At 41.1% G+C, this 72,089-nt stretch overlaps 3 protein-coding genes across 3 annotated transcripts; 2 read left to right on the top strand and 1 right to left on the bottom strand.

Annotated features, from left to right (window-relative positions):
• Positions 1–53,201: 53,201 nt before the first annotated feature.
• Positions 53,202–56,253, top strand: ACRALDRAFT_2095756 (uncharacterized protein; the record flags this gene model as incomplete). The annotated part of the gene is made up of 3 exons (XM_071022736.1): positions 53,202–54,174; positions 54,228–54,328; positions 54,379–56,253. The coding sequence occupies 3 exons, from the start codon at positions 53,202–53,204 to the stop codon at positions 56,251–56,253; spliced, it is 2,949 nt and encodes a 982-aa protein (XP_070880204.1).
• A 32-nt stretch (positions 56,254–56,285) lies between these two features.
• Positions 56,286–57,439, bottom strand: ACRALDRAFT_2092695 (uncharacterized protein; the record flags this gene model as incomplete). The annotated part of the gene is made up of 3 exons (XM_071022601.1): positions 56,286–56,654; positions 56,712–57,161; positions 57,218–57,439. Coding segments are annotated over 3 exons (1,041 nt in total), but the record flags the coding sequence as incomplete, so codon positions are not given.
• Positions 57,440–57,603: 164 nt separating this feature from the next.
• On the top strand, positions 57,604–58,298 carry ACRALDRAFT_2016071 (uncharacterized protein; the record flags this gene model as incomplete). The annotated part of the gene is made up of 5 exons (XM_071019829.1): positions 57,604–57,678; positions 57,716–57,896; positions 57,935–57,986; positions 58,135–58,210; positions 58,278–58,298. The coding sequence occupies 5 exons, from the start codon at positions 57,604–57,606 to the stop codon at positions 58,296–58,298; spliced, it is 405 nt and encodes a 134-aa protein (XP_070880202.1).
• Positions 58,299–72,089: the final 13,791 nt, after the last annotated feature.

Below are 72,089 nucleotides of genomic sequence, written 5' to 3'. Positions count from 1 at the left end.
AGCGATTATCTACCGTATACTATCTATAAACGGATAGTTAGATAGAATAAACGTATTAGTTCCTAATTAAGTACCTACGAATAATTACTAATAATATAATAATATAGTGGCCTGTTTAGTTATTAGAAGCAGGGTTCGCTTATAATAATAGCGAGCACTCCTTACTTAGTATCTCGTTATATAAAGCGTTATACGGGTATTATCTATATATAGTAGAATATATCCGCCCTAGGGATAATACCCGGGTATAAGGCGTTTAAGAATGTATTAAGAAGCTAGCGGAAGTTTAGCGAAAGGTCCGCGAATACTAGGCGCGTGCCACGGAGCACTAGGCTCGGCACTATAATAAACGCTACTAGCTATAGTAATATAAGGTAGGCGATATTATTAGACTATCTATAAGGAACTTCCGATTCTAGTAAGGGTCGAAGCTAGCACCGCGATATATTCGGGTATAGGTAACTAAGAGGATCGGCGAGTAGGCGTATAGGGTTTGCTTTCCTATATAGTATACGAGGATACATAATATATTCCCGGTATCCTTATTAGAACCGTGGAAAGACTAAGTGGCCGTAGAGCTATTAGCGAAGGATCTCCTGTTTCTAGAGGAAGAGTAAAATAAATAGGAGGTAGAAGATATCGTTAGTTATAAAGAAGAATAAGGGAAAACGTTCTATCTAGTAAAGTAGGCAGGCTAGCCGGTAGAGTATAATACCTAGGAACTAAAGGACCACCTAAAGAACGCTCTAGGGATCCGGAAAAGGTATTAGAAGTATAAGAAATATATATATAAAAAGTAGGATAACTATAAGATAGTATAAGGCGCCGAAGGGTCGTCGGATATAAAATATAAACTTAATTATAGGCTATAATAACCTTTTCTAATAGTAACTTAATAAACGGGGTTAGTACCCCGATTAGTCCTAAATCCTAAACTATTAGTATAAAGTTTAACGCTATTATAGGCGATTAATACCGGCGAAGGCTTAGCAGGTAAAAGAAAAGAAATTAATTATTAAAGCTATAAAAGTCGGTCTCTATGCCCGAGGTGGCGCCGGACGGATAGCGATAGCGGTTAGGACGGAAGGGTCTAGGGACCGCTTCCTCCTTATCGTTATTATTAGCGGCGGGCAAGGAGACAGGAGTATATCGATAAGGAGGACGAGGAGACTTAGGCGCCGGCTTAGCGGCAGGAAGCTAGCTAATAGAGAGACTAGCCCGGGGTGTATAACTACGGTAAGGAGTCGCTATACGGCCGGTAAAATAATAAGTAAGGAGCGGGCGGCGAGGCTTATTAATAGCCGCTAATAGAGCGGCGAGACTAAGTAAGGTCGGGAAGGCCTTAATACCTTCCTAATTATCCTTATTAGGATAAGGGCGGCGATATATCGCCTAAAGGTCGGTAAGATAACGCCGGAAAGAATTAACGTCCCGTAGATTATCCTCGCGGGGGGGGGGGGGGGGGCGAATCTGGTTTAGGAGGACCGTAGCGTTATTATTAGTAATATAACCGAGTTAGTACTAAAGCGTTATAACCGAATAAAAGGAGGTAACCTTATCTAAAAGAAGCTACTGATTTTACTAATAATTAGTATATAGTCGCCGACTAATTAATAAAAAAACTTACGGCCTTAATAAAAAGCTTATAATCGCCCCGTAGAATAACCGCCCGAAACTATTTATAGGTATTAGAAATACGTGCGTAGGCACGCTAGCGCTGTGTCGGCGTTAGATCGTCGTTTTTATTAAGCATACGCTTACTATAGCTCTAGAGTAGCTAAACGGCGCCTATTAAAAACTCCGGGATCTAATAAAAAAAAAATTAGCACGAAGTAATAGGAAACGCCGAAAGATCGTCGAATATACGGCGGTGTATTACTATTAGTCACGAGCGTAGGTAACGTAACGGCTAGCGCCTACTCGGCTAGTGGATTTATCGAAGCATTTAGCTTCGATATAGCTACCTAAGCGCGTAACGTAGCGCTAGCACGGCGCCTTATTAATAGCACTAAACTATCCTTAAGCCTTATTAAACGGCCTTTCGCTTATAGCGATAACCACCTGTAAAGAAATATCGGATATAGTGGCGGCGAGCGGTTAGCGAAATTACGAAGGTAATTAATAGAAGGGTAATAGAAAAATATCGCTGAACGATCGGCGCTTATAATAAGGGAAAGATAGTTATAGGAGGGAAATTAAATACTATAAGGAAAATTATATAACGGGACTATATACTCGTCGTCGAATAGTTGCCTAAGGCTAGGCATAATATCCGCGAAGGGTTAGATAACTATAGGTAATAATAATAAGCATCGCGGAGTTTTTATAGTAATATTCGGATAAATCACGAGGTATATAGTCGGCGACGGAACGCCGACGAGTAGGTAAATAAAGGAGCGGCCACTCTTTTTCCTACGGGTTTTAATAAGGGCTTATATAGAACTAGATAGATATAATTAATCGCGATAAACGCGTAATTAAAGGCATCACGATACTATAAGTCTATAGGACCAGACTTATTAGGGGGGGCAGTATAATAAGATAATCGCAGACCCGTCGGTATATAGTCGGACCGATAGCCGCGCACGGACCACCAATCCGAACCTATCTCTGTGCGTACGTTAAGGGATTAGTTTAATCCCTTAAGTTAAAGTCTTGGTTTAAAGTCAGCGCTTGGTTGACGAATAGACTGCGATTACTCTGCGATACTAAGCTATCGAGCCTTTTCTATAATATCTTTTCCTTAACTGAAGTCTACGGACTTTCCTTTCGTTACAGTTTAGTAAACCCTTAATATCCGGTTAGAATTCTATAAAGTCTAAGGTTGCGTTCCGTTCCTTAAATAGGACGAATCTATACTAATATAGTAGAATAATAACCTTATTAGCAGCTTTTAATCGGCGCCTAACTAATAAACGTTTAGCGAAGATACGCGCCGGGACAATAAGACCTTCATAGAATCTAATCTAGATAGCGTCCCGCGAGTTAAGGATATCGACCTTATTCGGATAGTTAAATTCCTGTCCGAGGAGTAAACCAGCTTTTAGCTTAAGAACCACCTAAGCTTTTATATATAGCCGACCGACTCGGGGCTAGCCGTCCGCCGTGCCTTATACTAGCAGGGTAAATAAAGCCTATCTAATAATATCCGAAGTATCCACGCTGTAAAGCGTAGATCTCTTAGTCGTATCGATTTCCGTATTAGGGAGGTAAGGGAGAAGGTGCTAGCTTATAACGTATCGCAAAGCACCTAAATTAATATAAGCTTCGAAGGGAGCGTTATCTAGGGTTACTTAGACTTAGACCCTTACGTATATATAACCGCATAGGCCGGCTATAGGGTCTATTACTTCCTATAAAGCGCCTGTAATTAAAGGGGAGCCTTAACCGCCTTATTCCTTTATTAAGCATAGGTAGGAATAGGACTTCTCGTAGCGGAGGGCCTTATTATTAGATCTTATTAGCTATTTATACCTAGTATATTATTATTAATACCTTCCTAACCCATACTATCGTTTAAGAGTAGTAATTATCCGGTACCCTTAGGTTAATCCGTATATAAGAAGACCGTTTTTAATAGGCGTGGCCGTCCTTTTATATCCAGTGAATAAAAAGCTAAGCCGTATACCCCGCGGACCCTTGCCGGGCTACCGTCGAAGCCTTCGATTTCTAGAGTCTTGACCTTTAGGAGCGGTTTTATTCCTAGGCGTTCTCCTAATACCGGACTAATAATGGGACTGACTAGAAGGCCTAGTCAGTTTGATATTTGGCCTATAATCGTGGCGTGAAAGTGGGGCCATAACAAATTCGTCAGCCTCCCCAAGTACCACACCTATTTTGTATATAGATCTTGAGTAGCCAAATCGGACTGTCATCGCACACATTCACAAAGTCAATTAACTTGGGGCTTAATCCAGTGAGGAGCGTAGAAGAGGGTGCCTTAGAGGAAGGGAAGATAGGAATAAGCTGGCCAAATTAGAGGCTATAATTGAAGGCGGCGTATTAGTTTGATAGTTCTACGATTAATATAAACGAAATGGGATGCGATGATAATCAGATTTGGCTACTCAAGATCTATATCCAAAATAGCAGTATCTATATACAAAATAGGTGTTATACTTAGGGAGGCTAACGAATTTATTATAGCCCCACTTTCACGCCATGATTGTAGGCCAAATATCAAACTGTCTAGGCCTTCTAGTCAGTCCCCTAATAATATATACCTGCGTATAGGTATCTAAATCCATGCTAAACTTAATCTCCTTCCCGTAACGGATTACTATCGCTATAGATCTTATTACCTCGCCTACTATAATCGCTGGCCGGTTATTAGGCGTAGCTTCGGCCCCCTTATTACCTACACCGACTTATTTCCTAACGAATAAAGCTCTCTGACCCGAATACTATTATCGAAGTCGTTATATATAGCGTGTATATTACTAACACGGGCGTGGCTTTTTACCGCCCCGTTATCGGCTATCGTCCGCCGTTCTATATTACTATAGTAGTCCTTAGAATAATAACCCTTTTTACTATAGTTATAGCACTCGCCCGTAAAGGCGCGCGTGCTAGACTGCGTTTACGAAGGCTTTAGGCCCGAGCCCGAGGCCTTTTAACCCGTTAAGACCGCCCCCTTCGAGTCTATAGCTTTACTCGAATCGGCGGGCGTACGCTAACCCGTCGCTAGACTGCTCCCCTGCTACGCACCACTATCCGGCACTATACCAGGACCTAAAACCATATAATTCCAGATTAGTGCTAGCACTATACGGGCACTAAACCCGTATAGCGCTGGATTAGTGCTAGCCCTATACTGGCACTAAACCAGTATAGCGCTAGACCGGTGCCAGCACCGTCCTAGTATTATAGCTAGTATAGCGCCTAGCCTTAGATAGCCCGAGGTTCCCCCGTAGATATACACGACCAGAACCTCGCCCTCTCCTTTAGAGAATCTATCCTATTTATATATCATTTACTATACCCTAAGGTTACCTAACTCAAATCCTCTCGTAGGTCCTATAGTACTAGCTGGCTAGAGATATATACGGTTAGTATATATTAAATAGTAGTAACTAAAATAAGATTATTCGATCTTAGTAAGGTTCGCGTACCGATCCTATTAAACGACTATAGAGACTATTCTAGTTACACGATCCCAGGGTAAGTAACTATCCGTTATTAATAAAGTGTCTCCCCTTAAATAGGACTAGGCGATAGGCAGCGACTATTAAGCTATAGCCTAATAGCGCCGATAAGGAACTGCTTACCCACGCGCCCCTTACTACGTTTACTAGCCCTTTAGCGTGAAATATAGAGGTCTACGTACTAAACCCCTATTTAGTTAAATAGCTATATATAGCGCCCTAAGCGGACACGTAGCTAAAGCGGTACCGGTTAACCGTAGTCTACTACGTAAAGCGCCTCCCCTTTATTAGGACTAGGTAAGTAAGCGATAAGTATAAGAGTCCACGAGTACTAGTTATCCGACGGGCCTGTATTTAAAACGATTTATCGAATACTAAATAGTATTATCGTGGAACCCGCTTAATAATAACCGACGCTTTTTACCCCGTTCTTTTAGACTCTCCCCCTACGCTAAGGGATCTAAAAGGCGTATATCCCCTCGCCGTAATAGCGAACGCCTATCTAGATATAGCCAAGAAGGTTCTTATGCCCGAATATCGGCTACTCCTCTTTATAGCTAAGCGAGCAGGGAACCTCCCTGGTATTAATAGAGCTAGTTAGGCTATAACCTCTAAAGGAAGAGTCTCTAAAGCTATCCTGCCTCCTTAGCTAACCTATCCTGCTAAGTGGGTTACCTATTATAACTCTTTCGTGAAGGTATTCTATAATTAGCTAAAAAAGGAGCCTAAGTATATCGACCTTTATAAGTTTATAGTTATACCCCGTAGTAGCGTAGTAAAGGGAAAGGAGCTAGCCCCCTTTACCGCCGGCTATAATTCTCCGCCGGTAAAACCAAAGATTAAGGTTAAGGGATCGGAATCGCTTTTAATCCGCCCCGCTATAAGTATAGTCGAACGGCTAGTGGGAAGTTTCCCCGAAGATATAGCGGAAAGCCCTTCTTTAAAGTACGCTAAACCTTTTAAAGGAACGCCCGACTATACCCTAACGCCTAATAACCGTACCCTATTCTCTGATTAGGAAAGTTACTAAGCCGATACTATAAGTAACCGCGATAAGCGTATAAGCCCTACGCCCTCCGATATTATATACTACCCTCGCGATAAGACGGAGGATATCGGATCCGGAAACGGTAGGAACCCGGAACGTTAATAGTAAGTAGCCCCTCCGGGTAATAGTCCTCCTGGATATAATCCCCCCGGCGTAGGCCCTCCCCTAGGGAATATACCGGGCGCTAGCTACCCGGAATTATACCTATATATATAATAATCGGATTTACTCGCTATCCTTAGCTAGCGCGATACTCGGACGTACCGATTTAAGGCCGATAACCTAGGCTATTTTAAGCCTCCCTTATACTTTATTACCGATTAGGATCTTAAGACTAAAGGAACTAAACTAATCTATATAGACGTTTTCCGCTTTACCGACGTAATAGACTAGTATACCGGCCTAAGTGCCTAGTACCGCGAGTCCCTTCCCCGCGGACTAGCCCGCTATTTATTAAGTAAGGTATCCGTATAGTTTATAAGCCTTAATAAGGGATAATATTTATACCTTACTATAATAGCCACCGTTACGGAATAAAAGACCGCCTTATAGGAAAGGTTCCGACTACCTTAAAAGGAAGCCGAGTATAAGCTAAGACGCGAGCGATATACTCTAGATAATATAGTTACCCGCTATAATATCCGTGTCTTTATAGATAAGGTAATCTAATTAGCGAAAGCGGCTAATAAACCTAGAGGTAAGTATTTAGCTTTTATATAGGATCGCTTAGACGCTAATCTAGTAAATACTATTCCCTATCCCGGACCGGAGACTATAATAACCGACTTTATAAATAGCCTAGCTAGTATAATACTAGGATAGTACCGGAATTATACTAATAAAGCCTAGAAGGTACTTATTACCTGATAAACCCTGCCACGGATTAAACGGATATTAACCTTAAACTAATCTTCCTAGGTATACTTACCCTTTCCCTAGTACCCGGATCGATACGGTAGCCCGCCTCTACGCCGCTTGCCGTAGCCTAAATAATATTCCCTAGCACCGGATTATTGTCCCTTATTCCCGGAACGTCGCTTACCGGGACCAGGACCAGGACTAGGATAATTCCGCTAGAATAACCGCGCCTTACTAGCCCTAGGAACGCTAAACCGCTATATAAATAAACGCGGCTAACGGCTCTTAGCTAATAATATATCCGATTAACTAGCGCGCGGTAACCGGAACTTTTGCCGGGAATAATCCAGGGATCTAGTAAACACTGCTATCGATAATAAAGTCTCCGATAAAGGATATAAGAATAATAAGGAATTAGAGGACCTATATTATTTTAAAGAGGAGTCTAATAGTTCCGAGGACCTTATAGATAATAAAGCTAAGACCGATAAAGGTAGTAATTAACTATACTGGGTTACTAATAGACCCGGATTCGTACCTAAGTACTATAATCTTTACTAGGTATAATAATAATATACTAGGTATAAATAACTAATAAGATCTAATAATAAGGCCCTCCGCTATAAAAAGTCCTATTCCTACCTATTCCTAATAGAGGAATAAGGCGGTTAGGACTCCCCGCTAATTAAAGGCGCCCTATAGGAAGTAATAGACCTAGTAGCTGGCCTATACGGTTATATATACGTAAGGGTCTAAGTTCGTGTAACCCTAGATAGCGCTCCCTTTAAAGTTTATATTAATTTAGGTGCCTCGCGATACGTTATAAGCTCGCACCTCCTCCCCTACCTCCCTAATATAAAAGTCGATATAATTAAGAGATCTACGCTTCGCGGCGTGGGTACCTTAAGCACTATTAGATAGGCTTTATTTACCCTACTAGTATAAGGCATGGTAGACGGCCAGCCCCGAGTCGGATAGCTATATATAAAGGCTTAGGTGGTTCCTAAGCTAGAAGCCGGCCTGCTCCTCGGGCAGGAATTTAACTATCCGAATAAAGTCGATATCCTTAACTCGCGGGATACTATCTAGATTAGGTCCTACGAAGGTCTTATCGTCCCGGTATATATCTTTACTAAATATTCGCTAGTTAGGCGCCGATTAAAAGCCGCTAAGAAGGTTACTATTCTGCCGTATTAGTACGGATTTATCTTATTTAAGGAACAGAATATAACCTTAGACTCTATAGAATTCTAACCGGATATCGAGGGTTTACTAAACTATATCCTTAGCGAAGGGATATTAGTCCTAATCTATAACGCTAGCGACCGGCCGCTACTTATTTCCTAGGGTAATAAGCTAGGGTATATAGATCCCTTCCACGCTAACGGATATTTTAATATAGAGTAAGATTAAGCCCGTGATATTCTAATAAAACGACTAAAGGCCGCTAAGAAGTCCCTAAGTCCGGAAGGATAAAGCGATATCTTTAGAGGGTATTTACCTATTAGCGGGAAGCTTGGAATCGCTAAGAGCCTAGATACCCCGACTAAAGCGACCCTTAAAGGCGTGACTATCTATAACTATAAAGCCCGCTTTATATAACGCTTTACTAGAATTATCGGTAACTATCCTAAGGTTTAGACGGACTAAGGCGTTATCGATATAAATAAGAAGGACTATATACGTATTCCCTTAATCGACGGGTAGTATACCTAAAAGATTAGCTAGAAGCTATATCCGCTTAGCTATAAGGACCGAGCCTTTCTAGACTAGACCCTGGATAGACTCTACGACTAGGACCGTATAGAATAAACGTTAGTATTAACGCCCTTTAGTGCTCCGGTTTTTATTATATAGCGAGAGGTAAAAGGTAAACGTAAAGGCCGTATAGTGGTCGACCTTTATACCCTAAATAAGGTCACTATCCCGGATATATACCCGATACCGCTCTAGGACGAGGTTATTAAGCGACTCCGAGGGAAGAAGTTTATCTCCGTTATTAACGCCTAGGCATTCTTCTACTAGTTCCTAGTATACGAACTATACCGCGAGCGGTTTACTATTATTTCCTAATAGGGATAGGAACGACTAAAGGTCGCCTTAATAGGCTTCCGTAATTCGCCCGCGCACGTCTAACGCTATATAGACTAGCTCCTTTACCCGTATAAAGACTTTATCTCCGCCTTTATTAATAATATCGTTATTATATCGGATACCGAGGATAACTATACTAAGCACTTAGATATAGTGCTCTCTTTATTTAGTAAAAAGAGGATTAGTATCTCTCCTAATAAATTATTTATAGGATATCCGTTAGTTTAATTACTAGGATTTAAGGTCGATACCCTCGGGCTATCGAATACTAAAGAATATACTAAGGCTCTATAAAAGATTCGCCCCCCGACTTCTCTTTAGTCCTTAGAACGTTAGATCGGGATAACGGGGTGGCTTTACTATCTTATTCCCCGATTCTCTTACCGAATCGCTCCCTTTTAGTAACGGAAAACGACCCTTCTCGCCGAGGCTTATTAAATCAGGAAAAATAAAGGATAGGCCTATAAGGCGTATACTAAACGTATAATATTCGAGGCTACTATTAAAGAGTTAGTTATATTCTACGATATCACCGGCGCTCTTACCTCGGATACTTACCTATTCTATTATATCCCTACTAGGATCCTTTTTATCTAGCTAAACGCCTTTAAAGAGTATAGGTTCTCTGTTATGCTTTTTTAGTTAGTCGATAAAACTAAATAGCTTACTAAAGGAACCTTTAAGAAGACCGACGTTTAATTAGTGCTCTATATTAGTAAGGGGCTTAACGCTACTAAAAAAAAGTACTGGCCTATAGAACTTAAGGTTACCTGCCTAGTATAGGCTGTTTATAAGACCCGTACTATTATTTAGTCCGCTTATCGTAACCCGACTATAGTCCTTATAGACTATACCGCCACTATTAGTATTATAAAGTCGATAGTTCTGTCTAGCACTAATAAGACTAGGCTAAATATAAAGCTTACCCTCTTCTCCGAGTTTCTTAGCTAGTTCTAGTTAGATTATCGATATATCCCCGGTAAAATAAATATAGTAGCTAACGCTTTGTCTCGGCTACTTACCACCGACGGCCCCCCGGCTAAAGGTTTAGGCGAATTAGACCGGATTTAGGAAGACCAGGCTATACACTATATTAGCGAAATCCGAATAAAGGATAATATACGATAAAGGATTATCGAAGGATACGCTAACGACTTAAAGTAAACACCTATCCTTACCTAAACCACTAACTATAACTTACTAGTTAAGATCCCTTTTAAGGTGGATAATAGTCTCCTATACTAAGTGGACTTAAATAGGAGAAAATGCCTTTATATCCCCTTCTCCCTGCGTAAGGAATTCCTTTAGGCCGCCTATAATAACCGGCATTATTTCGGAGCTAAACGGATATAATACGATTTAGTTAGCCGCTTTATAATCCCACGACTCCGTAAGGAGGTCGACTTATATATCGCTTAATATAAGATATATCGTACCTACTAAACGGATCAGCAGGCTCCCCTTAATAAGATATAGCCTATCCTAACGCCCCCTATCCCTTTTTATACTATCGCTATAGACTTTATTATCGGGCTACCCGAAGTGCCCTCCGTAGGGACTCCCTGGTAGCGTAAAGGCTTCCCTTTATTCGATACCCTCCTAACCGTTACGGATAAGTTCTTAAAGGCCTCCCTGCTTATCCCTGGCTATAGCACCTATACCGCTAAGGACTAGGCGTCTATACTCTTTTAAGCCCTTTAGATAAGTAACTAGGGTATCCCCCGCGCTATTATCTCGGACCGTAACCCTAAGTTCCTATTAGACTTTTAGATAACTCTATAAAAAGTAGCCGGAACTAAGCTAAAGTTCTTAATAGCCTGGTATCCCTAAACCGATAGTATTTCCGAGAGGAAGAACTAAACTATCGAGATCGGGATACGTATATACCTAGCGGATAACCTAAACGCTTTATAGCCGAAGGTGATTATACTTTTATAGTTTAACCTGAATAACGCCTTTAATAAGACGCTCGGCTATATACTAAATAAGATACTATACGGCACTAAAACGAATAGTCTACTCGATCCAATCGGCGACGTTAACCCTAAGTTCGTATACGAGATATTCTAGGAGGACGCGAGACTTATTATCGTAATAGCTTAGATATATATAAAGCGCCTACACGATAAGAAACAGCGTAATATCCGGTTCTAGCCCGGCGACCGCGTATACGTCCGCCTTAGCCGCGGATACTCGCTCCTAGGCAAGGCTAGCCCTAAGCTTAGTGCTTAACGGATAGGCCCCTTTAAGGTCCTCGAGTAAGTATCGCCGCTAGCGTACCGATTAGACCTGCCTAAGACTCTTAACGTGCACCCCGTTATTAGTATTACTTAACTCTAGATAGTTAGGTTCGCGGAGATACCCGAGACTGGAGGACCTATTGATATATAAGACGGAGACTAAGAGTAATAGCGGGACCTATATAAGCACTACGAGGTTAAAGCTATCCTAGATAAACGGATTACCCGTAAAGGAAAAGGTAAGCCACGTACCGAGTACCTTATTCGATAAAAGGATTAGCTAGACTAGTGGAATATCTAGATACCTATAGACGTAATAGAAGCTCCGGATTTAGTAGAGGAATTTAAAGGACGTTAAAAAGCTTTAGAGGTGCTTCGTTTAGTATTAAGGGGAGTGAAAGAAGTTAAAAGACTAGAGCCCGGCGAGCTCTAAAGAACTAAAGGGACCTATTTAGCCTCGTGGCGGAGCTAGGCCGGGGCTAAAGAACTATCCCCCTTAATAACGAATACTCCTTTAGAAGGTATAACCGGTATAGAAAGAATAATACTATCTAATCTTAAACTAGTAAGAATAGAAGCCCTACCGGCTATATAGCCCTAGCGTATACGTAAATCAGTATAGCTAGCTCGAAAATAAAAGATTTCCTTAGCCGCTTATAGCTTTACTATACTCCTTTATTCTTTACCTATAGCTAAAGAATTATAATAATAATCACGACTATATCTTGATCTATACTCCTATTCCTATATCGTCCTAAAGGGCTTTAGAGCCTAATATAGTTAATTCCTATTATAATTCTTTATAATTCCACTATACCTTATTATCCACGCACCGTATAATCTCTATTCCTATTACTAGCAGCACGCCTTATAAAGCTAACGAGTTCTATTCCGCCTATTATAAACCCTTACTTAGCACTAACCCTAGTATACGCTTACCTACCCCTCTATCCTAATTAATACCTCCTATCGCTAATTTCTATATCGTCGTATACCCTATAGATATGCATAGATCCAAAGACTAAGAGCTTAGGGACGAGTTTACGCGCTGGTTTAGGAATAGCTAAGACGGGTTAGGCCTGATATTTAACGGATACTTTAGGGCTATCACTCTGTTCGGAGATAAGAACTGCGTGTCCTACTATCTTATTACCGCCGGCCCCGCGTTTAAGTAGTGGTGCACCGACCACGAAGATATCGTTAAACGATACCGTAAAAAGGCGGTAGATACTGGCTATAACGGCCCGCAGAATAGGCGTTTAGATCGCACGATCTTCGTACCTAAAAAACTCGCTAATAAGTGTATTATAAAGGCTAAGGTAAAAGAGATTACCCTAGAATTTCCCTAGCCCTAGTTCCTCCTAGATAACGCTAACACTATTACTTAGTGGCCGTAGTGTAAATAGTTATTCGAGTAATACCTCGCTATAGCTCGCTATAATACCCCCCGAGGCCCTGATAGCTAATTCCTATATAGATCGGCCCGTCGGGCTAGCAGGCTCACGGTAATAAAGAGCGCTTCGCCTATACGTGTAACTAATATACCCACTAGCCGCTAAAGCCTAGCGTTTCGGGGTGCTAATATATCGGCTAAAATAATTAATAAGATTAATAAGACTAATAGTATAGGCCTTATATTAGCGGAGGCTATCGATAAGCTTAGTAATAGAATTATCGACCTAGACTTATTTATTACTGCGACTAGAGAACACCGTGAATATATATAGTAGCACGCTATGGCTATTAAGAACTATATATAATCGCTTACGGAACGCCCTATACCGGCTATCCGCTCCGTAATAGATATTCTAAGCTAAATAAGCCTTAATCCGCCACTTAGCGCTAGCGAACTATCTATACCCACCATAACCGGGACTAATAAGCGTACCCGCGACGACGCCGGGTTAGCACCGGTAGCTAAGCGTCTACTATTCACTATACAGGGAGAAGATAAAATTTGGATATAAGCCACTAAGGCCTTTGTAGGCCGTCTGAAGGATACCGACGTATAAGTTACTTAGAACGATTTCGAGAGTAGCAGCTATAAGCTGGCCGTCGTGAGTTAGCGTTAGTATACTATCGTTATATTATTACCTACCGCTAATTTCGTAATAGACTTTATTAACGAGCACGTTATAAGTAATAACGTATAGTAAGCGGTAGATATACTATTCCTTATCGCTATATAGCGTATAGAGGCGCTTATCTAAGTCGCTAAACTAGAGAATAATAGCAGCTTAGACGAGAATAAACGCGTTACTATAGCGAATAGGCTAATTAGTAACGTAAGCCTAATCACGGATGCTATCTACTATATAGCGGTTATCTAAGACTACTATAGAAATAACCGACGTAAAGGCCTACTAGTATTATACGATCTACTCGGCGGCGAGCTTAAACGCCGTAAGGAGAACACCTAACCCGAGGACGCGGAGGTTATTCTCGGAATACCTATAGAGGAATAGGGTTTACCCGATCTAGAGCCGGGAGCTCTAGACGTTAAGGTCCTGTGATAGAGCGAGAATAGGCGGTACTAATAATATTGTTTTTATTTTCTTTTATTTTTATTAAGCCCTAGGTTAGTAAATATATAACGGAGGGGCGGGCGGCCGGGCGTAATTACTAGCGTTATAAACGGCGCCTAACGGAGTTAGGAATATACGCTATAAAGCGCTATTCTATGCTATAGTTTTTTTTGTTATTTGTTTGGCCTTGGCTAGAAATAAAGAATTATAACCGCGTCTACCACTTATTACTAGTATGATAATCGGCCACGCCGAGTCTAAGTTAGACGTCGTAGACCTTAAGAGACGGCGAAGCCCGCGGGACGCAGGGCTTTATCTTTCCCGGGGCATATGCTACGCACCACTATCCGGCACTATACTAGGACCTAAAACCATATAGTTCTAGATTAGTGCTAGCACTATACGGGCACTAAACCCGTATAGCGCTAGATTAGTGCTAGCACCGTCCTAGTATTATAGCCAGTATAGCGCCTAGCCTTAGATAGCCCGAGGTTCCCCCGTAGATATACACGACCGGAACCTCGCCCTCTCTTTTAGAGAATCTATCCTATTTACATATTATTTACTGCACCCTAAGGTTGCCTAACTCAAATCCTCTCGTAGATCCTATAGTACTGGCTGGCCAGAGATATATACGGTTAGTGCATGTTATCCCCCGACTTAAGCGACTATCTAAACGCTAGAAGTTTAATAGGGTCCGTTTATAACAGGTATCTGATCGCTTACTACTCGCCTTCTTAACGGGGCTTATATCCTAGAATAGCCATATATCTTAAGCCAGCGTTACGGCCTTGTCTAGTTCCGTTTTCCGCTCTTATATCTTATCCTTAATATATAAAGGCAGCCGACTAAAATAGTCGTAGGCACGCTCTTCGCTTCCGCTTATCTCCTAGCCTAATAGCCTATATAGGTTATCCCACTATTTAAATAGTTTTATCGGCGTTATATCGCCGGTTATTCGTAGCTTACGAAGTTCTTTACGGTAATAATACCGTTATATATCCTAGGATAGATACTCTCGCCGAATAAACGCCATAAAGTCGTTTTAATTCGGGTTAGCAATCTTCTGGGTATAGTGCCTTTAGGACGTCTAGAAGGCGTATTTAAGCTTCGTTAAAGCCTATTCGATCTGCTATAGTACTAGGGTACTAGGTCGGAACTAATTGCTAGCTTTAATCGGTACTAACTAATCGTCGATTTCTATACCCGTGGATAACTCTTTAATTAGCTTATAATTATATAATAGCGGTTTTTTATAATCGCGCCGGGGCGCCAGTTATTCGGCGAGTTTCTCTATAATTATACGATTAATCTTACTCTATTACTAGAGGTACTACGAGAATATCGTAATTAACGCCTCCTACGTTAACGTCCAGGGGCCAGCGACGGGTTATTAATTGACCTGCGACCCACTATCTTTAGGGCCGAGCGTAACCGGCGTATCTATTAACCCCTTATGTTTATCCGGCCCCTACTCGGGCACCGTCGTTATTAGCTTTAGTATAGCGGGCGCCTACTCGGCGTCCGCTTCGCTAGCTCCCCCCGGGGGGACGCTTATTCCTTGAGTCCTTCTCGGTGGTATCTTCGGTCTAATTACCTTAAAGGTATAGAAGTTAAAGAATTATAATAAAAGAAAAGTCCGTGGACTTTAGTTAAGGAAAAGATATTATAGAAACGGCTTAATAGCTTAGTATCGTAGAGTGATTATAGTATATTTATTAACTAAGCGCTAACTTTAAACCAAGACTTTAACTTAAGGGATTAAACTAGTCCCTTAACGTATATACAGAGATAGGTTCGGATCGGTGGTCCGTGCATAGCTATCGGGCCGACTATATGCCGATAGGTCCGCGATTATCTTGTTATAATAGCCTTTAGGACCCGCTATGGTTATTTCGAGTATATAGTTATACCCTTTAGGCTTACTAATATCCTAGCTAGCTTTTAACGGCATATTAACTAGGCTTTAAATAGGTTAGTTAATACGGTTTATATAGTTTATTTAGACGATATATTAATCTATAGTAAGGACCTTAAGGTTTATCGAGTATACGTTAAGGAGGTTTTAGGAAGGTTAAGGGAGTAGTTATTATACACGAATCCCGAGAAATATATATTCAAGACTTAAAAGGTAGAGTTCCTAGGGTTTATTATCGGAGTGGATAGGGTTTATATAGATTGGTCTAGGGTTAAGGCTATTTATGATTAGTAAAAGCCGAACTTAGTAGAGACTATCTAAGTCTTCCTGGGTTTTACTAGGTTCTATCAGAGTTTTATTAAGAATTACTCTAAGATTACGGCGCTACTCTTAGGCTTAACAAAAGAGTATAGAGTAAAGGGGTTATTCGTGTTATCCGCGAGGGAGAAGCAGGCTTTTAAAAAGTTATATCAGAAGTTTTAGGAGGCTCCAGTTCTGTAGTATTTCAATTCTAAGTTACTTATCCGACTAGAGCCGGACGCTTCGGGGTTTATATTAGGGGCGGTGATTAATTAGTATATAGAACGGGTATAGTACCCTATGGCGTTCTTTTTAAGAAAGCTTAGGGGTACGGAGTTAAACTATTCGACTCTAGACACGGAGTTCATAGCTATTATTAAGGTATTCCGTTATTAAAAACACTACGTAGCTTATAGCCAGACCCTAGTAGAGGTTCTAATAGACTACCTTAATTATTAGTACCTAATAGACTAGCTAAAAATTAAGCTATAGTATACGCGATAGGTAACGGAGCTATCGGTGATTAACCTTAGGATTAAGCACTAGCCAGGAGCTTAGAATCCGGCTAATAGTTTATCGTAGAAGCCGTAGTATATTTCTAATTAGTCGGACCTAGACGCGGAGCGTTAGAAGCCTATTAAGAGGTTTACCCGTAAGTTTATCTTAAGAGTAGGAAAGAAAGCGGGCGGAGCACCTAGGGTTTCCGAGGACTTATTACTACGTTTAAAGGAAGAGGTGGCCGATATCTAGAGGGATAATCCCTTTTATATTTCGTTATCTAGGAAGGACCGGTTATCCGACCCGTAATTAAGGGATAAGGAGGGCCTAATCCTTTTTAAAGGTCGCCTCTTTATCCCGAATATATAGGAGTTAAGGAAAAAGATCCTATAGGCCTTTTATACTAAACCCACCGCTAAATATTATAGTTCCGGTAAAACGATTAAGAGGATTTTGGACTTATTCTATTAAGAGTATATATCCCGGGACGTAAAGAAGTTTATACCTATATATAGGGTTTATTAAAGGATTAAAGGGAGGTAGTATAAGACTTATAGCCTATTAGCTAGCCTTTTAGTTCCGTCTTATTTATTCTAGGATATCTTAATTGATTTTATTATGGGTCTCCCTCCTATTAACTAGGGCGGGAAAAAAAAGGATACGATCCTTATAATAGTTTACTATTATATAAAGTATTCCCTTTATATCCCTTATAGTAATACACTAACCGCTAAAGGTTTAGCCGATATTCTATAGTTAAGAGTCTTTAGCGTCTATAGGTTACTAGACGGTATTATTTCGGATCGGGGTTCTTTATTGACGAGTAAGTTTTAAAGGACCCTATATAGTCTTTTAGGTATATACCGTAGGATATCCACTACATTCTATCCCTAAACCGATAAATAGATTAAGCGTTAGAATCAGAGTATTAAGCACTACCTTCGTAGTTATTACCCGCGGGAGTAGACCGACTAGGTGGATAAGCTATCCCTTACGTAATTCACTTATAACACCGTATAGGACTCGGTAATTAAGCAGACGCCTTCTATAGCGTTAATAGGCTATAACCCTTATAGCCCTAATAATATCCGGTTACCTAAGTCGTTAGATATTAGGGCGGTATCCGCTAAATAACGGGTAAAGCACCTAATCGCCAATTATTAAGTAATAGAAACTTTTATCCGGAAGGCTTAAGAGTCTTATAAGAGGTTCTATAAGGGCTTATTTAGAACGACCGTAAGTCATACTACTACGACCGTAACTAGTGGGTCAATAACGTGACGCCCGACCTCCCTAGGTATTATACTCAATTATACACCCTAACCCCTGTTTAATTGTGCGTAGTGTACTTGCGGATGCAAATAGACTAATAGTATCGCGATAAGGAGCGGATAGAGTACAAGTAGATACATTTAAAGAAGGCGTTTTCTATGTGAAATACAGGGTCATGGATGTACCAAACCAGGGGTACGAAGTATCCTATCAGTATAACTTATAGCTCCTTAACACCATGGCATTGACTCGTCTTTATTCTTTTTTTAGGACTGCTCGGGGACTGGACAGTTATTTTAGCTGGTATTTTCGCTATTCGAACCTGATATTAACTACCTAGGGATTAGAATCGTACCCAGGATTAATATACGAATACGTTGTATGTTGTGTTGTAGGTGCTGTTAGTAAGGGTACGTTTCTTGGACCTTTTTGAATTTCCTAAAAGGGTAAACTGCGAAGGTATCTTTAACACAATAAAACAGGGGTTATATGGTATGTAGAAGTACATACAATCACCATAGGTACATAGGTACATAGGTACAACGTGTCATTTCCCTTATCTTATCAATTATCAAAATTTTCCGAGGTACCTAGGTACCTAGGTAATACAGGAAAAGGCACACAGGCAGACAATTCCCCCTTACCTTAGGCAGGCAATTCCCGTTATATCATGATTGGGTCTTATTGTAGCTGAGTTTAGGGGTGAAATGGATGTGTTGATAAGGAGGCTACCTACCTACCTACCCGGGTTGGGTGGGGTGTAGGTCAGAGCTTGAACAGAGGATTTTGCTCTGACCAGAGCCAGGTCAGAGGTACAACTGTCAACATGAAGTTCTAAGACTGTCGACAGTCTGACCAGTCATCGGGCTCTGACCTATAAACCCCCAAACCCGGGTAGGTAAAGACGATATGAATTGTCTACCTACTTATTGTACCTGTATATGGCTAGTAGACGAGACAGGAGGTAGTTATACGAAGTAGGAAGTAGCGACCTACCTCTGTACATGCGGTATAATATGTTATAGTATAGACCCACCAGGACCCGCTAGTTACGGTCGGAATAGTAGGACTTACGGTCGTTCCAGTCAAGCCCTTCTATAATACTAGGCGGACTTAATAGCGGTTAAAGGTAAGGGACTACGTCCTAGTCTCCTTAAAGAATATTAAATAAAAGCGGCCTAGTAAGAAAGTCTTAGATAAGTACCTAAGGCCGTAGCGTATCACCTTAGTTATTAGATATTATAGTCTCGCCTATAAGCTATATATCCCGTAGTTATAATATTTTCCTACTCTCTTTATTAGAACCCTAGCGGCCTCGCGATAATTAGGCCCCCGAGCCGATAAAAGTCGATATAAAGCTATAAGAGTTAGAGGAGTATAAGGTAAAAAAGATTTAAGCTTATCGGTTTAACGGGAAGAGGAGGCAGTATTTAATTAAGTAGGCGGATTATAGACACGAGGATAACACCTAGGAACCAAGGCGTTATATTCCGTAGGGGCTTTTTTAGGAATATCATAATTAGTAAGAGGAGAGGGCTCGAAAAGTGCAGAAACTATTATAACCCTATAGGGTCCTTTATCGTCGTTATTAATTTATTATATTATAACCCCGGAGGGTCTCGTCACTATCCTTATCTTTACCGATTTATTATATTATATCCTAAACGCTAAAAAAAAACAAAAAATAGTGGTAGTTATACTATATATATATAGTGTCTACCCAGGTTAGGTTATTAGATCCACTTCTGTCTATATACCTATAGACTATTAAAATACTTCTTATCGTTATTATTATTGTTATTATCCTCGATACTATCACCGACTTTTAGCAGGTGCCGAATTTAACGAAGGGCTTTCGTCTATTTACGGGCCTCTTAAGCCTAAATTCTATACTAAAAGATTTAAGCCTCTGCGACTGCGTTAGCCCGATAACGCTTATACCAAGCCGTATTAAAGTCTCGGAAGTTATAATGCTGATTATTAGCGAGGGCGCGGCGTAGCTCCCCCTAGAGCTTATAGGCGGCACGCTATTATAAAGAAGTTAGTATAAGGACGCGAAAGAAATAAGGGGGGGATAACTTATAAGTTTCTTATTAGTAAAACCTCCACTTTCTATAGCTTTAATAAGCGCATCTTATATATCGACGGCAGCATAGGTAATAAGAAGGTTTATCTATTATTTAATTAGTATCCCGGGGCGGTCTATATTAGATAGGGAGCATAACTATACCTCTTTACACTTCTTACTATTCTAATCCTCCTAATAGTAATAGTATTTAAACGACTATTAGCCCGAGTTACGATATAAACAAAAGATAATAGGACCTTAACTATCTAAGATAATATTAAGGAATCCAGAGCAACACCGCTAATAGGGAGGATCATAGAGGTTACCCCCTATAATTACTTCCTATACCGGGTAAAGGCCTAAGGGGTTATTATTATTAGGAGGCGTAGCGTTACTATCGCCCCCGTTAGCCCCCGGACCTTTATCGGCAACGTTATTATCACCGAAGATATTATCACCTAGGGAGCTTTTACCTCCGCTAAGGACGAAATTATTATCCTCGCTCTTATTACTGCTAATATAAAGGACACCGTCGGCGCTACCTAATATAGTTATATCCCTATTATAGTTAACGATATTATCGTCGATATCGTTATCGTTACTATTATAGTCTATTAGGGCTAGAGTCGGAGTCCTCTAGTTACTAGCGGACTAGCCACCGGGCGAACTATCGTCTAACCTAAACACCAGGAATATATAAGTAAGAACCTTACTAACCTAGTAGTTAGGACCCGTGAAGGTCTCCTTATCGGGGAGAGCTAGGCCCCTCGCTTTAATAGGAGTCGTAAGTAACCCCGTACTAGGTACAGCTAACCCCTTCGTTTTAATAGGTATCTAGGACACCACGCTAGGCACGGCGGACCCTTTATTATTTAGGCGCGCTTTAATAGGAGTTATAAATAACTCCTTACTAGGCGCGGCCGGCCCCTTTACTTTAGTAGGCGTCTTAGACGCCGTACCGGGTATAGTTAACCCGTTATTATTACCAGCTTTCTTAGTGGTCTTTTTAATAGCGCCACCCTTAATAACAGGGGACTTATTAGTAGCGGTGTTAAGGCCACCGCCAGCCTTCTTACCGTTCCTTATAGGAGCAACGGACTTCTTAGCGGGGGAATTACTAGCAGACTTAAGTTAACGAGCTAACTTATTAGCCGCACGTAACTAATTTTTTTAGGGAGCTATAGCACTAGAATATAAGGGTTAGCCGGGCCTTAGGGAAGTGTACATAATAATCACTTATATTATTATTCTATGCGAAATCGAGGTATATTATTAATAGGGGTTATTATTATTCCGGTAACGGACGATTATAATAAGCTACTTTAGATATTAGATTAATAGAACTAAGGAACCGCCGGGAATCTCGCGTAACGCGATAGGCAGACCCCGAGAGAACTTAAGACGAACCACTAAGATAATACCTTGCGAGTAGCCGAGATACGATAATAAAGGATTAACTTATAGATAAAGCTTTAGAATAAGGCTATTATAATAATTACTCGAATAGGTAAAGAGAGGAAGAAGGCAAATAATAATAAGCTAGGAGGACCAGCTAGGATATATTCTACGATAGTCATCAGACCTTAAGTAGAGGCTACGTAGTTACTCCTGTCTACTTTACGATCTAGGTATACCTGCTATATTAGGAGCGCACCTATAGTTTATTATTTAGATAATAATAAAGCGTCGTGTATACTACTTTAAGTCTATAGGCTTTGTGTTTAGCTAGGCGATACGATTATTTATAGATTATTTACGAGGCCTTTAACGATAGCTTAAAGACGGAGTATTAAAAGATCTACGAAGCTTTATTTAAGCTTTATTACGATAGCTTAGAGGTTTAGGGGAGGTTGATCTTTATGTTTATATTTAGCTCTAGCTACAGCGAATTATTTATCAAAGGCCTTATAGTAGGATAGCTATAGCCTGGATACGAATAGTGGCTTACGAGCCAGAAGCCTCGTATAGGCTAACTTAAGCTATTTATCGCCGGGTACCGTCCCGGGCCGAGTCGTCTCTTCTAAGAGCGGTGTCCGGAGGATAGGAGTTAAACGGGAGAGGATCCTTATAAGGGTACCCGGTTAACTATATCGCTCCTAGGGGCATAAGCACTAGAAGAGGGGGCGTGATATCACGGGTATAATTTATTAAAGTCAGTGATAGCCTAAATAGGAGGAGATAATATATATTAATGGTTATAAAGAGAATTAGAGGGGATTATAGTACTCGGAGATAGATAGTCGAGTCGGCTCCGGGACTAGTACTATCCGGGCCGACCTAGTATAGTATAATAGGGAGGACCACCAATAAATAAATCAAGGTCCTTAAGATATCTTTAAGGAGATTCTCCGAGGTTCTTAGGAAGGAGGCTCTAATCGTCTATAAAAGGGATAGGTAAAGCTAAACTCCTGACTTAGAGGTTTAGCGAACAATTTAACTCTCTATCAAACCCATTAGTTTACATTGCTCTTTCAATTATCTTATAAGAGTACCACTATTTGCAAGCGGCCTGTCTACTATTTGCAAGCGTCTCAAGCCTAATTGGGAAGGTTACGCGAGCCCGCGTAGTAGTATGTATACGCTATAATCTTGGCTGCAGATATCCTGTACCGGTATATATCACGATAGAATTTTTATAGTGTTAAGATAAGGCCTTAATCGCTACGACTTATACCTGATATTCCACACACTAAAATCATAGCTATTTTGACTCTTTTTTATTATATTAAAGTATCTTAGAACGCGTTATATCCTTTACTTATCTGAAACCCGTAATCCCGGCGTCCGCCTACCCGGATAAGCTACTAGTAGCCGTTAAGGCATACTATCGTGGCTATAGCTTTAGTGTTATAAAGTTAGGTAATAGAAGACTCGCTAACGGTATAGTCTCTCGGATTACCCTCGCTTATAACCGCGGCGGTGCGTAGAGGCTATCTAAAGCCGTTATAAGAGCCACTAAAATAACTAAAATTAGATGCCTTTAGGCTGCCGAGATAGTACTGATTAAGGAGGCGTGGCATTTCTTTATCGGCGATAAGGACTATTATAACTACCCTCCACTTACGTTAAACGTGGCGGCGGCGTTAGTAACCGTAAGGCTAAATTCGTAATAAGCGATTAGAGTATCGCGGATTAAGATAATAGTCGAGTAGTTATCCGGTATAGGTAGACTAACGTCCTCTTAAATTACTATATAAGTATAGTAAAAATTTAAGTATAACGTTGCCGGTAGTCTTATACTTAGCCTATAAGATATCCGTAACTATTAATAGTAGTTACGGTAGGAGAAGTACGGCCCTTTATCGTCGACGTAGTATTTCGTTAAGAGGTTAGAGGCGGGATGGTTAGGCGAATACCACGTATATAAACACTTTAACCACGATATAGGCCGTATCGATATAATCTTTTAGACTTATTAAGACTACGTTAATTAATAAAGAAAGAATCTAGAGCTTTTAAGTATAGATTACACCTATTCTATTAGTAAAAGCTCTATGATTATTTACTATTAATTAACCTTTACTTAGGTGAATCGATTTAATATACCTTTTTTCGAGGTTATAGGCGTAGCGGCGGACTATAGCTCCTATAACTACTATTTTGCCCTAGTATCGAGGGAGACTTAGGAGGCCTTTGGATAGATCTGCCGCCGGATTAGAGAGGTCTTTGTAACCGAGGATATCGAGTTTCTAAGTTCTATTATTATTAATTTCGATAAGGCCCTTAAAAATACGTTAAGTGTTGTTTTCCGAGCTATTAATTAATAAATCTGTATATAGCATGTCCTAAAGAACGTTAACCTTTATATTAGAAAGAAATAGATTAGCCTTCTCGAGGGAACCAGTCTTTTCCCGGCGGGTAAGTTCACGATCTTTTTTTTATTGGTTTACTTATTATATATAGAATATTCTTTGTTTATAGGGTGGGGCTATAGGGCGGTGAAAACTTTTGTTAAAGTATTATTAGTTATACTATCGCTTTACTATCCTAATTTAGACTAGTATATAAAATTTTTTTACTAACCGAGTATTAGCTATATAAATAAATTTAGAATATAATAATAACATAGAATATAATGCTAGCGCCCACGAAAAAGACTAGGATAACGATCTCGTCGCCTCTTAACTTACCCGTAATCCAGAAATCGCCGCCTTAATCGCCGGCGAAATTATAGATAGCGGCTATACTAGAAGATAGTAAAATTTATATATTTCGATACGGGCGCCGTTTAACGGATCGACTATAGATAAGTTTATAGATTCGTGGAAATCGTGTCTATACGTATTAACCGAGGACGAATTTAATAAGTACTAGGACTTATTAAAGTAACGGTTCGGCCGCGAACAGATCGGTAAGTCTTCCGCCACCCTGCTATTATCTTTACTAACCGCCGTATCAGCTCTTATAGATTATCTTAAATAGACCTATCTGCCGTATTATAATCAGTTCTATAACTACGTAGCTAAGCACTTCCGGAACTACGGTATTAAGGCTACGAGTCGTATAGAGTCCGCCCACGCAGAGCTAAAGACCTATCTTCGCGGCCGCCTAGCTAACCTTAATAAGCTCTCTTCCTAGGTGTATCTAATAGTAACGAAGAAGACTAAGCGACTAAAGATTAGTTTAGCGAAAGCGGGTAGGAAACACGTAGTAATCTATATAAATCGACCCGTTATTTCTAATCTTATTTTCGAAGTCACGTTCAAGGCACTAGAGCTTATATAGCAGTAGTATCTGATTATAGACTAGGCGTTCAGAACTCGCTAGCCTCTTCCTGACTATACAGGGATATTTTAAGCGTAATTAGGGCTACCATGCCGTTATACGATATTACGTTATTTAGAGGCTATGACTATACTGGAACGTACTTAAGTTAATCCTTATTAGTAGGTTAATTAGAGCCTAGTATATTTATCCGTACCTTTTACGCTATCCTATTTCTAACCTTTTACTACCTATTTTAGCCCGAAATATAATATATACGCGAAAGAACCCGAATCCTAGATCCTCTTCCTGTCTAATCGACTCGGAATCGATTAAGAGCCGCCTGCTACTTATAGCGAGCCGTAATAATAGCCACGCCCTCCCGGCACTTAAGTGCCTAGGACTTAGGCGGCTAGGGCTTAAGGCCCTAGGGCTTAAAGTGGGCGCTTATTATCGTAGCACGAGAGAGATTAACTAAGGCCGCGGCGTAGGAGAACTGATCCGGTATAGGCCGCTACTACTATAGCTATAGAGACTACTCGCGCGTTATTTACTAAGCTTCGGGCCGAGATAGTTTAAGTATTTACTAGTAGGTATCGCTATATACCTTACGGGTAGACGCCTAGCTAAATATAGTGGCTAGAGTCTTAGTAGGTATATTAGTCTACTTAGCAGGAGGTATTCCAGGCATATATAGACGTGCCGCCGTTAAATTAATAGGCGGCTAAAAGTGAGTTTTAGGTTATGCCGCAGGCGTAGGCAACGCAGCGTAATTAGTGGCCTTAGTCGAATAGTTATTTTATAATAAACAGCGATTAAGTTTAGGATAGGTTTTAATAAGATAGTCAATTCAGAAATATGCTATTTTACTAGCTAATTTAACTTAATTTAAGAATCTCAAGTCTTACTTAGACTCACTTAAAACTTAATACCATAAAAATTCTATTATAATATATACCGGCACGGGACATCTACAGCCAAGATTATAGCGTATACACACTACTACGCGGGCTCGCGTAACCTTCCTAATCAGGCTTAAGACGCTTGCAAATAGTAGACAGGCCGCTTACAAATAGTAGTACTCATCTTATAACGTCTCTTTACTTTTTACACAAAAAACTCCTGATATTATTATTATAATTATTACTTATTATATATGTATATATATATATTAATAGTAAAGATATTTTATATAGGCTAACTCTGCTAGTTATAATATTGCCGCTAGCCTCTATACTATAGTGATAGTGCACCTAGTATATAGTCAAGGTGACTAGGTTGGTTTGAATCTGGCTAGAGGCGTACGTAAAAAAGGAACCCCCTTTTCTTTTTTACGCTACTCGGAACCTATTATTAGGGGCCTTTATCTGCTTTAGTATGTCGATAAGGGTTAAACAGGGGGCCCGTTAGACCCACCTTCTGCCCGGCTTCGGTAGTCGATAACAAGTGCTATAGGGGAGTTAGTCGCCCTACTATAGAAAAAAGAGAAGGCAGTACCGCGCTACGTCTAAGCGCGTAAGTAAAATACGCGGCGTTACTTCCACGATACAGAGGCAGCCTTTTACGCTATTATATAAGCGTTTACGAAGGCATATAGCCTATACTGGCCCTACCTATAGCTATATAGAGAGAGCAGGAGAAGCTTAGGAGCTTATACCCCAAGAAGTGTATATACTAGCCCGTAGTGGGCCCGTAGGGGCTAGCCCTAGGGTATACGGGGCGTATAAAAACCTAAAAAAGATAATCACGCACGCGCCGTTAGCCAAAGTATATAGTCGGCTTTAAAGCCGCTACAGGCAACGTTATAGGCTTCCTAGTATAAAAGCCGCCAGGTTTATACTAATAGAGAAGTTAGTACCAGGGCCGCTATAGCCCTATATAAGGCACTAATCCTTAAAAGAGGGGAGTATAGAGGTTTTTATCTAAGTCTTATACTAGTTCCCTAAGTCTTATACTACGGTTCTCCCACCTATAGACATTAGCGAAGGACCGTATAGTCAGAATTCTCGCTCCTAGATTACCTAGGTAGTAGATAATAAAGGATAGTGGAGTAAGAGAATAACTAAATAAAATAAATAAATATCGCCGCTATGATTATAGCGGTATAAACGCTATAATATATATTCCATTAATCACGCCGGTATAACTCTTAAATTGACTATTATAGCACGATAGCTTAATATATCGTACTACATATCCTAGTCAAAGGCTCCTAATATACTCGAGATAAAGCTAATATATAGCACTTAGAACCTTGTTAAAGATATACGATCCTGTATTTAATAATATCTTAAAGCGGTAGTATATATTATATAAGGGCATGCCGTGGCCGATAATATAAAGGAAGATTATAACTATCTATGTTATTATATAGTAAGAGGTCTTCTTCACGATATCCTTCGATATAATCTAGTCTATTAGGCGATAAGACTTCTATTAATTAATCTCAAATAGGTCCCGACATACTATATTAGAACTAACGTGTAACGAAAGGAAAGTCCGTAGACTTTAGTCAAGGAAAGGATATCATAGAAAAGGCTCGATAGCTGAGAATCGCGGAGTAGTCGTAGTATATTCGTTAACTAAGCGCTGACTTTAAACTAAGACTTTAACTTAAGGGATTAAAGTATATCCCTTGATACACATGTAGAGGTAAATTCGGATCGGTGGCCCGTACATGGCTATCGGTCCGACTATATACCGGCGGCTCTACGATTATCTCGTTATATAACGAATAGCCCTTATATAATATATAGCGTTATAATAAGATTATTACTATAATATCGCTGAAAGGTATTTTAATGCCTCTAGAGGCGTAGTGTTATAGGTTTTATATAAGGAGTAAAGAGAGTCGTTAAGACTATAATAGTAATAGATCACGAAGTTAACCTAAGGGGGGGGAATAATTATAAGATTGTTCGTTAAGCCCCTTTACTTAGGACTTAACGGGGAACGCCCTACTTAAGGACCAGTGACTGTCCTCCCTAGAATCTGTACAGGGCAGCCTAAGGCTTAGAGACAATAGTCTCAGGCCAGCTTAATAGTCTCGAACCATAACTTCGTATTGTATATTCCTATGGTCCAGTATAGAACCAGTTCCAGTCCCTTATAGCATTCCTCGACGTCTCTAAAGGCCCTTCTAAAATCCCTTAAACGAAATGTCTCTGATAAATAGATTAACTTCGGGTCGATATAGGAATAGTAATAAGATTATATAATCGAGTTCTATAGTAGTAGTATTATTATAGATAATAATAATATCCTTACTAGCATCGCTTATAATGGCGCGGCTGACTATAGATCCTATCTTAGTTAAAATCCTACTAACTTAGAAGTAACCTTTTAAGCTGCTAAGTTTTCTTATATAAAAGCTATCGAGATAGTAGGATATCTACTAAAATATAACTCCTGCTAGCGTGGTACTTCTATAATAGGGGTATAGCGGTGATATAGCAGAGGTATATATAAAATATAATTATAGTGAAAATATTATATAAATAAGGGTCCTTATGCATTGGTGGGTTATTATTATGCATTTTTCTACTAAGTTAGTGGCATTTTGCTATATAGATAACATGAGGGTGAGGATTATCCGACTAGGGCAATTGGATATTCCGACTAGGGTCCTATGCTAACAGCCAGTGACACCCGCCCGCTCGCTCCGCCTATACCTAGATACTTCTATATAATTATCAGATATCTGTTTAATTAATCGTCGCGACGATATATTTAATTAACCGTAGCGACGATATACTCGATTAACCGTAGGGACGATATACTTAATTAATACTAGCGATGATACCGACGATACACTTAATTAACCTTAGCGACGATACCGTCGATATACTTAATTAATCGTAGCGACGATATACTCGATTAACCGTAGCGATAATACACTTATTTAATCGTAATAATAATACGCTTAATTAATCGTAACGACGATAGGCTTAATTAACCGTAGTAACGATACGCTTAATATTATATAGGCTAGCCTAAAGCAGGTCCGGAACGGGTTATTCCGTGTTACACAGGCTAGCCAAATGCAGGCTCGGAGCGGGTTATTCCGGGCCCGAAAGTGGATTGGACCTGCCGCAGCAATAAGGGCAGGATTTTAGCATAACGATTAGAGATTTTTATAGAGTTAATTAAATTAACAGATTAATCGCTTATTTTACGCAATTAAGTTATACGCTATTTATAATAATTAAGAGTATTATTTACTTAATAACCTATTAAAGCTATTTACGCCGAGCTGCCTATAGCTATAACGATAACCTCTAATACGACTATATATATAAGCCACGAAGACTAGGAGCTATAGCAACGCCTCTATAAAGTCAGGGCCCGTAGCGACGGAGTCTAGGACTTCCTACGCCCGGATAATCTAATCACTTACCCGTAGCAAGCTACCCGACCCGAATTTACCTCCTACGCCTCTATCGCTAATATAAACAGGCACCCTATTAATATCTCCGAGCTAACGGCTATAGGTAAGGCCGCCTACACTAAAGACTACCGTCGATAAAAAGAGGATTGTAAGGACTATAAGACCTATTAGAAGGGTATTAACGATATACTTAAGTAGGTAGAAGAGTTTATTATAGCGAAGAGACGGAAGGCCCTAATAAAGGGCACGACCCCTAAAAAAATCTTTACGGCTATATAAGCCGACGCCGCGCTATATATTATAACCCGCATAAAGGACTCCTAAAAGAACTACGACCTTAATAAAAATAAGCCGGCTACTAACCTAAGGAAGGTAGCGGCCTAGCTAGACGATTAGCAGGACCGGCTATAGGACTACTATAATATCGGGTATATAATAACCCCCGGGAGATTTAGATTAACGACTTCTTTAACACTATATAACCTACCCTAGGTAACTAGGTGGATATAAAGGAAGCAACGCTAGATCTTAAAACAGTAACGGTGATACCCTTATCGCGGAAGGGAAGAAGGCGGCGGAATAACTTAACGCGAAGCGTAGGTAATCCCTGTTTAATCAGGACGAGTACCCTATATACTACCGTCGCGGCTATAACCTATAGGGCTATTAGATCCTATTCTTACAGTTAGCGCCGGAGGGCTTTTAAGCTAACGACTCCGTTAGGAGGCTTATAGAGAAGTCCCTTAGGATAGACCGGGACCTATAAGGCGCTATAAAGAATATTAGGTCCCGAAATAAAAGGAAAAGGACCGCCGTCACCGATAATAATAATAAAGTCGGTAGTAATATTAAAGCCACCGATAATAATAATAAAGTCGGTGGCGGCGGCAGCGGCGGCGATAATAATAATAATAAAGTCTTTAAGGAGGCGTGACTATATGCGGATATAGAGTCACGCCGGCTAAAAGCCCCGGCGGCCACCCGCTTAGCTACCGTATATCCTCTACGGTAGTCCGCGATATTAGACTTAGTACTATCTCCTATATTTTCTATAATAGAAGTAGATTTACGGATTATAAACCGGCCCGCCCTAGTAACGTTATAATCGCTAGTACTATAACGGTACCGATTTAAGGATATAGAGACGTTATTATTATAATAAAAGGAATAGCCGGCCCGAATAAGTTCCGGTTAGAAGACGTAGTCTACTACGAAGACTTTATCTATAACCTAGTCTCTAATAAGAAGATACGTTAAAGCGGTTATTAGTAGGATTAGGAGCCGCTAAACGATTAAATACGCTACCGTGATCGATTAATCCTTTATAAGCTAAGTGTCCACTACGATTAAACCGTCATAAAGCTCTTTTTAGTTACTAACGCCCCTATTACTACTACTCTTCTAGCCCCGACCTTATTAATCCGAAAACCGATTAAAGGACTAGCCAGCTAAGCCGACGTTAACATATAGTATCTCCGTTTAGGGCACGCCGGCCCCAATATAATAAAGTAACTAAAAAAGTAGTTATAGGGCGTTAAACTAAAGGGACTAGGAACGGTGGATTACAACGCCTAGGCCTAATCTAAGATCCAGTGTTAGATTAGCCGGCGGACCCGAATAGCTCTAAGCTATACCGGCGAGAGGTAGGCGATCGATTTTACGGATTTCTAACTAACCGCCGAGGGCTATATACGGATTATATGCTTTATAGATTAATATAGCGGCTTTAATACCTGCTACGTTATAACGTTAAAGAGGGCCTCCGAAATCTATATAGTTATAAATTAATATATCCGATAGGTTTAAAGCTAATTTAACTATTAGGTACGGGTCTTTAAGTATAATAACAAACTAATATAATCGCTCGAAATACGGGGCTTAGCTAAGGGATTTAGTATCTAATTAGAGTCCTCTTTAGTAGAGACTCCCGCCTAGAATAATAGTGCCGAAAGATTTAGAGCTGTTATTATACTAAAAGTACGAGCTATATAAATTTACTCCTGATTACCTGACTTCTTATGGGTTAAAGTCGTCCTATTTACCGCTTACGTATAAAACAGAACACTTAAGTAGTGCCTTAGTTAAACGACCCTATTCGAAGTCCTTTATTAACGTAAGCCGTAGCTAGGCCACCTCCGGGCCTATGCCTATAAGGCTTTTCCTATAACCAGAGCGGCCTTAACGAGATCTAGAAAGCTTTAAAATCGACTAGCGCCGCAGGCCTATATCGGCTACCTTATAGGATACGATTTAACTAATATTTATCGTATCTGGGTTCCGGGCCTCCGGAGTAATCGTATCGTTTATATACGTAACGTTCTTTTTAACGAATAAGAGCATTTTAATGGTAGTCTCGAAGCCCTAAAAGACGATTTACGTTAATTAATAGAAGAAGAGCTAGTGGATATTATTAATTGGATCCGCCTACTAGATATATATATAATTAAATAAGGCGAGCCGTAAAATAAGGCGGCCGAGATATATATAATAGCACACTTCGAGCCTATTTTCTAGTCGGGTAGCGAGGTTAACGAACCTCTCCTAAGGGCTACGCCTGCCGGCCTTAAGGCTTAGGGGGTAGAACCGTTTATAGAGCCGGAGAAGTCGGAACGACTATTTATAGCGCCCGAGAGGCCGGAACGGTAGGAGGAGCTTATAGAGCCTACAAGGCCGGAGGTAGAAAAAGACTCTTCTACGGCCATAATTAATTACTAACGCCTAAATAGTCACCTTCTAACTCTACTAGAAACCCCTCCTTAGGCAGGGCTTACGGCGGCTGCTTTTACGGGCTATATGCCTATAGAGCAGGTGGGAGCTAAATTTCGAAGCTATAGCAGCAACCGCGTCTAGATCTCTGCGTTTAGCGCAGGAAGATATACCCTATTAGTCCGTAATTTAAATAGCAAGCCGCTAACGAAGTTAAAAATAAAAAAGGCATTTAAGAGACCGCGTAAAATACACCGTAAATAACTGCCGGCCCCTCCAAGACATTAACAAGACCTTAAAAACCACCTATATAAAGTCCTGTTTCGATAAGCCTAAAGGGATTACCTAAAGAGTTATAAAAAGATAGGCTCGTGGACCACGGTGCCGAAGGATAGGGCGAAGGGGTATTAGGTACTTAGCTGTATATAGGTAATAACCTATAAGTTTAATAAGCACGGCTTTCTGTAAAAGTATAAGGCTAGATTAGTGGTCTGCGGAGATTAATAGTATTAGGACTCGTTAGAAGATATATGTACAGCCACTCTCGCCGGTTACTCCTTTAGATCGTTAATAGCGATCGCCGCCCGCTTCGATCTATCCTTAATATAGTACGATATCGTAAACGCGTTTATACACGCCCCTCTACTATATAATATATATATACGGTTTCTACCCGGGACTATAGTGCCGGGTTAATTATTATTATTAACGAAGGCACTATACGGGCTGCGGGAGTCTCTATTACTATAGTAAAAACATATTATAAAAGTGCTAAAAAGAGACGGGTTTAAGATAGTGCCGCAAGAGCCCTACTGCTTTATATGCCGTGAGCTAATCTTATTCTTCTATATGGACGATATTATGATCGGCTTTAAGGAAGACTTTAAGGAAGAGATAGAATAAGCTATCGCGAGCCTCCGAGAGTATTACGCACTATAAGGTGGGCAGTCACTATAGTGGTTCCTTAGGATTAAGGTTATTCGGGACCGTCCCTTAAGGAAGATATAGCTATTATAACGCGATTATATCGTGAAGGTAGGATATCTATTATTAGCGGTATCTAACTATAAACCCAAGAGTCCTATAAAGCCGGCAAAGCTATTACTATACACAGGGAAATCTATTGCCGTTAAAAGCTATTAATATAAGATAGGATCCGTGCTATACGCTATAGTAATATTACGTCCCGATATCGCGTTTATAGTATCTTGACTCTATAGATTTAATATAAACCCTAGCCGTTAGTATAACAAAGCAGCCGACTATGTAATTCGATATTTACTGGCTATATAAACCTACGCATTAGAATTAGGTAGAGGCGACTCTATTAAGGTGTTTACTAACGCGTCTTTTACGGATAACTTAATTAATCGAAAGAGTAGTTAGGTATTTATAATACGCCTATTTAAAGGCATAGTAGCCTAGGGAGCTAATAAATAAGTAACGGTTATAATATTAATAATAGAGGCGGAGCTGCTTTTGCTTATATAAGGTGCGAAGGAAGGGATATTCACGAAGAGGTTATTAGAGGCGATAAGTGTGATATTCGACGATCCACAACTAAAGATACGATACGATAACAGCTTAACGATATGCCTACTAACTGCGGAGATCGCTTAATTAAATACACGATTACAGCACGTGGATATACATAATAGTTAGTTACAAGAGGCGTAATAGTATATAAGGATTAAAGTCAGCTACGTTATAAGCGCTGATATAATCGCTAATAGGTTAACGAAGGTCCTATCTAGAGAAAAGTTTATAAGCTTTAGGAAACAGGTAGGAGTGATAGATATATAGGGACGTCTCTATATAAATAAGCTAGAGGTGATCTTACTAGAGTATCTAAAAGAGCTAGAAGAGAAGTTCGATAGAAGCTACGTGGACGCTATAGAAGGGGATATATCGATAGAAGGAGCCTATAAATAACTTTAACTAAATAACTGCCGAATAGTTACTTAGCTAGGGGGGTGTGTCGCATAGGCTGGCTAAATACAGGCTCGGAACGGGTTATTCCGGGCCCGAAAGTGGATTAGACCTGCCGCAGGAATAAGGGCAAGCATAGGATTTTAGCATAACGATTAGAAATTTTCATAGAGTCAATTGAATCAACAGATTGATCGCTTATTTTACGTAATTAAGTTGTACGCTATTTATAACATTCCGGACCCGAAAGTGGGATTGGATCTACTGCAGGAATAACGGCAGGATTTTAGCACTATGATTAGAGATTTCTATAGAGTTAATTAAATTAATAGATCGATTATTTATTTTTACGTAATTAAGTTATACGCTATTAGTAATGATTAAAAGTCTTATTTTTGCCTAATAACCTATTAAAGCTATTTACGCTAAGCTGCCTATAGCTATAATTATAACTATAACCTTTAATACCTCTATCTACACGAGCCACGAAGATTAGGAGCTATAGCGTCGCCTCTACGAAGTCAGGGCCCGAAGCAACGGAGTCTAGGATTGCCTACGCCCTAACGGTCCTATCCCTTGCCCGTAACGAGCCACTTATCCCGGATTTACCTCCTATGCCTTTATCGCTAACGTAAACGGGCACCCTATTAATATCTCCGAGCTAACGGCTATAGGCAAGGCCGCCTATACCGAAGACTACCGCTAATATAAAGAAAATCGTAAGGACTATAAGACCTACTATAAGGGTATTAACGGTATACTTAAGTGGGTGGAAGAATTAATTATGGCGAAAAGACAGAAGGCCCTAATAAAAGGTATAATACCGGAAGAGATCTTTATAGTAGTGTAAGCTAACGTCGCGCCCTATATCGAGACCCGTATAAAGGACCCCTAGAAGAATTATAACCTATATAAGAATAAGCGGCCTACTAACCCGAGGAGGGTAGCCGCCTAGCTAAACGACTAGCAGGACCTGCTTTAGAACTATTATAACATCGGGATATATAATAACCCCTAGGAGATCTAGATTAACGACTTCTTTAACGCTATACGACCTGCCCTCGGCAACTAGGTGGATATAAAGGAGGTAGTGCTAGACCTTAAAATAGTAACGGCGATAACCCTTATCGCTAAAGGGAAAAAGGCGGCGGAATAACTTAACGCGCTGCCTACTCGAAGCTATAGAACTATAACCTTCCCGGCCCTAAGCTTCGAAGGTGACGATAATAACGGGCGATAAATGGCCGGGAGGGCTAACTGGAACAGAGCCTAGCGGGGCCGTAACGCCTAGCCCAAAGGAAAGTTAACTAACTATATAAGCTTAAAATATAGATAATCTATCTTTAATAAGGACAAGTGCCCCGCCTATTACTAGCGTGGTCACGATCTATAAGGCTACTAGATACTGTTCCTAGAGTTAGCACCGGAGGGCTTTTAAGCTAATAACTCTATTAGGAGGCTTATGGAGAAGTCCCTTAGAATAGACAGGGACCTATAAGATGCTGTGGAGAAGATTAGGTCCCGAAATAAGAAAAAAAGGACCGTTACCGATAATAATAATAAAGTCACTACTAATATTAATAAAGTCTTAAAGGACGCATAACTATATACGGAGTTACGCTAGCTAAAAGCCCCGGCGGCTACTGTCTTAGTAGCCGTATATCCTTTACGTTAGTCCGCTATATTAGACTTAGGTGCTACCTCCTATGTTTTTAATAATAGAAGTAGATTTACTGATTATAGACTAGCTCGCCCCGGTAATGTTATAATCGCTGGTATTATAATAGTCCTGATTTAGGGATATAAAGATGTTATTATAATAATAAAAGGAACGGCCGGCCTAATTAAGTTCCGGCTAAAAGATACAGCCTACTATAAAGATTGTATTTATAACCTAGTCTTTAATAGGAAGATATATTATTTTATTATTATTTATTCTTACTCTGTTATCGCTTAGCTAATGCTAGGCTAGCCCTCCTAGGTAATAGTCCCTCTTAGATTTGGAAGGGGGCAAAACCTCTTCGGACAAAAACCCCTTCCCCCTTATAATAATGAATTCGTTCCATGTGCGCGGCCGCTGCGAAGACACTGTGCGGCCGCTGTATTGACACTGTTCGTATTACGAAGCCACTGATATATAAGTTCTATACTCCTTCGTCTTAGTCCCCGTTATCCTCTTATTTATTAATTACTAAGATAGACCCTTAGTAATTAATTTAATTCTATCCTAAGCTAGTAACCCTATCTTTAGGATTTAACGTATCCTGGACCTATGTTTAAGCTTTTTATATTATCTATAGACGGCCTTGTATATAGTATAATATACGGTTCGTAGCTCCTATATTTTACATAGGTCCCGCCGGGATATTTTACGCGCTCTGGAGTATAGTACCGTCTCTGTGTACGTAACGGGCGACTAATCCGTCATGGCCCTATTAATAGTAGGGCTTACCTGCCCTAGTTTAGCGATATAGGGCGTGTCGGCCTTAGCGGCAGAGCTGCCGGCGCCTATTATCGACGAGTACCGGTATTTATACGCCCCCGGTTCACTATTTATTATCCACTTAATCCTAATTAGGAAGGTGAAGCGACCGCGTGTATAACCAAAATCTTGGCTCTAAATGTTACGTACCGGTACTTTAAGACAGGTAAAAGATAATATAAATTTTTAGTAACTTATACCTCGTATAATAAAGTGTTAATTTATAGCTTATTCTAAGTGTATTTATATTAGAACTAAGTCCCCTAAAATTCATGATATCGTATAGCTATCCGAAGCCGGTAATAGGCCTTATTATAGCCACCTATAAAAAGCTACTCGATACTATAAAGGCCTATTACCGCTAATTCGGATTTAGAGTAATTAAATTACGCTCTAGAAAACGCGTAGGCGGTAACGTTTTTCGTATAACCCTCGCCTATAACCGCGGCGGCCCTATAAGAGCATTAATTACGTAGTTTAGACGCACTAAAACAACCAAAATCGGATACCCTTAGAGGGCCGAGATAGTATAGTCTAGGGACGGATAGACCTTCGTTATCGCGGACAAAAACGCCTATAACCACCTACCCCTTACCGCTAATAGAATCGCCGCGTCGGCGACTATAAGACTCGATTCCTAATATATAGTCAGCGTACCTCTAATCAGGATGCTAATCGAGTAATTATCGGGAATAGGTAAGCTAATAGCCCCGGAGATTACTAAGTAAATACAGTAAAAGCTTAGGAAGAATCTGCTTAGCGGTCTTATCCTTAGCTAGCAGGACGTCCGAAATTATTAAGGGTAGTTACGGCGCGATAAATACGGGCCTTTAACCTTAATATAGTATTTCCTCGAAAACATTAAGGCCGGAGAGTTAGGCGAGTACTATATCCGTTAGGGTTTTAATAATAAGAGCCGCTATGTTAATATAGTATTCTGGACCTATTAAGACTATATCGAATAGTGGTAAAAGAACCCGGAACTATTACTAATAGATTATACCTATTCTATTAGTAAACGAGTATTAAAGATCCCGGGATTAATTATTTTTAGCTAACCTTATCTTAGGTAAACCGGTTTAATATACCGTTATTTAAGGTTATAGGCGTGGCCGCGGATTATAGCACGTATAACTACTGCTTTACCCTAGTCTTAAGGGAAAATCGCGATACCTTTAAATAGGTATGCGAGCGGATTAAGGCGGTGATAGGCAGCGAATATATCAGGTTTCTAAGCGCTATTATTACTAACTTCGATAAAGCTCTTAAAAATACTTTAGATATCGTTTTCCCTGCTATTCCGTAATAGATCTATATCTGGTATATTATAAAGAATATTACTTTATACGTAAAGAAAAAGTAGAACGGGCCTCTTAAGGGTATTACCCTTATACTATCCGTAAATAAGTTCGTAATCTTTTCGTGGTGGTTTTATTATTATTATATATATATTATTTATATAGTTTATATAGTGTATATAGGGTATAAAAAAGTTTTTATAGCTAGCGATTAGCTTATAGGTTAACCACCTTTCCTAATTAGGTTAAGTAAATAAAAAAAATTTACTAACCGAAATTAGCCGTATATAATTCTTATTATAATAATAACTCTACCGCGTATAATAACGAGGCTCGCGAAGAGGATAATAATAACGCTATCACCACCCAGCTTATCCCTCCTAATCCCGATAATCCAGAAGTTATTAACTTAACCGGTAACGAATTTACGGATAGTAATAATGCCCTGACGTAGGCAAATACACGTATTTCGGTATTAACCTTATCCGATAACTCGACTATTAATAGGTTCCTCGCTTTATGGGAGTCCTACGTATACGCGGCCTCTAAGGATAACTTCGAAAAGCACTAGGGCTCTCTAAAGCGGTAATTCGGTATAGAATAGCGTGGTTAGTTACGCCTCCTTTATTATCACGGCCTGGACTAACTATTATAGCTCTTATTAACTATCTTAAGTCCACCTATTTACCGTGGCGAGACTAGTTCTACGAATACGCCGTTAAAAGCCTATATAATTACGGTATCAGGGTAATAAGCCGTAAAGAGTCCGCCTACGCCGAGCTTAAAGCATACCTCCGTAACCGCCTATCTAACCTCGATAAACTTATTATATAGGTATAAAAGATAATAGCGAGAAAGACTAAACGGTTAAGGGTTAGCCTAGTAGCGGCGGGGATAAAACACGCTCTAATATATATAAATCGCCCCGTTATTACTAGCCTTATCTTCGAGATTATATTTAAGGCGCTAGATCTTATTTAGTAGTAGTATCTGGCTATATAAAAGGCGTTTACTAAACGCTAGCGCCTGCCTACCTGTATAAGGAGCTTTTAGGCGTAGTATAGACTACCCTGCCGCTACACGATATTACGCTGTTTAGAGGTAATAACCACTCTAGAGCAGCGGCACGTTAACCCTTACTAGTAGGTTAATCAGAGCCTTATACGTTCTCTCCTACTCTACTAACTATTATTTTCTAATAGTTTTTATACTTATTCTAGCCCGAAATTCGATAAATACGCGAGTATACTCGAATCCTTGATCCTTTACCGGTCCGATTAACGCGGAATTAACTATAGGAGTTACCTATTATTACTATTAGCGAGCCCCGGGCGCCGCCTCCTCTAACGGTATATAATAGCCGTATATTATCCTAGTATAAGCGTGATTAGCTATAGCCGTAGCGGCGTAGGAGGACTAATTAGGCGTAGGCTACGGCTACGATAGCTATAAAGACTACCCGGGCGTTACTCTAAGAAGTTAGAGTCGATATAATCACGGCTCTATATAGTGGGTAGTAGCAGGTATCTCCTAGGTAAAACCCTAGCTAAATATAGTAGGCGGGCTCTTAACAGGTACCTCTACCGACTTAGTAGCAGGTATCCTATACACAGGTACCGCCTTTAAACCAGTAGGCGCCGGGGAGCGAGTTTTAGGTCTAATAATAATAATAATAATAGCCGTTATAGGCGCCTAGAACAGGGAATCAGTGGCCGCGATATAATAGCTTTTTTACTATAGACAGCGGCGTGAATAGTAACGGCTCTGTTTAAGATAGATGTTTCAGAAATACGTTATTTTACTAGCTAATTCTACTCTTTTTTTAAATCCTGTATCTTACTTAAAAATTTATATTATCTTTTGCCTGTCTTAAAGTACCGGTATATAACATTTAAAGCCAAGATTTCGGTTATACACGCGGTCGCTTCACCTTCCTAATTAGGATTAAGTGGATAATAAATAGTAAACCGGGGGCATATAAATACCGGTACTTATTATCGACTAGCTACGAGCCGGGCGGAGTGGGGCTATCGGGCCCCCTCTATTTAACCCTTATCGTGCATGCTAAGGCATATAAGGGCCACCCGCGAACAGGGCCGGGTAATATAAAAAGAAAAAGCTTTTTACGCGTGCCCATAGCCGGATTCAAACCGACGTAACCGCCTCGTGGTTATATTCCAGGGCACCACTAGTACGCTATAGGGGCGGAAGATATATTAGAATAGTTACTAGTAGGATTAGGAATCGCTAAACGACTATATAAGGCGGTATAATCGATTAATCCTTTATAAGCTAAGTATCTAATATAATTAAACCGTTATAAAGCTCTTTCTAGTTATTAACGCCCTAGTTACTACTCTTCTAGGTTAATAGTATTAGGAAGCACTGCGGAGCCCATATATTTTAATATCAAGCCCGTAAAAGTGGAGTCATAACTCCATATATTCTCTTACTTACACAAGACCCATTTTTCCATAATAAAGCGAGGTCTTAGCGGGCCGAGGTATATACAGTTATATCGTATTAATTCCCCCTACTTCGTACATACCTTACTGCCTATCTACGTAGGTAGCCTTTATTACTCTTCTTCACTTCAATCTTCAACCACCTGGCTTAGTATCCTACTTCTTACTATCGATTATCACCACTATCGCGATAGAACGCCCCTACGGCCCGCCGCCGCCGATTAGCCCGACCTACGATTCGGCAGAAAAGGCTTAAAGGGCTATCCAAGAACACGCCTTCTTAAACGGCTACTCTCTTATTATTAAAGAGCAGTATCCAGCCGCCTTTATAAGTAGGAAAGCGACTCGTATCACGTTTCGCTATAGGAAGGGACGTTCTAAAGCAGCTCGAGTCTCCTAAGCCTATAAATCTAAGCGTAGGAAGACGTTAACGCAGATAACGAACTGCCCTTTTCGGATTAATATTAAGGAATAACACGATAGGAAATAGATTATGGATTTGGTTCGTGGTCGCGGTAACGATATAGCCTCTTCCTATAACCACGAATAGGCTAAGGCTTCCTCTTTTCTAGCCTTTCGAACCTCCTAGCTATCTATATTCAAGGATAAGGTCGTTAATATATAGAATACTGGTATTCGGCCTTAACAGATCATAATAAGGCTCCGAAACCCTAAAGATCCGGAATAAGCAGCTCTCTAGGTTATACGTACGGATATTATAAACTTACTTACTAAATATCGTAAAAACAAGCTTACTAGCCGATCCCTATTATAGTGGCTTTACGAGGTACTCTTTATTCCCCCACGCATATAAAACTTAGCTAACGCCTAGTAGTTTAGTAGTAACTTAATAATAAAGCGAATTACTTCTACTAAGACCTTTAAGATAACCTAGGCCGTATTAAGTACCTCTTTATTACGCTATAATCTTCTATCTAGCTACTACGTTAAGCGCCTAACCACCTCCTCTTTAACTACACCTATAAAACTAACCGCTTTAATATACCGTTACTTAGTATCTACGGTATCACGCCCTTCCGTAAAGCGTTCTAAGTTACCTACGCCTTCCTAAACAGGGAGAAAATAAGTTAATATAGCTAGGCGTTAAACTGCCTATTCTAGTTCCTAGGCACGTCCTGCCCTCTACCACGCTATATTATTATAGATCGTGAACTTACCTTAATTAAAGCGCTTAAAAGTAATCCAAAATCAAGGTTAATCGACTTCGTTTTATACCGCTAATATATTAACGCTAACGTCCTCGTTAAAATAAAAAGCTTTTTTCTAATAGTAACGCGAATAGCCGATAGTCGCGTTAAGTGACACCCTTAGTTCCGTGCCTTCCTTAAGGCCTAGAATGCCTTAATTAATAGCGCTACGGAGGACGTGTTTAATTAGTAACTTAAGGAGTTCTAATAGGATAGCGTATACCTAGTAAACGCTATTAGATACGCTATAAATATCTAGATCACGCTATAAAAAAAGAGGTTTATTCTTTATTAGCTAAATAAGGTCCCCTACTTTAGGCATTTAATTATATCTATTATAGAGTCCTCCTACGCGAGTCTTAAAAGCTTCCTATACTCTTTAACTAGCGATTTAGCGATAGTGTTTCGTAAACTAAAGCTATACTAAAGAAATTAAGAGGAGGAGATTACACTTAAGAGGAATAGGCGAAGTAATAGAGTAGCGTTTACTATATAAGGCTTTCTCTTTAGCCTCGTTCGCTATTAACTTATCCTATAGGCACTCTAGATTCTATAGACTAACGAAATCCCTCTTCTACCCAGAGAGTATTAGGGTTATTAATAGCCTTAACGTTAATAGCCTTAGCGTTAATAGCCGGCTATAGGCGACTGCCTACTATACCCTATTTTATAGACCCACGGTCTGCCTTATCACTATATACTTACCCGTTATATATATAATAACGAGCCTCTTAAGTTACGGTCTTTTAATACCCACTAGCGATAGGATTAAGACCGACTTAACGCGTAGGATCGCGATAACCTTAATAGGCTGGATCGCTATAAGGCTGGTACTATAAGCGAAGGTACTCCTCCTACCCTGTCTCCCTAGGGTACCCTTAGATCCTATACTTATTCGTGGAAAAGGCCGCCCTAAAGGCGCCCTATAGATATTAAGTTCGAGTTACGCCAGGGGCTATAGGCGGAATAGTACACGGAGACTTCCTTCGGGCTTCGAGATTACCTAGAATAAAGAACAGAATAAGGCAATTACCGCTCCTTTATCTATAGCACCTCCCGCCCTGCCTACGGTGGATATATATAAGCCTAGAACCACGGCTCCGCGTAGGAGTTATCGGGTTTACGAATATATTAAGGAATAAGAAGCAAAGGAGCCTATCAGGGCCCTACTAGAGCATCCAGATATGGCTATATCTGCCCGTTTTAAGGGTCCGATTAATAAGCGATTAAGGCGACTTAAGGTAGAGGCGAGGGAAGCTGCTCGAGATAATCGAGACCTGGATAAAATAGATACGCTGGCTATATAACCTATCTACGAATACACTAGTAGTAATTAACTTGCTTAAGATAGTGAATTAATACGATATAACTATATATACCTCGGCCCGCTAAGACCTCGCTTTATTATAGAAAAATGGGTCTTATATAAGTAAGAGAATATATAGAGTCATGACTCCACTTTTACGAGCTCGATATCAAAATATACGGGCTCCGCAGTGTTTCCCATAGTATTCTATCTTACTAGTCTATTTACGGCAGCGCTAATAGTTCCACACGACGGATAGGATTCGAGTTAACCGACGCGTAACTTAATTAAAAACGACGAAACTAATTAGAGAAGGAACCTAACTCCCCCCTTTACGCCGTGATAGCACCGAGTAGAAGCCGTAGCACGGACGCGGGGGCGGATACGATAAAAGGGGTAGTGGCGACTAGCCTACCTCCTAAGAATCCTTTAAACCGCCCCCACCGATAGCGACCACTGCTTAACTCTTATCGCCCGAATCAGGGTAATCCTATAGGTAACCGAACTAAGACCGAAATAAAGGCTCCGCTAGCCTTTAAAATAAAGATATAATAAGTTAAGATATTAATCTAAAGTCTACTAGCTAACAGGAATACGATTAATTAGGTCGTGGAGCTAGTAAAAGAACTTATTAAGCTACGCTGCCTTAATAGCTAGAGCACCGTAACGGCCCCGATTATATACCTTTATACTATTATATATAGTACGATTAGGGAGGAACTCCGAAAAGAAATAAAGCCGACCTAGGCCGTAATAGCCGTAACGCCGCCCGCCATAGCCCCCCCTTAAGACCTAGCACCCCCCCGAGTAATCCTAGCTTAATACTATAAAGAACTAATTATTAAATATAAAGACTAACTGGACTAGACACTCTAAGCCCGGTCGCTAAAGGAGATTATCTAAGCTATAAATATAGCCGCCGGCTATAATAACGCCATAGCGGCTAAAAGACTGCCTAGCGGCGATATATACCTAACCTTTACCGGAGGGGCCTAATAATAATCTACCTTCGTTAACTACTAGGTTAAATAGGCCTTCGGCCCCGGGGCTAAAATAGCTACCCGAACCTATTTAGTCCTAGTAAAAGCTATTCCCCGCTTAATCCTAGGCCTATTATCCGAAAATAAGCTCCTATAGTCCCTACGCACCTCTAACCCCGATATAAGAATATACTAAGTAAAGACCCGGCTCCTTAGATACGGTACCGGTAAGGTAGCGATACTGCTTATTAAGACCTCCTTACCGGAAGGCGTAAAGAACCTTATATAGAATAGTCTCCTACTAAAGGGCGGTAGCTATTTATATAAGCCCTACGACCCTAATATAAACCTCCTAAGGTGCTTTAACTATCTATAGTTCGGATATAAAGCCGCCTAGTACCTAAAGGCGGAGAGGCGGTGCCGCTATTATACTAAACCCGAGTCTACCTACTAGAACGGTTTCGAGAATTACTTAGCGTTAGCCCCGAAGGCCACCTAAAGGTATACTATATACGATAAAAACCATAAGGCCTTCGACGACGCCTACTAGGTTAAGAGATATAAAGCCGCGAGAGCCCAGGAAGTATATAAATACCGGGTAAAAGAGTTCGATATTATATAATAGACCAAAGCGGTATACCCGCGACCCCGCCTTAGATATCCCTTACCTTCCCCCTCCCCCCCTCTATTATAAGCCGCCCCGATTCGTCGCGGTCCTAGTCGCCCGCCAAAGAGGCCCCGCGAATACCCCCTAGCCTCTAGACCCCTAGAGCCGTTCCTTATCCCCCGCGGGACTAACCTACCCCTAACCTAAGATACCTAGGAGGCCCCGCTAGCCGGATCGGCCCCGAACCCCCCCCCCCCCCCCCTTTAAATAATAAAGCTCCGTATCCTAACCTAGAATATAGGAGCTAAATAAGCCCGAGTAAAGCTCCCGCTATAGGCCTATACTAAGTACGATATAATAGCTATCTAAGAGCCAGGGCTTAACCCCTTTATAAAGGGTTTAAAAGCCCTAAACAGGGCCCTATACCTCCTAATTTAGGGAGGTAGCAGGGCCCTGCTTTATATCTATAAACGATACCCCCCTAGTATATAGATATAGCGGGCTTATCGGGATTCCTATACGGTTATTTTTAGCGTAGATAATTAAGCCGTTACGACTTAGTTTATTTACTCTAAGAACTATTAATCCGCTATTATCCTATAGTATACTCCCCTAACCATAGACCTTATAGGGTCCCCCCCTTAGGGCCGCTATATCCTCCTCGGAGACTTTAATCTCTACTACCCCCTTTAGGCTAACTATCCTATATTCTACCCTAGGTCTAGCACCCTCCTAGAACTAACCTCTTATTAGAACCTCGACCTTATTACCCCCCCCCCGGAATAACTACCTGGTATAGGCTAGGCCGGAGACCTAGTATTATCGATTTTATATAGGTATCCCCGGGGCTCCGCTATGGTTATAACGGTATAGATAATAAGATTATTAGATTAGACTACCTCTCTTAAACCGCGACTATACACCTTAGCGGGGTCCGCCTTACCGATATAGCCCCGCCTTAGTCCCCTAACCGCTTATACTAGGTCTAAAAGGAATTTATACCCTCCCTCGCCTACTAAGTAGCTCCCGGGATCCTTATATAGCTAGGCCCCCTATTAACGCCTTTTAATATCGATAAGGCCCTTAACTAGCTAACCCAGGACCTTATTACTATTACCGACTAAACGGCCCCGCGCTAATAGACTAGCCCCCCCGGCCGCTTACCCTGCTTATAATAGACCGATAAGCTAATATCCCTAACCTAAGAAGCGTATAGACTATACCGACGATATATAGTAAGGAAATCACGGAATAAGTAAAAGGAGTATAGGTAAGCCGAGCTCCGCCGCGATAAAGCTATAGCGGTAGCGAAAAGGTAATATTAACGCTACCTCCTTTACTTAACCTAAGCGAATAACGGACTCCTCTAAAGGCTCTAAAGATAGGCCCGAACTAAAGGGTACTAGCTACCCGGACCCCCTATTATACCCCCGCTATACCGTGACGGAGGCGACCTAGCGACCTTATATAATAAGAAAGCAGATATCCTATATATAAAGTTCTTCCTTTTACCCGGGGACTTAGATCCTAGACCCCTAGGATAGGAGTACCCCTTTAGATAGGATATAAACTAAAGCGTCTCCGCGGCGGATATCTAAAGCCGCTTCTGCCGGACTAAGCCCTAGGCCGCCCCCGGCCCGGATAGCTTCCTAGCCGGCCTCCTAAAGGCCTACGGCCTAGCTTTATACTAGATCCTAGCCACGATCCTCTTAGCCTGCCTATCCCTAAGCTACTTCCCGCGCTATTACCGTATCGCTACCGTTATAATTATCCGAACAAAGGGCCGCCTATAAAGCGACTATAAGATAGCTAAAGGATAAAGACCGATCTCCCTCCTTAATATAATCGGAAAGCTATTTAAGGGTATTATAGCAGACCGCTTCGCGGCCGCTATAAAGGAATATTAACTACTCCCTAATAGCTAAATAGGAAATAGACCTGGACGTAGTATAAAGATAGCCGTATAGCGCGTAATAAAGGCTATTAAAGCCGCCTAGGCCCTAGGCAGCGCCCCCGCGATACTCTAGCTAAATATACGCGGGGTATTCGATACCATCCCCTATACTAGACTCCTTAAGTCCCTCCGATATAAAGGATTTCTAAAGTAGGCCGTTTAACTAACTAGTAGTTTTCTCCGAGACTAGATAGTCTACCTCCTTTTTAACGGCTAGTCGGTAACCCCGCGGCCCCTCCGCGCCGGTATACTATAAGGGTCCCCGGTCTCCCTAATTCTATTTATTCTATATATTTCTACCCTATATAAGGAACTCGAATACGCTATAAGAACCACTATTATCGGCTTTATTAACGATATAAATATTATCGCCTTTAGCCGTATAAAAGCTTAGACGCGGTACTATCTTGCCTCCGCCTAGTAGATATATAAGGACTAGTCCTATATAAGCGGCCTTTAATTTAAGCCCTTAAAATACGTGTTTATACCCTTTATAAAATCCCGCTCCCCGCCCCTATCGCCTCTCTACCTTAGTACTATACCGGTACCACCTTTAATAGAAACTAGGTTCCTTAAAGTATAGCTAGACCGGAAACTAAACTTCTCGCGGTATTAAAAGGAGATCTAGAGTTAACTAGTAATATAGAACTATACCCTAACCCGGCTTACCGTAGTAGCCTAGGGCTATAGCTTCGCTAACGCCCGGCGCCTCTATACCGCTATAATCCGTCTAGCTATCTCCTATTACGCCCCTACCTTTTATAGAATCACCGATAAGCCCCGCCACGGTCTCGCTACGGCTCTAAGCTCGGCCTAGAATAAATACCTTAGGACTATTACCGGTGCCTATAAGGCCACGCTGATCCGGATTCTAGAAAAAGAGATATATATCCCCCCCCTTAACCTATACCTTACCCGTCTTATAGCTAAAAGAGCTCTTAATTACTAAAATACCGGAGCTAAGGGACTTATCTTAGCTAGCACCTAGGCCGCCGCGAGGGTACTAACGGCACTAAGGCGCCGCTATATCGCCTAGTAAGGACTCGCCTAGCCTATTTAATCCTTTATTACCTAATAATAGCTAAATAATAGTAACCCGGACACCGCCCTTAAGAAAGAATAGAAAGAGAGATAAAGGGACTTAGGGTCTACTCGGAACCCGACCTACGCTATAGCGGTACCGAACCGGAACCCTTAAAAAAAAGACCTTTAAAGATATAAAGGCCTCCTAAAGCTATAAAGCTCCGTCCTTACCTAGATCCGCTCTAAGAAGCTAGGTCTTAGAGCCTTCCTTTTTAAAGCGAGGGTTCCCGGCTTTACTACCGCCCGGTGCCTTTACGGTAATAAAGGGGCGGAAATAGCCGAATATATTATCCTCTAATACCAGAATACTACTCCGGAGTCACGAAAAGACCTTTATAGCGCTATAGGGAGACTAATCTTAACTAAGGGAGACCTCTTTAACGCCCTAAACCACCCTAAGGAAGTAAGGATAATCGCGAAATAGTTCCTACGTCTTAGTCGCCTAAGCGATTTCCGTTTTACCCTAGAAATTATAAGGAACTACGTAATAAAGACCCTATAGCGGGACCGCTCCAGTATAGACTATATAGAATAGAGATAGCACCTAATCTAGACGTTTATATTCACTTTAGGGGTCCTATAAGCCGGGACCCCCCCGGCGGCACCGAAGGGTTATACTATAGCGGCACCTACCCTTTACTTAGCCTTAGTCTTAGTACCTCCCCCCCTATCCTTATTATCGGTAATATTATCGCTATTAGTATTATACTTATAGCCCTATCCCGCGATATTAGCTTTACTTTACTATAAAGGGACTATAAAGATATATACGGCTACCTTTAATAGAATAGCGATTATTCCCTCTAGCCGATTTAATCGGCGCTCTAGGCTAGCTAGTATAGCGTTATTACCGTGGGCGGCGGCCGGCGGGGCGAGCACGCCTAGCGGCGCGCTTAAAGGATACCACCACCGCTATAAGCCGACCCCGAGCCTATATAAAGTTAGCGCGGTATGGTTACGGCACCCCTAGGGATACAACTTATAATAGCTTCATCTCTACCTCCGGCGATAATAGTTATAAGTTCCTAATAGCGTTTAAGGACACGCTATTAATGCTTTAGGGCTATAGCCGGAACCTATACCGATTATTAGACTCCCGCTATTATTATACTAGCGCTACTAAGACACTACTATAAGACCGACTTATATCCTTATAAGTCCGACGACTATTAGTATACTAATAGTATACCGCGCCCTTCCTAATAGTATTAGTATATACTTCTATATCCTCGGGCTTATCGCCCCCGAGGCGCTTAGTATATCTAAGATATCTACTTAAAGTTAGAGACGGCCTCTTAGCGATATCACTCCGGCACCCTAAGGGTACCTCTAGGAAAACCTATAGCAGTACTCGCGTCGCTCTAGCCTTATAATAACAAGAGTTACCCTTCTTCTTATGCTATTTCTTTTTAGCCGGTATCTAGGAGGCTATTAACACTAAGCTTAGAACTAACACGCCCCCCCGCGGTACCCTATCGAACTTATATTAACGACTCCGGGTCGTTAATTATTTAATAGTTGTTTTTAATTAACTATAGCCTATCCTATTAGCCCGCCTAAAACCGCCGACTTCCCGCCCGCGTTACCGCGCTACCACTTATAAATTAATAATACCGTAAAATAATAGTAAAATAAAAAACCCGGTCTATCTATAAACTATCCGACGCTTTATTAGTACCTATAGTATAGAGCCGGGAATAAAGGTAGGAGTAGGGGGGCGGGCGGCTTAAAGGGAAACCTACGATATCACGATAAAGGGTTAAAAGAGGGAAAAATAAGAAGAAGGGCGGAGGCCCTTACGATTTTCTATTAACCTAGCTATAACTATAGGTGACTACTAAATTCGGTAAGTATATATAATAATAAAGGCAGGAGCCCCTACTAAAACCCCGCCTAAAAGGAAGGCGTAAATAAACCGGCCACCCCGATACAGGGAGGATTCCTAGAGCGCGGGACCGCCGTGGACCTCTTTCGGCCCCCTATATAGTATACTATATCCTAGGCTAACCCGAATCCCCTAGCCTGCTACCTTCCTGTTAGCCACTAGACTAGAGGTGTGATCCAGATACGTATTAAGTCACCACCGGGACCGTTAAGGCCCCGACGCGGCACCGATCCTAATAAGGAGAGTATAGAGGCTTTTCTACCCGAACAGGTTTTTCCCCCCTATAACCAACCGAGAAGGACCGTATAGCCTAAGCCGGGCTCCTAGATTAGTTAGCTAGGATAGCGGAGTAAGAGAATAATAATAATAATAATAATAGTCTATTTACGGACTACTAAACTAGAGCCCTTTTAAAAACCGATTCAGAGAATAGCTAGCTAAGCTAACGGTAATCTATAATACCTTCGGCTAGGGCACGCTAGCCCTAATATAATAAAGTAACTAGAAAAGTAGCGATAGGGCGTTAAACTAAAGGGACTACGAATAGTGGATTACTATACCTGCGTTTAATTCAAGATCCCGCGTTAAATTAGCTAGCGGGCCCGGATAACTTTAATCTACGCCGGTAAAAGGTAGGCGATCGATTTTATAGACTTTTAGCTAACTGCCGAAGGCTATATACGGATTATATTCTTTATAGATCGATATAGCGGCTTTGTTACCTATTATGTTATAATATCGAAAAAGGGCTCCGAGATCTATATAGTTACTACTTAATTTACCTGATAAGTTTAGCGCTAGTTTAACCGCTAGGTACGGGTCTTTAAGTATAATAATAAACTAATATAATCGCACGAAATACAGGGCTTAGCTAAGGGATTTAGTATCTAACTAGAGTCCTTTTTAGTAGAGACCCCTGTATAGAATGGCGGTGCTAAAAGATCTAGGGCTACTATTATATTTAAAGTATAAGCTATATAAATCTATTCCCGATTGTCTATTCTTTTTATAGGATAAGGTCGTCCTATCTACCGCTTACGTATATAATAGAACACCTAAGTAGCGGCTCGGCTAGAAGACCCTATTTAAAGTCCTTTATTAATATAAGCCGTAGCTAGCCTACCTTCGAGCCTACGGTTATAAGGCTTTTTCTATAACCAGAGCGGCTCTAATAAAATCTAGAAAGCTTTAAAATCGACTAGCGCCGCGGGCCGATATCGGCTCCCTTGTAGGATACGACTTAACTAATATTTACGGTATTTAGGTCCCTGGCCTTGAAAGCAATCGCATCGTCCATATGTATAATATTCTTTTTAATCAATAAGAGTATTTTAATAGCAGTCTTAAAGGCCTAAAGAACGATTTACGCTAATTAACGGAAAAGGAGCTAGTGGATATTATTAACTAGATCCGCCTACTAGATATATATATAATTAAATAAGGCGAGCCGTTATCGCCTAAGATATATATAATAGTATACTTCGAGCCTATTCTTTAGTTGGGTAACGAGGTTAACGAACCTCTCATAAGCGCTATGCCTACCGGCCTTAAGGCTTGGGGGGTAAAACTGTTCATAGAGCCTAAGAGGCCGGAGCTAGAAAAAGACTCTTCCACGGCTGTGATTAATCACTAACGCCTGGACAGTTACCTTCTAACTCTACTAGCAACCCATCCTTAGGCAGGGCTTATAGCGGCTGCTTTTATAGGCTATATACCTATAGAGTAGGGGGGAGCTAAATTTCGAAGCTATAACAGTAACCGTATCTGGATCTCTGCGTTTAACGTAGAAAGATATACCCTATTAGTCCGTAATTTAAATAGCAAGCTGCTAACGAAGTTAAAAATTAAAGAGGCATTTAAGAGACCTCGTAAAATACACCGTAAATAACTACCGGCTCCTTAGAAAAATTAATAAGACCTTAAAGGCCACCTATATAAGATTCTATTCCGATAAGTCTAAAGGGATTACCTAAAAAGTTATAAAGAGATAGGCTTGTGGATTATGGTTCTAAAAGATAGGGCGAAGGGGTATTAGGTGCTCGGATGTATATAGGTAATAACCTATAAGTTTAATAAGCATGGCTTTTTATAAAAATATAAGGCTAGACTAGTAGTCCGCGGAGATTAGTAGTATTAAGACTTATTAGAAGATATATATATAGCCACTCTCGCCGGTCGCTCTTTTAGATTATTAATAGCGATCGCCGCCCGCTTCGACCTATCCTTAATATAATACGACGTCGTTAACGCGTTTATACACGCGCCCCTACTATACGATATATATATACGGTTCTTGCCTAGGACCGCGGTGCCGGGTTAATTATTATTACTAAAGAAGGCGTTATATAGGCTATAGGAGTCTCCACTACTATAGTAAAAACATATCATGGAAAAACTAAAAAGGGGCGGATTTAAGATAGTGCCGTAAGAGCCCTACTGCTTTATACGCTAAGGGCTAATCCTATTCTTTTACGTGGACGATATCGTGATCGGTTTTGGGGAAGACTTTAAGAAAAAGATAGAATAAGCTATCGCGAGCCTCTAAGAGTACTATGCCCTATAAGGCGGGCAGCTACTATAGTGCTTCCTTAGTATTAAGCTTATTCGGGACTATCCCTCGAGGAAGATATAGTTATTATAACGCGATTATGTTATAAAGGTAGGACATTTATTATTAACGGTATCTAACTATAAGCCTATAAGCCCTATAAAGCCGGTAAAGCTATTACCGTACACAGGAAAGTCTACTACTATTAAGAGCTATTAATATAACATAGGGTCTGTTCTATACGTTATAATAATACCATACCCCGATATCGCGTTTATAGTATCTTGACTCTATAGATTTAATACTAACCCGAGCCGTTAGTATTACGAGGCAGCCGACTATTTAACCCGATATCTACTAGCCACGTAAACCTACGCCCTAGAATTAGGTAGAGGCGACTCTATTAAGGTGTTCACCGACGCGTCCTTCACGGATAACTTAATTAATCGAAAGAGCTATTAGGTAGTTATAATACGCCTATTTAGAAGCATAGTAGCGTAGGGAGCTAATAAGTAAATAACGGTTATAACGTTAGTAATAGAGGCGGAGCTGCTCTCGCTTATATAAGGTGCGAAGGAAGGGATATTCACGAAGAGGCTATTAGAGGCGATAGGCGTGATATTCGATAATCCACGACTAAAGATACGATACGATAATAGCTAAACTATACGCCTACTAATAGCGGAGATCGTTTAATTAAACACGCGTTTACGGCACGTAGATATATATAATAGTTAGTTATAAGAGGCGTAGCAGTATAGAAGGATTAAAGTTAGTAATATTATAACCGCTAATATAATCGCTAATATATTAATAAAGGTACGATCTAAAGAAAAGTCTATAAGCTTTAGGAAATAAGCAGGAGTAATAGATATATAGGGACGTCTCTATATAAATAAGCTAAAGGAGATCTTACCGGAGTATTTAAAGGAGCTAGAAGAGAAGTTCGATAGAAGCTACGTGGACGTTATAGAAGAGGATATATCGATAGAAGAAGCCTATAAATAACTCTAACTAAGCAGCTACCGAACAGCGGTTTAGGTGGGGGGGGTATCGCATAGGCTAGCCTAAAGCAGGTTCAGACCGAGTTATTCCGGGCACGAAAGTGGCATTGTAACTGCCGCAAGAATAAGGGCACGATTTTAGCACTACGATTAGAGATTTCTATAGAGTTAATTAAATTAATAGATCGATCGTCTATTTTTACGTAATTAAGTTATACGTTATTAGCAATAAGTATTAGCGGTTAGCGTTAGGCGTTGTTAGTACCGTCCTAGTCGGAATATCCGATTATCTTAGTCGGATTATCCTTACCCTAAAATTATTAAATATACTCTAATTAGTTTCGTGGTTTTGACTTATGTTACGTGGCAGTAGTTAGTCGTGATCTTAATATTTTATCTGTTTTTAAAAAGATAGGTTAATACAAATAACTAATCTGTTTTTTAACTCTCTTTATTAGATTATTAATATCGTAGAAGGGAAATATTAGGTTATAAAAGTAATGTATATAATAACAGGAAGTATATAGGTAAGGAGTCATAAAAAGATATACTGAAACGCCCCTGTTCCTAAATAGGAAATAAGTGGATCTACGAGTACTTTCGGCCATGACAAACCTTACACTCTCTGCGTTCTTAAAAGAGTCCGTTTGTCTGAACTTTCTTCCTCCGTACCAACCAACCCTAACTAACATGAATCTCCAGTCAGGCTTCGACGGCTATGATACCACAGAACACACGAATAGCTTCCGCAAACCTTATAATAACCACAAAATTTCAGAAGTAGACTGCCGCCGACGCCCCGGTGTCTTTCCGCCAATTCACAACCATGAAGCAACCGATTCCGTACCTACCAAGTCAGAACAGCTTGTAGGCCTTGGGCAGGAAGATACCGATGACGAGCCCGCCATCGCGAGGCCTTTTGCTCGCACAAGCAGCGGTGATTCCGCACCTCATTGTCTTGATACCGAAGACGATAAAGTACCTGAACGTCTTGTGTACAAGATGCACAAATTCAGCTTGTACGAGACTGCTAGCCGGTATTATATCGTAGGAGCTGATGTCACTGAGAGACGATATCGCATCCTCAAGATCGATAGGATGACGGACCATTCAGACCTCACCATCACTGACGATAAGATAGTTTATAGTCGGAGGGAGATGAACCAGATTCTGGATACCATAGACGATGGGAACAGGGGTACGGGAGGAATCAGATTGCGCTGCACCACATGGGGTTTACTTGGGTTCATCAAGTTCACCGGACCGTACTACATGCTCCTTATCACAAAGAAGAGCACTGTTGCCATGATAGGCGGACACTACGTTTATCAAATCGATGGCACTGAGCTTGTTCCTCTTACCGCCACTCGCTTCAAACACGATGTTCGCAATACAGAGGAGTCGCGTTTTCTGGGTATTCTTAATAATTTGGACTTGACTCGTTCATTCTACTACAGCTATTCCTATGATATTACGCGGACTTTGCAACACAACATCACGCGCGAACGCCAGGCGCTTGCCAACGGCCTCCCTTATACTTCGGGTGGCGACTTCAATGCCATGTTTGTGTGGAACAACCATCTCCTTCAGCCTGCTGTCAAGGCGCTATGCGACCCATTCGACTGGTGTCGGCCCATTATCCACGGGTACATTGACCAGGCAGGTGTGTTCACACAACCCATCCCACTGGGAGAACTGCTGTTAACCTACAACTAGCCCTTTCAATATATGGGCGAACCGTATATATTACCATTATCGCGCGGCGATCCCGTTTCTTTGCCGGGGCACGATTTCTCAAACGCGGCGCAAACGACCTTGTAGGTTATGCTCACGATTGTTTGCAATTCCCCTTACTGACTCAGGACAGGGGTACGTGGCAAACGATGTGGAGACGGAGCAGATCGTATCCTATGCTCTGACGACGTCCTTTCACGCTCCTGGGCCCAAGCTCTTCTCAAGTCCCCAGTATACCTCATATGTCCAACACAGGGGTAGTATACCCCTATATTGGACACAGGACAGCACAGGCGTCACCCCCAAGCCTCCCATCGAGCTGAATCTTGTGGACCCGTTTTACAGCGCTGCAGCACTGCACTTTGACAACCTGTTCGAACGGTACGGTGCGCCTATATATGTGCTGAACCTCATAAAAGCCCGAGAGCGGACCCCACGTGAGTCCAAATTACTCGTCGAGTACACGAATGCCATCCGCTACTTAAACCAATTTCTACCCGCTGGGCAGAAGATCATCTACAAAGCGTGGGATATGAGCTGGGCGGCAAAGAACCGTGATGAAGACGTCATCGCGACGCTGGAGAATATTGCGGAGTCTGTACTCACGACTACTGGTTTCTTCCATGACGGTGACGGGAAAATCAATCCTACCAGCGTTCAAAACGGCATTGCTCGAACGAACTGCATAGATTGTCTAGACCGCACTAATGCCGCCCAGTTTGTTATTGGGAAACGGGCACTTGGGCACCAATTGCATGCACTTGGAATTTTGGAAGGTACAGTTGTTGAGTATGACACCGATGCTGTCAATTTGTTTACTCACATGTACCACGACCACGGCGACACCATTGCCGTCCAATATGGCGGGTCCCAGCTGGTCAATACCATGGAAACGTACCGCAAAATAAACCAGTGGACCAGTCAATCTCGCGACATGATCGAGAGCTTCAAGAGGTACTACAATAATTCCTTTATGGATGGACAACGCCAGGAAGCATACAATTTATTCCTTGGGAATTACATTTTTTCTCGGGGACAGCCTATGCTTTGGGATCTTGCCACTGATTATTATCTGCACCACGCTGACCCACGGATGTGGTCTGGAAAATCCAAGCCAGACTATATAAACTGGTTTACAGTGAGAAATCTCCAACAGAGGACTCTACCTGTTTACGACCCTCCGCCTGGCGACGTGACTAAGAAATCAGTTTCCTTCTTTGACGACTATTGGCTGGAGTATTACCGGCCCTCGACCCTATCCTCGTTTCTCAACATGTTTCCATATAAAATGAATTCGACAATTAAGTATATACCCTTCAAGGCGACCCAGGATGGACGGTATGACCTCAGCCCCTTCAAAGTCCGCAGTGAAACAGACGTGGTGGATACGCAGGATAAAAAGAAACCGAAGAATCTGGCTCCTGTCCGCCCCCAGCGGACCCCTGTGCGACCTGAGACAGATGCACCCTCCCTTCTCTGGGACCGAACCATGGCTGCCAAGGGTATGGCTTCAAAAGGCATCCCCATTCCTCGGTGGTTGCAGCCCGTTCAGAATCGACTCACTGATCATGGAAGAATCGTGCAAGAGACTCCTCAAGACCCCACAGAGTCTCCGAAGGCGAAGCAAACCCCTCAGGAGAAATCCAAAGCCGCCCAGTGGAGTTTCACCAGAGCTGTACATCGGTCTCTAAATCCCTCGGTGAGCGCACAAGAGGCTGCTGATTACGAGCGGTATATAAATCATCCCCACAACCTGCCGCTCGTTGTATCTGCCGACGAACGAACGGATAATGATTCCGAGTACCGGAATTACATGAACGGTGCTTGGCATTTGGATAGGCATCCCGAGCCTGGGCCAGAGGATGATCCTGGTGTTTATGCGGAGCTCCTGACGGTTGGCGATAATCCCCTCACAGTTACCGATGAAGATGTACACAAGAAGCGGTATAAAGCATATGGAAAATGGCTCCGGGGAAAGTCATTTTTTAAACAGCAGCCGGTTGAGTGATATCTTGGGACAGAACCCAGAAATGCCTAACCCTATGCAATTCTCTCCTTGGGAAACAAACGATCAAGGACCTGGCATCTAGCCTGAACCCTGCTTATCCTCGTTGCCAAATCATGTCCCGAGATACCCAGGATAGTTGACATTAGCTGGGCTGCTGATATCATCTCATCCAGCAGTACTTGATGTATGTGTAATTGACTAATATGAAACTCTTCATCGTGGACGGAGAGCCAGCACACAGACAGGTCCGTGATGACCTGATCACAATGGCCGCCGTGTAAGAAACATGGCCAGCAATTGCGCAACGTCACCTGGAGAGCCTTTACCGCAGCCAATATGCAGAGAGGAAGCCGCGCTACAAATGGGTCAGTTAAGATCTCTGAGTAGATGGCGAGGATGTCCTAGGTTAAGCAAAGTTAGCATGCGAGTATGTGATTGTAACGTGACGTTGCCCCTACCTCTAGATATGGCGAAGCCGCGAGGCTCAACTCCTCCACTATGGTGGCAATGTGCTTCAATAAAATCTCTGTTACTTTGGGATATTTGGATGCCTGTTGATAACCGGCGAATACTCCGTCTCGGAGGAGTTTGACCAGAAAACGACTGCTGGCATTGGAATCTGGTTGGCTATCAATCTGGGCTAGTTGAAGCATGGTTGTATAGGCCAGGTCCAGTATTCGAGCCGACTCGTCGGGGGGTGTAAGTGGCGGTAACAATGCCAGGGTTGGCTCTATGGCTTGACTCAAAATCCCTCCGACGCCTTGGTCCCTCAGCACGATATCCGGACACTTGTCGAGAAACATGCGTGTGGCAGCCAGGCCGTACGCTTTGTATTTAATTTCAGGATCGTCAAGTAGCACCAGTAAGAAGGGGGTATACATAGGCCAATGCTGACCAAGGAGAGTTTCCTAAAATATGGATCAGCTGGTAAAGCAAGTGTGGGGTGCGAGGTATCTCAGCTCACGTCTGAGTGCGCCACAGCCCAGGTAAAAATTGAGATACAGTACTCGGCACCAACTTCCTTCCAGTGAGTTCTCTCCGTGTCGTTGTCGCAATCAACAGCTAGAACCCTATTCTTCTGCTGGCGCAAAGTCCGCCCGCTCGGTGGGGTACTTCTTGATCGGATGGGCATTAAGATCGGTCGCATAAAGCCATGAAAGATGGTCGATGTGATGAAAGCGGCCTTCTGCCCTTGACTGGGGAGCTGTGCGTGGAGCAACTGTTCTGCAGTCACAGAGACACTTCGAATCGCCGATCGTTCAACATTGCCTGCATAGGCGGCAACGGCGACAAGAGTAGCTGAGTTGAGTATCGCTGCATATTGCGTACACAGTGTAGTTAAGATAGACAATGCGTCCTCTGCAACATTTAATGGGATACATGCCGGGGGAGCGATGGATTTGTCGCTACTTCCGCGAATGGCTGGTGAAGGGACAAGAAGTTTTCCAAGAAGATCACAAAGGTCGCCGAGGAATTCTTCATCCCCGTGAACTCGTATCACTCGATCCCTGCTCTGAATGACAGCCAGGATGGCACGGAGAGTTTTGTAACTGCGCTAGGAATAACCCAACTTCAGCCATATCGAACGAACGAAGGAAATACTTATGGTGCGACATCGTACCTCAGTAACGATCGAATGAACGGTCCGAGATAGCTTAAGGAACGTGATGCTCTGTTTAAGGCCTGTCATTTCCACCAGCCTGCGCAACCAGGCGACCCAAATCAGATGACGCGTATAAGGCTAAGAGGGAAAATTAAGGCGGCCCTTAATGGGGAGACCTTATGTTTTGTTATGATACTATGCCTCCGCTGGGGTTTTAAAGGTTAACTCGTACACAAATAAATATAGGGACTCTCTAGGGAGACCTCACATTTCCATAGAGAGACCTTACACGTGACATTTTTATGGGGCCATAACAAAGCCGCCGAGCTGCTTAAGTACTATGCTTATTTTGATGTACACGCTTGACTATTCGTTGTACTGGTATTGCACCACTACTCGATTTCCCTGAAGTCGGTGACAGTTTAAGGCAAAAGCCGCCTAAAAGGGGCCCTTAAGACATCTAGTACAGGGAAGGAAGGGAGCACAGGAATAACGGTACTACCTAGATACAAGTCGTAACTATGTGTATTGCCCCTCTGGCCTACGGGCGGGCATACAAAGTAGCGGGAATAACAGTAAGTCGACACAAATATCGAGTAAATATACCTCGCTACGCCTGCCTATTAGCGTGGAGTTATAAGTACATTTGCTTAATAGTTTTGTCTCGTCACTGGACCTAAAAGATATTAATGTCAAGTACAGGTATCTACTTAAGCTATACATATAAATTATATGTATACCTTAGGGAGCTTAGCGGCTTTGTCATTGCTCCACAAAAAGTCACGTGTGAGGTCTCTCTATAGAAATATGAGGTCTCCCTAGAGAGTCCCTAAATATAAGTGGTCGGGCCCTAATTATATATCGACCAGCACGTAAAACACTTAGTCTTATATATAAATTGCTAGTAGATATAAGTATCTATAATTAAACCGAAATTATATTTTATTCGCTTAATATTATTAGGCCTATCTATTATAATAAGGGTAAGATATTATAGTAAGGGTAAAAAGATATTCCGACTATACTCTATATATTAGCATCTGCTATAACTGTCTACGGCCGATAATTAAAATTTTAATTAACCAGTGAGTTATAATAGCTCTATTATTAATTAATATTTCACCTATTAATTCTTCTATTAGTCTACTAATATATTAATCTATTAATTTGTTAATATATTAATCTATTAATTTGTTAATATATTAATCTGTTAATCCGCTAATCTGTTAATCTATTAATCTAATAACCCGCCCTCTGCTAGATTTCTTTATCTTAGAGAATAAAGATTTTAATAACTTCCTTACCCACGGAATCGATTTTGCCTATAATAATAAGTATACTATCGCTATCCAACGCTATATAACCAGAGCTATAGATAGCAGGTATCGTCGCATGGATCTCTATTATAGTTATAGAGACAGCTGATATAAATTGACTATAAGCAGAATGTGCCCGAATACTATATTAAGCAAAACTCGGTAACCCTTGGCTGGAAAAGCTAGCCTTAAAAAGAGCCGTTAGTATACTATTATTAAAACCCGGGAGTAATTATAAAGCTAGTCCTAATGTTTTCATACACTCTATTCACTATAAAAGCATATAGAGTAAAGGGCGGACTTAGTTAGGCAGCACTTCCCAATAACTCTATTATCGGCTCGCGATATTATAGCGTGGATAAAAGAGAAATATCCTAAGTAAGTGCTTAACTATACTCAACTCTCTCTAAAAAACCGAATATATCCTTGGCTTAATATATAGTATAATAGTTCTAGTTAACCCAGGATATTTAAAACAAGGTTAGTAAGGTGTATAAAGAATATCTCGCTACCTGTGAGCGGCTGGTCACGAGTTGTTTATAAAGTAAGGTCGACTAATTTAATTATCTAAAGCTAAGACGAAAAGGTGGAAAAGGAAAAATCTCTATAGGTGCTCGCGACCTAAATACAATATCGCGGTAACCCACTAGGGTCGTGCTATGATTAGTCGGAAGATCCGGTGCTTTACTGGATTATACCTACGGGGTTAACCCGTAATATTACCCTCCTCCTTATCACGGGTTGACCCCTCGAAAGTATAGTTCCGGTATAAGGCCGGAACCGCGAATTAGCACGTAGATCCGACGCTTAGGCCTCGCGCTACCCTTACCGCGGATTCGTATAATATAGAGGGGCAGACCCGTGTTCCGGGTCAGGACGTTAGATATCACGTAACCACGTACGCGGTCCCAGAGATCTGGTCTTATATACGGCTATTCTTCGGAATAGACGCACTATATCTAGCTAGCTTTTTCGTCTGATCTTTCACGATTATCACCTATCACCTATTATAATCATAATTTGCATTATCCTTCCCTTTTTAGATATCTAGACGATCCAGAAAAGCCGACTGTAGGCCCGCCTGCCTATCTAGCTATTCGTTCCCCTGATCAGACCACTGCCGACCCTTCTAGAGGCCCGGCGACCGTCTCCTCGGGACCCGTTTAGCTCTAGATACGGACCCGTGACGAGTCTGACCCTTCCTTTCGGCTAGCCTATTAGTTAGTTGTTTGTTTTGGCCCTAGCGGAGCCGTTCTGCATAGTGACGGCTTCGCCTTTCTTTAATAAACCTAGTAAATCCTGTACTCCTTTATAGACCTTTTCCTTTCCTTTCCTTAATTCTAGCTAATATAATTATTCGGCCTTACTTAGTGCGATTAACCTATAACTAGCCGCTTATATAGCTAGAATTTAGCGAACCCTATACGCTATATTAGTATAGGCTTAGATACGAACGCGCTATTAGGCGGCGGCGGTCCTATAAACCCCGCTAAGCTAGCTAAGTGGATAGATAGAAGGATTACCGAAGCTATTAATACGATACTCGGTCCCCTATAAGAATAGATAGCCTAGTAATAAGAGCTGCTTTAATAACTCACGAATAGTCTCGCGAACGCCTAGGCCCTATAATAACCTACTCTTAACCTCGCGCCTCCCTTAGAGGGAGCCCCTATAAACACACCCGCGGAGTCGGTAATAGGACCTCCTACCGCGGTAACCTCTGCTCCCCTTCCCTAAATCGAAGTCCCGTAGGAACCACGTACGCTATATACTAAGCCTTTACCGCACCCCGCGAAGTTTAGTAAAAGATAAACAGAATACGCTATATAGTCGTAATAGATATATAATAAGCTCTAGCTAGATAAACACTTATTTAATAACTAAGCTAAGATATAGTACTATATTAACTTATACCTAAAAGGGAGCGCTTAGTAAGTAGTATTAGCATTTTACGCTACTAGGGGGCCGGGAGGTACCCGCGACCCGGAATCGTTCCTTACCTATCTAGACCGTATATATAAGGGCTAGAACGAATAGCCTTACGCGGCCTTCGCGTTATATTCCCTTAGGCAGCGCGAGGAATAAACCTTTATATAGTTCTTACCGAAATTTAAGAAGTAGATTGCTTAAGTAGGCGGTAATAAGTAGGCGGACTCGGCGAAGATTATATTCCTTAAAGGAGCCCTAAGCTAGAAGCTATATAGCGCCTTAGTTACCGCGAAGTTACCCTATAATTACCCGAGCTAGGTTATTAAGGTCTAGAGTATCGCCTAAAGGCTAGAGGGCCTACGCCTAACTAGTCGGAATACTTATATACCGAGCCGAACCCGAAACCGGGAGACTAACGCTAATAAAGACGTTACGATAAGCGGGATTAATTAGGTCCGGCCTAATACGACTATAGACCGACCTTATAATAACCGGGAGTGCTAGGGATATAGGAAGAAGGGATATATCCGTATAAACTATAAGTCCCGGGATAAGAGCTTAAAGACTAGGGGCGCCCGCGTAGCGAAGGTCTAGGCCGGGGATAGCGATAACGCTACGAGCTTAGGTAGTTTAGATAATAAAGAGTTAGGAAAAGAATAGCTTTAACGCGAAAATAGGCGTTAGAGCCGATAGCCGCCTTATAGTAGGAGTAGGAGGCGTTTAAACACCTAGCTAGCGGCGACTCCGCCCTAATATTAACGCGAGTAAATAGAAGATATATATATACTCTTATAGATACGGGTTATAACTGCTACGCTACTATAAATAAATGCTTTACCTAAAGACTTTAGTTACCGTTAGTCGATAAAAGAAAACGATTACTAAAAGAATTCTTAGATATATCTAAGCCGGCTATTAGCGCCGGGATCGCCGTGTTCCAGCTTAAGATTAGCGGGTATATATAACGAGTCTTTGCCTATATAATAGAAGGACTAGATTAGGATATATTCTTAGGGAAGCCGTGGCTAGAATATAACGATATTATATATTACGCGAAGAATCGTAGGTTATACCACGGAGTCGCCGATATTAACCTACGACTAATAGGAGAAAAAGAACTAGCTAATATATAAGTTATCCGCGAGGTAAGGCTAGTCTCGGGATCGATATTTATAGCCACGATATAACGGATAAGAAGGGGGTTAAAGGGAAAAGAAAGAGATAAGTTTAACGCCTTAATCCGTGCTGTTAGTATACGGGATATTAATAAGGCTCTCCGTAAAAAGGAACTAGTGGACCCTTAAGACTATATCCCCGCGAATATATTATAAGAGTTCGGCGACCTCTTTACGCCTAATAAGGCTAACGACTTACCCCCCTACCGACTAGGCGTCGATTACGAAATTACCCTAAAGTAAGGTCCTAATAGACTTAAGCTAACCTTATCGTAGGGGCCCCTTTACGGTATATTAAGGGAGGAGTTACTAATACTCCGGAAGACGCTTAATGACCTAATAGATAAGGGGTTTATATAAGCTAATAGCTTAGCGGCGGCTATACCGGTCTTATTTATAAAGAAGCTAAGGGGCGGATTACGCTTTTATTACGATTATAGAGCCCTAAACGCGATTACCTAGTAAGATCGCTACCCCCTCCCTTTAATTACTAAGACCCTATATAACCTAGCTAGTACTAAGTGGTTCACGAAGCTCGATATAGTCGCTGCCTTCTGTAAGATCCGTATAGCTCCTGGATATAAGAGTAAAATAGCCTTTAGGACGCGCTTTAGTCTTTTTAAGTAGTTAGTATACCCTTTTAGACTAAGCGATATACCCGCTATCTTCTAACGCTATATTAACTAGACTTTATAGGAGTTCCTTAACGACTTTATTATAGCTTATATTAATAATATCCTAATTTACTTAAGTAGATTTTATAAAGACTACGAAACGAAGGTCGGACTAATACTATATAGGCTTATAGATACCGGCCTAAACCTAGACCCGGCTAAGTATAAGTTTAGCGTGATAATAGTAAAATATTTAGGCTTTATTATTACCGTAGATAAGGGAGTGTCTTATAACCCCGAAAAGTTAAAGGCTATCCGCGACTAGGAGGCTCCTACTTTTATAAAGGGAATACGAAGTTTCTTAGGATTCGCGAACTATTACCGGATATTTATCTATAACTTTATAGGTATCATGGCTCCCCTCTTAGTATTAATAAAAAGGATCGACTTTTAAGGTAGGGGGCCGAAGAAGACGCCGCCTTTAAGGAACTAAAACGACTTTTCTAGATAGAACCCGTCCTATAGTTATAGAACCTAGATCGTAAGACTATGCTAGAAACCGATTACTCGGGTTACGCGTTAGGTGGTATCCTGTCTTAGGTGGATAAGCTAGGATATCGTTATATAGTCGTATATTACTCGTGTAAGCTTACCCCGGCGGAGTATAACTACCCTATTTATAATAAGGAGATACTAGTAATTATAAGCTACGTGCTCGCCTAAAAGGCAGAACTAACTAGCTACGAATAATTCACGATACTATTAGACTATAAGGCTCTTAAGTACTTTATAACTAAACGGTCTCTTACCGAAAAGTAAAGCCGTTAGGCCAGCGAACTAGCCTAGTTTAACTTTATATTAGAGTGCCGGCGAGGTATAAAGAACTTTATAGCGGATATACTCTCCTGTTATAAATAGGACGCCCCGAAGGATAATTTAGATAACCGGGAATAGGGGCGGGTTATTTAACTAATACCTAACTCCGCGATCCCTAAAATAATCCCCGAGCCGATAATACGGAGGATATCCGTTAAACGTGTATTTAAAGTAAGAGGCCCGTTATTCCGACTGTACCACTTGGTTATTCCGACTGTAGTTCCAATCAGACCCAATCTTCCTACTACCTTATCGATCTACTTCGTATATCTTTAATCTTTATCGTTAATCTAGGTCGTTAATCTAGGTCGTTAATCTAGGTCGTTAATCTAGGTCGTCAATCTACGTCGTTAATCTACGTCGTTAATCTACGGAATAGGAGGCTGCGCGTTCGTTGTCTTGTTATAGGAATAAGATAGCCGTGGACGTGGGCGTGGGCGTGGGCGGCGTGGACGAGGAAGGGAAGAGGCGCTACTATTACTACTGCTATTAGCTTCGAACTGACGAGCTTGTCTATTAATATAACGCAATTGATCCGCGCGATCAAATTAATCAACTTGTTAAAAGACGTTGGTGTGGTTTGCGACCGTAGTTACTATATTGGTATTCCGAAGAGTCTATCTACGTGCGTTGTATAGGTATATGAACTATAGTCGGAATAACTAAGTGGTATAGTCGGAATAACGGGCCTCTAAAGTAAATAAGGACCTTTAACGATTTTAGCATAAAACTATAGCGACCGACCCCTACTACTAAGGGGTCCTCGCCGCGATTATTATAGGAGCTTATAGCTTCGACCTATCCCTTAGGCTATAGCTATAGATCGAGGAATATTCCCTTAACCCCGCGGGATATATAACCTTCCGGGATCGCCTTTAGGTTCCGAGCTCTAGAGAAGACTCGCCGTTAAGGGGACGCTTAGTATAGGCGATCCACGACTCTATTATTAGTGCCTACCCGGGTAAAGAGAATATAATCGCTATAATAGCCCGATAATTCTTCTAGCCCAGTATAAATAAGGATATACGGAAGTTTATCCGTAACTACGATCCGTATAATGGGAGTAACTAATAACGGAATATAAAGCGCGGACTATTAAAGCTATTACTTATACTAAAGCGAATCCATAGCTACCGCATGATAGACTTTATAATAGACCTACTACTTACCGGTAAGGGCGGGGCGCGGTTCCTATAGGTGATTATAGACCGGCTAATAAAGTTAATAATATTAGAAGTAATAGAAATAATACAAGCGGAGGCCTATATAGAACGCTTCCTAAACTACTATTTTAGGCTCTATAGTATACCCGTCTTAATCCTTAGCGACTAAGGCTCGAACTAGGCCGGGAGGTTTTAGCGATACTTTTATAAACTTATAAGGATTAAGTAGCGACTTAGCACGGCTTATTACCCTTAAACCGAAAAAGGACCCGAAAGACTAAACTAAGATAACCAGGCCTACCTTTATACCTTCGTATACTATTCCTAGGACGATTAGGGTCGCCTATTACCCGCCGCTTAGTTATTACTTAATAGTAGGAAGAGCTTTATAACCTAGCTAAGCCCTTTCTTCCTAGAACACGGGTTCTATATTAACCCTATCTAAATTTATAACCCTTCGCCTATATACCCGAAAAAAGCCGCCGTTTATAATCTACTAAGTCGTTTATAAGGGGCTATAGAGTTCGTATCAGCAGTTATAGCCTTAAAGTAACTATAGGATAAGGAAACCGCGAATAAGCGGCGACTCCCGGCGGAGCGCTTTAAAGTAAGAGACCTTACCTGGCTTTCTATAGCTAACTACTCCACGCCTAGGCCTTCAAAGAAACTAAGCTAGCTATACTAAAAGTATAAAGTAATAAATGTAATTAAGTCTTATATCGTTAAGTTAGATATACCCTCGGGGATATATCCTTGTTTTTATATTAATATCCTAAAGCAAGCTAGCCGCGACCCCTTTCCTGGATAAGTCGTAACTAACCCTTAGCATAAACTAATCCGGGACGCCCTTTATAGTAATAAAGAGTAGGAGGTGGAAAGTATCTTATACGTATAGAATAAACGGCGAGGTCGTGGCGTATAATATAAGTTATTAGTGCGCTAGGCAGGTTACGTAGAACCTACTTAGGAACCACTAGATACCGTGAAGGATACTATAGCGTTAAACGTTTTTAAAGCGGAATACGGCCCCGCCGATAAGAATAACGGGCCTTTATAAGACTATACTATAAGGAATACGCGAAGACGAGGAGACCCTAATATAAAAAGAGGATAACCGCTAGTCGTAAGTTAATTAAAAGGGGGGAATTTATTAGCCCCCTTACCGGTTCCTAAAAAGGCAGATAATACCTCCATAAAGGACTTTAATTAGCGGTATTATTACCCGAGCCGCCTTTATTACTATTACTGCTATTACTGGTAATAGGATTACTACCCCCCTAGAGGGCGGTAAGGATACCCTCTAGGAGGCGTGTTATCGCAGCGCCCTAGTCGCGAACCTCCTGGCGGAGGGCCTCTACCTCGTAGCGGAGACCCTTATTATTATTTATAGGGGCGGGGGCGGCGTTAATAGTAGTGGTGGTAGCGGCAGGGGCAGGGGGCTTCTCGGATAATAAGGCGTAGTAGTCGCTATAAGCTAAATTAAAGGCTTCGTAGAGCTAGATTAGAGTTAGCGGCGACCTTAAAAAAGACTCGGGAATACTTATATTATTATTATTTAGATTATTATGTATAGCGCGACCCGCCTTAGCTATAGGATAGACGAACTTAGCGGCGGCGGGGGGGAGGTAAGAAGGTTAGTCGCGACTACTTAGCCTATAGATCGTAAGGAACTTACTAGGCAGTATATATAAGATCCTATAGCGTATTCGTAGCATTAAGGTTTTTTATAGGCTATACCGGGCCCGGATTAGTGATAATACGTTTAGTTAAATTTTATCTTAATACCTATAATACGATCAGCGTAAGGGCGGTAAAAGTCGTTATAATAACGACTAGCAGGGTAGGCCGGGCCGTGCTATTATTTATTAGGCGTGGTAGGCTACCGGAGAGTTAGTAGGACCCTTATAGCGAAGTATAGACTCCTATTATATACCTCTTTATTACCGGGACGCTTACTAGTATTTATTATTATAGCGATAGCCTCCTTAGCCACTTCCTTAAAAGAGGGGGAGGGGGGGCGGTAGAGGGGGAGGGGGCGGCGATATCGCTAGCGGCCGGTGCCTTTTTAATAGTGCCCTCGCGGGTATAATAAGCGTTATAGCGGGGGGCGGATATCTGGATATACTCTATTAGCCGCGACCTAACCGGATCGGTATAAGGACTTATCGGGAGACTTACGATAGTTAATTAAATAATTAAAAGACGGAAATTATTAGATTAATAAAAAAACTATAAGGACTAAGCGAACGCTACGAGTTAGCGCAGAACGACACGGCTTTTAGCACGGAATAAGCGACGGAGCTTATTACTAAAAACGATATTATAGGCTTATAAAGGAAGAATTAACTATAAATAAAAAACCGGGCGAAGCTACGCTTATACTATAATATTAAACTACGGAATATAATAAAAGCCTATAAAGCTATTTATTATAGTAGTTTATAAACAAAGAAGAAGGAGTAACCGGGCGTTTTTAATATAAAGAGTAGGCGCTTAGCGTGACGCGGAACGCTAGTAACTTAGGAGTAAAGTCGCCACGAACGCCGCGTGACTGGAATATACCCGATATAAGGGAGGATACACGCCTCCCTCGCGACACGTTCAGGTAAAACGGACTCGGTCCTTAGTTATTATAGTCCCGGGGGGGAGGAGGGGGGTAATATCACGGGTTAACCCCTCGAAAGTATAGTTCCGGTATAAGGCCGGAACCGCTAATTAGCACGTAGATCCGACGCTTAGACCTCGCGCTGCCCTTACCGCGGATTCGTATAAACCTAGTAAATCCTATACTCCTCTATAGACCTTTTCCTTTTCTTTCCTTAATTCTAGCTAATATAATCATTCAGCCTTACTTAGTGCGATTAACCTATAACCAGCCGCTTATACTCCTCCCTTAGTATAGGTTAGTAAAGCGTAAGCTATTATTATTTGCTTATATTAATTAAATAAGAGCCCTTTATTAATTAAACAACGACCTTTAGGCGATCTCTTTTCCCTTTATATAATCCTTTATGGCTTTATTTATTTATTATAGAGTACCTAAAGCGAGAATCTTTATAATTATACGGTTAATTAGTGTGTTAAATAGGGATAATACTATTATTTATATCCGGGTCGCGCGCGGTCGTTCCTTCTATAAAACGTCCTTAAAATATACTTTCCCTGACCGCGTAACTTATTCGTATCGATAATATTATTTTCGCCGTCGCCTTTATAGTTCCGTTTTTCTTCTTTTCTTTAATAATATCTATTATTAATAGTAGTATGTTTCCTATCGCCCTCGACCCTTTTTTTATGCTATTCTATTATTCTAACCTCTTATTACCTTTAATAGAAAATATATAAGTTCTTAAGATTATCCCTAGCGCCCATCTTCTTACTCTCCTACGAGCTTAATAAGACTTTACCTAACTTATATATAATAATAGGGGGCTAATAATAATAATAGTAATAATAATAATATAACGATAATACCGGCAAGGAGGCACCTACTCCCGCCCTGGCTAGTAAGGGAATCACTACCCCCGCCTCGGCTATAGACCGCCGCGCCTAGCTAGCCCGAGCCGCTAAGGCTAAGGGTAAGCGTTCTATAGGCGATAATTCTATAATAGTTAAGAGCCTAGTACAGCGCGCTTATAGGATAAAATATCCTCCTAGGGGGGCCCGCGAGGACTTCTACTATTCTTATATCAAAGCATTAGCCTCTAGATAGGGTAGGCGGTGCTACCACGACTAATCGGGACCCGGGGTAAGGTTGGCTAACACTAAATACTATAATTACTTAAAAGGCGGTTATAAATACGTTCGTCCCCCGTTTAGCATAGCTAGTCCGGTAGCTATACTCTTTAAAGTAATAAAGGTAGGTGATAACGACTCCTTTTATAGTCCTAAGGCGATAAAGGCGCTTACGGCGGCTTATAGGGCCTTCTAAAAGGTATTAGTGTCTTATAAAAAGACTCCCGGCACTTTATCGAAGGATAGGTCTATGACAACGCCCGTTAGCCTAGGCGCCGGTAAGCCTAGCCTATGGGTTAATATTATTACCTCCCCCCCTCGCGGGGACTCACTTATCGTGGCAGGTAGACCTATATCTATTATAGCGCCCCCTACTGCTATTTACGCTACTCTTAGCGTAATAATTACCTTTACGGGAGTAAAAGGCCTATACTGGCTTAACTAGCTTATATAAGTAGTTAAGTTCATTATAGGAGTTATAGATATCGAGGTTGCGGATATTAAGTCCGTGAGGAAAAAGAAGGCTAAGTAGGCCGGGGTCGTGTAGGCTATATCGTCTCCTATTATTCCTAATAGCGAGGGCAGTGGTAATAATATTAACTTCGATACCTAAATCTAGGAGCTAAGGGCGGGGCTTATCCGCCCCTAATTAATTAATATAGGTGGCTTTATCGCTATCTTAAGCTTTATTCGACCCTCGCGACCTTTCTTATCACTATTTTTCTTTGCTTTAATAATGTTCTTAAAGACTATCGTTAGTCTTAATTAAGCCGTACCTGTCTTTATAATAATCTAACGCGCCTAGTTCTTATTAGTACTATACCCAGAGAATAAATATATATCTATATATACGGTATAGTACAATATACGTAACCTCCTATAAGCCAGGAACTTCCCGAGTCCTCCAGGGTCCTACCGAGTCTCCCAGGACCCTTAGGGGGACCCACGGACCTTCAGGGGGACCCACGGACCTCCAGGGGAACCCACGGACCTCTCCAGCTCTCTAAGAGCACACGGACCCTCGCATATACTTCTAGGTTCCGGATACCGAATTAATATCTGAAATAAACCAAAGAATAGCCAAAGGAAAGAGTTATATATACCAGGCCACCCGCCTCCCTCTTCCATTCCTCCCTCTCTCTCTATATGTTACTTCTATAGTCTTTATAGTCTTCCATAATTTAAGCTGCCTCTTTTCCTCTAGATTTTCCTCTTCTATTCTATCTCTCTATAACTATTATAAAGGTTATAAGCCCGGGAAAGTAAAGGAATTTCTAGATCCTCTTTTTCTTCTACCCTCGAATTCCTTTTTAGGCAATCTCTAATCTAATCCCACCTCCAAAGCCCTCTTCAGGCCGCCTTTCAACTAATTCCACCTCCAAAGCCCTCTTCAGGCCACCCCTTTTCCCTTTTCCCTTTTCCAAAAAAAAGGAAAAATATCATAACAGGACCCCGTTCCGAATAGTTAAGCCTTAGTATCCATACCCCCTATATACTAGCTATACCGCCCCACTATACCCCTATAAAGGCTATAATATTATATAGCTTATAAACCCTAGTCTCTATAATAAAGCCAATCTCTCCTTCGTGATATAGAAGAAACGGCTCCACTTTTTAAATACCTATAAAATATACTACTATATAACCTCACTTTTCCCCGCTCTAGACCCACTTTTCACCCTTATATCCAACCCCTTAGATAATCACAACCAGAAATCGGGTAATTCCACTATTCCCCTTCTAATACTAGTAAAAAGACTACCGTTTTAAAGCTAGGAAGATAACTAATAAGGATTTTATTCCCACAGTTAAGAAACTATAAGGTAGTGCCGATTTTCCTTTTTAGAAGATATTTATACACGCCTATTTTGCCTATAAAGGGAAATTCCTAAACGATATAACTAAACCTCTACAGAATCCCTCCTAAAAGCAGAAAGAAGACTCTCTTAAGGCTACTAGTAAAATACTCTCTAGCCTTTCTAAAGGACCCCTTGCTTAGGTTTAAGGGCTAGGTATAGCCTATAAAGTCTAGGAAAAGCTAAAAAGCCTATACAAAAAGAAAGGCTTCTAAGCTGATTTTAATACCCTAGGAATCTTCTTTAATAATTCCCCCTTAGACTATAAAACCCTCGAATCCTTTCTATATAAGGTTCAAGAAAATCTACTACTTCTAGAAGGAAAGGAGATTTTCTTTCCTAATAAAGTGATTTACGCGTAGATTCTTAACGCCCTCGATAAGAGATACGACTCTATCACTAACTAAATCACCTAGTCCTTTTATCACGATATCTAGAGCTATACGCTAGATAAAATCGTTACTAAATTAATAGACGCCTCCTGGAAAATAGAGTATTCTCTAGTAAATAATACTCTCCTCGTTAAAGGGTCTAAACACGCTAGAAAAAGACTAAGGAGCTATTCTATAAGACCGATAAGAAGCCCGGCTATATCTCCTCTAACTACTATTTCCTGTACCCAGATAAGGCTCCTAAAGGCTAGGTTATAAAGGAAAGTACTAGAAAAAAGAAGTAAAATCGGGTCTCTAAGAGCACTAAGTCCTCCTCCTCCTCTTCTAGGGGCAGATCTAGCTCCCTAAACCCTTAGTATAAGAAAAAGGAGGACGCTATTATAGCTGTCTTAAAAAGCTAAGTGTTTTAGACGCTTATAAAAAATAAGGATTCCGTAAATATAATCCTTCAGAAGCAATAAAAAAAACCCGAAGAAGAATAAGAAGAAGATAAATCGATTATATTCGAAGATATCCTCCCGAACGCGGAAGCCGAGGATATAATAAACGCTAAAAAAGTGAATATAATAACCTAAAATGCCTAGAATACTCTAAATACTAACCTAAATATAGGTAGGATAGCTAAAGAGATTTTTAGGATTTAGGCAGAGAATAGGTTTAGCTTAGACTTAAATGTTTATATAGATAGCGGCGCTACCTTATATATAATAATAAATAAATCTCTCTTCTCTATATACAAAACCACTACTAGGCTCGCTAGTTAGGGGAAAGTAAATATAATAAAGATAATAGGCGTAGGAAACTATATTATAAAGTCTAAAGATACTAGAAAAATACTATTTCTAAAAGAACACCTATATATTCCTAAACTTGGAACTAATATAATAAATCTTCTAATCCTCGATAATAAAGTCAGAGGTCTATCTAGTAATGAATAGCCTATTTTTATTAAAACCGAAATAGTAAAAGAGTCTCTTTATATATATATAAGACCTAGACTATTTAGTGAACTCTATTAGGCTATAGCTAGGCCGGTTATCCTAAGAGGCGGAAATAAAGAAATAAATATGATAAAGGAAATCCTATAAACTCTAGAATAAAGAATAAGAGAATAAAAAAACGAAGAACATAAAGCTCTAGACCTCTAGAAATAAAGAGACTAAAATAATAAGAAAAG

The sequence above is a fragment of the Sodiomyces alcalophilus genome, assembly GCF_042370955.1.
Source record: "Sodiomyces alcalophilus JCM 7366 unplaced genomic scaffold ACRALscaffold_1, whole genome shotgun sequence".
Taxonomy (NCBI): Eukaryota; Fungi; Ascomycota; class Sordariomycetes; order Glomerellales; family Plectosphaerellaceae; genus Sodiomyces; species Sodiomyces alcalophilus.
The sequence above is the reverse complement of the archived record's forward strand: the minus strand, read 5'-3'. Positions and strand labels throughout refer to the sequence as shown.